Source organism: Patiria miniata, unplaced genomic scaffold (assembly GCF_015706575.1).
Source record: "Patiria miniata isolate m_02_andy unplaced genomic scaffold, ASM1570657v1 HiC_scaffold_29, whole genome shotgun sequence".
NCBI lineage: Eukaryota > Metazoa > Echinodermata > Asteroidea > Valvatida > Asterinidae > Patiria > Patiria miniata.
The window spans coordinates 15,878,831-15,944,087 of record NW_024037068.1 but is presented as its reverse complement, the minus strand read 5'-3'; the positions used below and the strand labels follow the sequence as shown (position 1 = coordinate 15,944,087).

Sequence of the window (65,257 nt, the reverse complement as noted above, 5' to 3'; positions counted from 1 at the left end):
ATTAACGTGTTAATCACACGAACACGGTAATTTGTCAGTTTATACCGGACTGTAGTTTTCTTTTCACGATCTTTGCAACTATTACCATTTTTGTAATTTAGAGCCCAAAACGGTGCATTTTAGACGAATGTTCTCATTCATGTCTATCATTGAATGAGCACCGTTTTGCAGGAGTGGAAAACCATCTTAATTTTATGTCACATTTTTTTAAAATTAGACTTTGTTCTGCAGGTTTTCAACTTCAAGTTTAATTTCATGTTTCCACATATTTAATACTTACCATTAATTTGAGGTACAATTTTCACGAATTCCTTTCTGTTGCAAACGTCGCTTGTAAAGATTTCTACGTTTCATATTTAAGTCAGTCGGCCGGATAAAGACGAATTCCACCAATTCTGTTTATTTCATCCTTCTACATCAATGTCATTTATTTCTTCAATTGTAAAGGTTAATGTAACATACTATATGCAAATAGACTCTGGTGACGTCGTTCATGTGGTAAATACAAGGTTCGAGGCTTCGCTGCTTTTTGCCTGCTTCGAAGATGATCAACGTCACCCATGAACAACCACGCACCTTTTGCATTTGATAAGATGTCGACATTTAGGCGAGCTTCGGGCCATATTTTTCACTTTTCTCAGTTATCAAGACTATATATTATGCTCTGCCGGTTTGATAACGAAGACAATTTATCACTCTCTCGTTCGGTTTTCCAGCTGCATTCATATTAAAGTTTAATAACGTCATTTGTTCCTTGGTAACTTTTGTCGTGTGTTTTCAATTCGTACATGATAATAACAATCATTGTTCAACAGAATTTATATATTTTTGCGTTCTATAAGACTCGTGCTAATTAAGGTCATGATGCAAGAGTGGGCCTAGAGCCAAATATTGGGGGGGGGGGCGATACACGAATCCAAATTGAGGAACTCTCGGGAATTGGGGACGCTATTGTCCTCTATTGTTCAATGTCCCCTATTGAATGCAGACCACCACCACCACCAGCAGCATCCGTGCCCGTGGATGGCCTTCTATGGGGTGACCTATGCAATTGGTAAATGTCAAAATATAAACATCAAAATATTTTTCACGCGTTGGAACTGTCCGTGTACGTTTACAAAATATATACATATGGGTTGGATAAAGATAATCCATCAAGCCTTTGTAATGGATAATGGAGTAATATTTTGTTCAGTCATTTTCAAAGGAATTGACAAGCAGTAACTCTGGGGCACTGTTACGTGTTTCTATAGAAATACAACGGCATTCATTTATCAAGCTTACATGGACAATGGATGGTACTTATTCCAGTCATTTTCGAGCACTTGGGGCAAATTAACAATTTTTAGGCTGCGGCCGTGCTTCTATTTATAATAGCATTACAACGCCATTCATACAGCAACCTTACTGAATAATGAAATGGTATTTTTTCCAGTTATTTTCCCCGGTTTTGGGGCGAACTAACAATTCTGAGGCTGTTGGCCGTGTTTCTATATAGCATTACAACGACATTCATACATCCACCTTAATGAATAATGGAATTGTTATTATTTCTTTCCAGACATTTTCAGTGCAATGTGGGCAAACTAACAATTTTGTGGATGTGGCCGTATTCCGTCGCGTATTGAATGATGATTTTAGGACCCAAATTTGGCACCGAAAACTAACGTGTTAATCACACGAACACGGTAATTTGTCAATTTATACCGGACTGTAGTTTTCTTTTCACGATCTTTGCAACTATTACCATTTTGTAATTTAGAGCCCAAAACGGTGCATTTTAGACGAATGTTCTCATTCATGTCTATCATTGAATGAGCACCGTTTTGCAGTTCTGCATGACTGACCGAAAACAGCATAGTGTCATCTCCTCAGTTCTTTTATTATGAGGCATGCAGACATAATAAGCCGTCACGGTACATCAAAAGTTAAAATTCTCCCTAGCTATAGCTAGTCAGTGCAGTGTGGGTTTTGCTTTGCCATCAGTTGTCATTCTAGCAAGAATGATGGTTGGTATTCAGAATCAGCCCATCGCCTGCCAAGGTCGGTCGCATCGTTGATACTTTGTAGAAAGCAGATTTGAAAAGAGCACAATCTCAGCATTACTGCTGTGAAAACCGCATGATCCATCCGTAGTTCACACACTACGGAAGTCGGAACATACACCAAGAAATATGTTGAAGTGATGTGATGAAGTGGCTCTATTTTGGTCCGTGTCTCCAAATAAAAGTTCCCGACAAACAACTCATTTAGCTTGATCGCATCACTTATGTTTTGTACACGAATCCAAATTGGGGACCTCTCGGGAATTGGGGACGCTATTGTCCTCTATTGTTCATTGTCCCCTATTGAATGCAGACCACCACCACCACCACCTGCATCCGTGCCCGTGGGTGGCCGTCTATGGGGTGACCTATGCAATTGCTAAAGTCAAAAAAATAAACATCAAAATATTTTTCACGCGTTGGAACTGTCCGTGTACGTTTACAAAATATATACATATGGGTTGGATAAAGATAATCCATCAAGCCTTTCTAATGAATAATGGAGTAATGTTTTGTTCAAGTCATTTTCAAAGGAATCGACAAATAGTAACTCTGGGCACTGTAACGTGTTTCTATAGAATTACAACGGCATTCATTTATCAAGCTTACATGGACAATGGATGGTACTTATTCCAGTAATTTTCGAGCACTTGGGGCAAATTAACAATTTTTAGGCTGCGGCCGTGCTTCTATTTATAATAGCATTACAACGCCATTCATACAGCAACCTTACTGAATAATAGAATGGTATTTTTCCAGTTATTTTCCCCGCTTTTGGGGCGAACTAACAATTCTGAGGTTGTTGGCCGTGTTTCTATAGCATTACAACGACATTCATACATCCACCTTAATGAATAATTGGAATTATTTCTTTCCAGACCTTTTCGGAGAAATAAGGGCAAATGAAAAATTTGAGGATGCGTGTTCTATAGCATACACAACGATATTTTTCAGGACCCAAATTTGGTACCCAAAATTCCTTTTTGCGTTAATCCCACGGACACGGCAATTTGTCAATTTATACCGGACTGCAGTTTCTTGTTCACGATCTTTGCAACTATTATCATTTTGAAGTTTAGAGCCTAAAACAGTGCATTTTAGACGAATGTTCTCATCCATGTCTATCATTGAATGAGCACCGTTTTGCAGAAGTGGAACAACTCTTAATTCTATGTCATTTTTTTTATTATTAAACTTTGTTCTGCTACATATGTTTTCAACTTCAAGTTTAATTTCATGTTTCCACATTATTAATACTTACCATTAATTTGAGATACAATTTTCACGAATTCCTTTCTGTTGCAAACGTCGCTTGTAAAGATTTCTACGTTTCATATTTAAGTCAGTCGGCCGGATAAAGACGAATTCCACCAATTCTGCTTATTTCATCCTTTTACATCAATGTCTTTTATTTCTTCAATTGTAAAGGTAAATGTAACATATTATATGAAAATAGACTCTGGTGACGTCTTTCACGTGGTAAATACCAGGTTCGAGGCTTCGCTGCCTGTCGCCTGCTTCGAAGCTGAGCAACGTCACCATTTTCGGGGCTGATCAACTCGTGCACGATCAACTCGTCACCAACTCATGAACAACCCCGCACCTTTTGCATTTGATAGAATGTCGACATTTAGGCGAGCTTCGGGCCATATTTTTCACTTTTTTCAGTTATCAAGACTATATATTATGCTCTGCCGGTTTGATAACGAAGACAATTAATCACTCTCTCGTTCGATTTTCCAGCTGCATTCATATTAAACTTTAATAACGTCATTTGTTCCTTGGTAACTTTTGTCGTGTGTTTTCAATTCGTACATAATAATAACAATCATTGATTCAACATAATTTATATTGTTGCGTTCTTTAAGACTCAGGCGAATTATGGTCATGATGCAAGGGTGGGCTTAGAGCCAAATATTGAGGGGGGGGGGCGCGATACACGAATCCAAATTGGGGACCTCTCGGGAATTGGGGACGCTATTGTCCTCTATTGTTCAATGTCCCCTATTGTATGCAGACCACCACCACCACAACCTGCATCCGTGCCCGTGGGTGGCCGTCTAGGGGTTGACCTATGCAATTGCTAATGTCAAAATATAAACATCAAAATATTGTTCACGCGTTGGAACTGTCCGTGTACGTTGGGACACAAAATATATACATATGGGCTGGATAAAGATAATCCATCAAGCCTATCTAATGAATAATGGAGTAATATTTTGTTCTGTCATTTTCAAAGGAATCGACAAATAGTAACTCTGGGGCACTGTTGCGTGTTTCTATAGAATTACAACGGCATTCATTTATCAAGCTTACATGGACAATGGATGGTACTTATTCCAGTTATTTTCGAGCACTTGGGGCAAATTAACAATTCTTAGGCTGTCTCCGTGCTTCTATTTATAATAGCATTACAACGTCATTAATACAGCAACCTTCCTGAATGATAGGATGTTATTTTTTTCAAGTCATTTTCCCAGATATTAGGGCAAACTTACAATTCTGAGGTTGTTGGCGGTGTTTCTATAGCATTACAACGACATTCATACATCCACCTTAATGAATAATGGAATTGTTATTATTTCTTTCCAGACATTTTCAGTGCAATGTGGGCAAACTAACAATTTTGTGGATGTGGCCGTATTCCGTCGCGTATTAAATGATGATTTTAGGACCCAAATTGGGCACCGAAAACTAACGTGTTAATCACACGAACACGGTAATTTGTCAATTTATACCGGACTGTAGTTTTCTTTTCACGATCTTTGCAACTATTACCATTTTGTAATTTAGAGCCCAAAACGGTGCATTTTAGACGAATGTTCCCATTAATGTCTATCATTGAATGAGCACCGTTTTGCAGTTCTGCATGACTGACCGAAAACAGCATAGTGTCATCTCCTCAGTTCTTTTATTATGAGGCATGCAGACATAATAAGCCGTCACGGTACATCAAAAGTTAAAATTCTCCCTAGCTTTAGCTAGTCAGTGCAGTGTGGGTTTTGCTTTGCCATCAGTTGTCATTCTAGCAAGAATGATGGTTGGTATTCAGAATCAGCCCATCGCCTGCCAAGGTCGGTCGCATCGTTGATACTTTGTAGAAAGCAGATTTGAAAAGAGCACAATCTCAGCATTACTGCTGTGAAAACCGCATGATCCATCCGTAGTTCACACACTACGGAAGTCGGAACATACACCAAGAAATATGTTGAAGTGATGTGATGAAGTGGCTCTATTTTGGTCCGTGTCTCCAAATAAAAGTTCCCGACAAACAACTCATTTAGCTTGATCGCATCACTTATGTTTTGTACACGAATCCAAATTGGGGACCTCTCGGGAATTGGGGACGCTATTGTCCTCTATTGTTCATTGTCCCCTATTGAATGCAGACCACCACCACCACCACCTGCATCCGTGTCCGTGGGTGGCCGTCTATGGGGTGACCTATGCAATTGCTAAAGTCAAAAAAATAAACATCAAAATATTTTTCACGCGTTGGAACTGTCCGTGTACGTTTACAAAATATATACATATGGGTTGGATAAAGATAATCCATCAAGCCTTTCTAATGAATAATGGAGTAATGTTTTGTTCAAGTCATTTTCAAAGGAATCGACAAATAGTAACTCTGGGCACTGTAACGTGTTTCTATAGAATTACAACGGCATTCATTTATCAAGCTTACATGGACAATGGATGGTACTTATTCCAGTAATTTTCGAGCACTTGGGGCAAATTAACAATTTTTAGGCTGCAGCCGTGCTTCTATTTATAATAGCATTACAACGCCATTCATACAGCAACCTTACTGAATAATAGAATGGTATTTTTCCAGTTATTTTCCCCGCTTTTGGGGCGAACTAACAATTCTGAGGTTGTTGGCCGTGTTTCTATAGCATTACAACGACATTCATACATCCACCTTAATGAATAATTGGAATTATTTCTTTCCAGACCTTTTCGGAGAAATAAGGGCAAATGAAAAAATTTGAGGATGCGTGTTCTATAGCATACACAACGATATTTTTCAGGACCCAAATTTGGTACCCAAAATTCCTTTTTGAGTTAATCCCACGGACACGGCAATTTGTCAATTTATACCGGACTGCAGTTTCTTGTTCACGATCTTTGCAACTATTATCATTTTGAAGTTTAGAGCCTAAAACGGTTCATTTTAGACGAATGTTCTCATCCATGTCTATCATTGAATGAGCACCGTTTTGCAGAAGTGGAACAACTCTTAATTCTATGTCATTTTTTTTATTATTAAACTTTGTTCTGCTACATATGTTTTCAACTTCAAGTTTAATTTCATGTTTCCACATTATTAATACTTACCATTAATTTGAGATACAATTTTCACGAATTCCTTTCTGTTGCAAACGTCGCTTGTAAAGATTTCTACGTTTCATATTTAAGTCAGTCGGCCGGATAAAGACGAATTCCACCAATTCTGCTTATTGGTGCACTAACAACAGCAACAATATTGTTTTTAGCATTCACGGTGCGAACGTGCTAACATCTGCCTCTCAAACTGAATTAGTGTGCTCTTGCTGTTCTAATTCTTAACAATAATAACCGGAGGTTGTGTTTTTAATCTTTATAAAAATCTGCTAACCACGGACTTTTGCTCTAATGATCACCATTTTGTGATTACAGAACTATATGTGTGTACACATTTTTCAACAATCTTGCCCGTAAAATACATCCACCGTTACCATGGGATTTTCTGTTGTAAATGTTTTACGCTAAACAGGCAAAAATGGCCTTCTTTGTTAGCTATGGGAGGCTCTGATTGGACGGTGATTGGCAGCGCCACGCGTTGAGGCGTGTGACGATTGGTCAGTTGGTACGGCTGTAATGTTCGCGCATGACAATTAAGGGGAAATCACTTCTAATTATACGTCATGTTAAGGTGTGGCAGATTGAAAACCGTGTGTTATCGCAGTACAGAAGTACATTCGCTCGGGCCCGTGCGTGAACCAAACACTTTGAGTTCTATGCTCTGAACTACCGGCAGTTGAACTGTGTTCCCCCTTTTTATCTTGGATACACATTTCGATCCATCTTGTGACTTGTTCGCTTGTATATACATACGGTGTACTTGTTGACCGTGCTTGGAACTGGTCACTAATTCAGCATTATGGACTGATAAACCTTTTGTGAAGATGTCATCAACTCCACGACGCCTCTCTTTTCTTGCACTATCTACCTGTCTGTTGGTCGTTGGTACCCACGCCAGCTGCAGTCCGTGCCCGTTCCAGTGGATGTCATTTGGGGACCATTGCTACCGGTTAGTTCTTGAACCACTTTATTGGGCGGACGCTGAGAACTATTGTCAGCAGTTGCCACCCCGTCGATTCGGGCATGCGCACCTTGTCACGATCAACAGTGAAGCGGAGCAGCTGTTCTTGGCTAAGTATGTTGAAGATACCCAGCAAGTAACATATTGGTGGATGGGACTGAACGATATTGAACGCGAGGGTGTGTTCGTCTGGAGTGAATCTTTGCAGAGCCCTGGGTATACTAAGTGGTATCCAAACGAACCACTTTCAGGCGGCAGCAGCTACGATTGTGTTTTCAGTCATCGGTCTCACGGGTGGGCATGGTTCGCCCGTGGTTGCACTCAGCATGCGTACTTTATGTGCGAACTCGAGAAACCGTAACTATACCAGTCCAATCGACTCATTTAAAATCAAGACTTTCTGGAGGTGATTTTCCACTTATTAAACGCATCATTTAATAATCTTCAATAAAATTGAAAACAAACTTTGTGTGATGGCTTTATGATAAAAATGTCACTTGAAACGTACAAAATGACGACCTATAATGGTGTGCACACAGATTACTCTACGTTAATTCACCAGTAGCGGGCGGTCCATAGCACCAAATAATTATAAATAATCCGAATCACCTTAACATTGCTGTTCTACATGACTGACCGAAAACAGTATAATGTCATCTCCTCAGTTCTTTATTATGAGACATGCAGACATAATAAGCCGTCGCGGTACATCAAAAGTTAAAATTCTCCCTAGTCAGAGCTAGTCAGTGCAGTGTGGGTTTTGCTTCGCCATCAGTTGTCATTCTAGTAAGAATGATGGTTAGTATTCATCACCAGCCTATCGCCTGCCAAGGTCGGTCGCATCGTTGATAACAATAGCTGAGTGCATCATAATGCACAGCAGGGAGCCAGGACCAAGAAGTGTTGTGCACGTTTTGACCATCGTGTGACTAGAAACGTTTACATGTTGATATTAGTGCGCAGGTGTAAAGTAGTAAGCCTGGTTTCCATATCGACGTTCAAATTACGCAGACTGCACAGACAGTACGCGGAATTAACTTGCAATCGCTATACTTGAAGCGGGACTTATTTCTCACGATTTTCCAACATCAAGACGATCTACAGTGACCGCATGTGAGCCCCCACATGTGTGCGTGTTAAAAACACTGAACTTAACTTAAGTGGCAAATCGAAACGCCTTACATGTCATTATCTTTGCCGTGGTGGCGCTATTTATGAATACCGGTACCGGTACAAACAACTGAGTGATGGAGACAGACCGGTCACTCAAGAAGAGGAAATGAACTGAGAATTCGAAGTGAAAAATACTTTGCACAAGGGATCGGGAAGACTAATTGGTTGATTTTTATGTTAGGCCAAAACAAAAAGTCTCCGGGTTCTGGTATGCGCGGGCGTCGCCGTAGCCATGTGCGTCGGCAAAATGAAAAGTTTTTTTTTTCAATGAAAGATGATGTCTCAAAACCGCCAAACTCACTGGTTTGACTGGAATCCTGCTGCTGCACAATTTTAACGTGTTTTTAGATTGGGTTATGGTCGAGAATAAGCTTTATGTGGCCTCTCTGGACTCCCATATATTTGCACTAAGTTTAGTCAGACACCATTTGCAGTCATCAGCCGACATTTAAAACAAAAAAATCAGGTAAAAAAAAAAAAAGCCGCTTCGCCGCACAACTTTTTGGGCAAGCTCCAAACCAGAAACCGGAGACTTTTTTTGGGCCTTAGCGATATCATATTGAGCGATATTATATGACGGAAATCTGTCTAACCACCTTATAGAAATATTGGAGTATTTTCAAAAATGGGAAAGTGGTATTGTGCTCAGGTTGGAGGTGGTACCCAGTACCCGTAAACACTCGAGATATCGTTTCAAAAGACCTGGATGAACCATTGGATATACAAACTGTCCGTCATATGATCATACGCTCCATCGTAATAATAATGGAATGAACCGATCCAGTAAGCTCCGCCAAGTGCGCAAGTGGGCAAATTAACACGCGCTCCTCTCCACTGCCACGCTGCATTTTCCTGCCGCGCGCATCATACGCGCGTGCACGCATGTCGGACTTTAGTGCACGCACGTCGGACATAGATGACGGCTGTGATTGGTCAGAACACCATGGGGCGGTGCTTACTGGATCGGTCCATTATTGACCAATGCACGGTCATATAAATGGAATGTTTCCTTTCACATTTTGTGTGACGTAAAAGCACATTTGGGGGGTTTTTTTCACAAGAAATAATACGTAAAATCAGTAACATTGGTCTGACAAAGGGGGCGTGTTACGCTCTTTCTGTTGTCTTTCTTTTCACGATGTAATTTGTCAAACACTGATAATATTGAAACAGGTATTGCCCACTAAAACTGAAGAAAATGTAAATTTTCAATTTTCGCTTTGTATTATCGCTTATAACATGATGAAACACAGTTTGTGATTCTATTAGTTATTATGTCGTTTGTTTCGTTATAAATGGCAATTTGCAGAATTATTCTGAAAACACTTTAAGTAGAAAAAGTAGGAATTTTACCCATTTTAAGGGAAATTTATCGTGATTGATATTTCAGTATATAAAAAATCGTTTGCAATGAAATAACAAGAAGGAAAAAGTATATTATAATTAACTACGTGAGATTGTTGCATTCAGTGAAGCCGGATTGAGAGGGTTTTTTTTACTAATTCAAGTAGTTTGTAACGACTGCGTAAAGAAACATAATTTATTTAATCGGTTTTTTTTGCAGTTGACAGATATTCTAAAATGCGTACTCAAAAGTAAATATAAATATTGGCCAAAAAAAATTTAAAAAGTGGATGTACAGACGATTCATATATAGCGACAACACAGATCAGGTCAGTTTGCAATGTCGTAAAAGTGCATGTTTCACCGATTGCATTGTGAATATCTGAAACACCAAGGGCATGGCAAGGTCATTTTATTGGGGGAAAATTTCCTGAAAAAAGGCACTTGCACTGCACATCCGTGCTGAATTATAGACACCTTTTTTTCTCCGGACACTTTGCCTCCGTAAAATTAAATAGAGGGGGGGGAGGGCGGGGGGGGGGGGGCTGATACCATCTATCCATGGCACGACCGATGACACAAAAATTGGAACAACATTTTTTGTTTGTTAAAGGGTACTTGTTCAGAAAAAAATAATGACACCATTTACAAATATGGGGCGGGGGTAAGCGTTGTTGCAAAAAAGGGCATTTAAATGGAAAAGGGCATCTTTACAACATATTGGGGGAAATAACCCTTACCCACCCCCACCCCCCTTCGGCTGGCTACGCCTATGAACATTCGTTACATTGCTAAATATTTTCAGATTTGACAAGTGAAACTGTGTTGTGTATTTTAAAAAAGGGCTTAGTTTGGCATTTTACCCATTTTAAGGGACATTTATAATCTATATTTTCAGTGTTGATCACACGATTGAAAGTTGAAGTGAATTATATATTCAAGTAGAGGGCGTAGTTTGAAGACATTTTACCCATTTTAAGGGACATTTATTATATTTGACATTTTCAGAGTTTATCATAATTTCAAGATTGAAGGTTGAAATGTGCTATGTTTTCAAGGAGACAGCGTAGTTTAGAGACATTTTACCCAATTGAAGGGACATTTATAATCTATATTTTCAGTGTTGATCACAAGATTGAAAGTTAAAGTGAATTATGTATTCAAGTAGAGGGCGTAGTTTGAAGACATTTTACCCATTTTAAGGGACATTTATTATATTTGATATTTTCAGAGTTTATCATAATTTCAAGATTGAAGGTTGAAATGTACTGTGTTTTCAAGGAGACAGCGTAGTTTAGAGACATTTACCCAATTGAAGGGACATTTATTATGTGTTACGTTTTCGGTGTTTATCATAATTTCAAGTGACAGATAACATGTGCTCGATAATCAATGGAATTTTAAACAAGTTGCACAAGCACTTAAGTAAAATTGAAAGAAAAAAATCATAGTTAGCACAGCTCGTTAAAATTTGCTTCAATTTGGTAAATTACATTCAAAAAGACAATTTAATGTCTGGTTTCAGGTAAAAAAGAAATAGTGTTAGGTCAATAAATAGGTAATGTTGATGATTGAAAATAATCAACGTTTAAAGAGTTTGGAGATATTCGAATGTTTAATGGAAAGGTGCTACCATGGGCGTCGCCGGGATTTTTTCGGGGGGGGGGCAAAGCAAATTTTCCCCTCAATTTATCCGTGCATTTTTCCCAGCGTATTCTCGATTTTTCATTTTTCGAGGGGGCCGCGAAATGTCCTCCCCCACCCATCCACCCCCACCCCTTTAACCAACAGCAATATTACCCCACACCTACCTTTTCTTCCTTTTTTTCTACTTTTTTGACCCCCCCCCCCCCCACGCCCATGGGTACTTCACCTATAAGAACGAACGATAAGTGACTATGCCATGATTTTTTAAGTTACTATCACAAATACATATTTCCTTTTTTGTATTATGACCTGTTTTCCCTGATTAACATATCTCCTAAACAGCCATATAGGAGGGCAGTGTTTGTGGTCTGCCAAGGTATGAGCTACCATATCCATGTATCTTGAATACACATTCGGCCGGATTCACTCCATTATTTATTGGCGTAACGATACAATCCTGCTTTGTCAGTCAGTCAATCCGTCAGTAAGAAAGGTACAAGGAGCTAGAAGACAGTAAGATGGCCCCCTGGTACCAGCAGGAAGATGTTACAGAAAATCTTGATGTTCTTCTTAAAAAAAAACAATATTGGTCCAAATTCCCAAGGTTAATCTCAACAGTCTAAGATTTATCGCCCAATATCGCTCCGAAGCACATTCCAATTTTCGAAAACTATTTCTAGAATTAAAGGAAACGTGTAATGACTTGTAATGACAAAACACACACCCATTTTTTGGCAATCTTTGACCCCCTTTTGTCCCCTATCCTCATTTATTGTGTTAATGCTATAACTTTTCAGCAACTGCTTTCAATGGTTTTGTATACAAATTTTAATCGTGGACTATCAGACAATTGTGGACGTATTGTTTTGTGCCTTAAACCCGGCCTTTTGTCCTACGCCCACGATTGCCGGTGTTTACATACCCAATAACTCTTGCAGTACACGGCACTCTTGATCTGAACACTGAACGGAAATATAAAATAATGTAGCAAGGACTGAAAAACAAATTTCATTCCACAGTTTATTATTTCAAAATTAGTGATCGGTGATATAAAAAGCTACACGTAAATAGTAACCCAACAGAGACGAATGAGACCCAGTCGCAAACAAATACATGTAGTGCATTCCAATGTGGTTTTGTAGCATAGGTAATGAATCACAAAATGACTGCATTTTCCAGCTGTTAGAGGCTTTCAAACTGTCAAAAAAATGTACCATATCGAAACGACATAAATAACAACAGAGTGTGACGGAATATAATAAAAGAAAAAAAATATTTCAAACTTTCATAATTATTAATACGGATTGTTACTCAAGTTGTACTACTCTGCTGTACGTCGGTATTTCTTCTTTCGACAAGAATGTAGTCCAGTCCATTACAAGTCCCGCACGTCCATCACAAGTCCTTCAATCCAAATTCAACTCACAAGCTATTCAAATGAGCTTTGACAAAGGCATTCCTTTATTTGTTACTGGTCATCATGCATCCAGTGTGTTTTGTGACTTGACTTGCATTTTCGTGAATGGCTCATGAATTACTTGTGATTGAACTTATGATGGACTTGTGATTGACTACTTTCGACAACTACAAACACTAAGAATGCAGTAGAAAGTGCGAAGGGTTTATCGAGACCTATAGCCTCGTCTCCACCTTCGGGAGATTTCTTCAAGGTCACCGGATTAGAAGACTCTGACTCATTATTGGTATAATATTTTATTCATGTAAACAATAATATCCAATAATATGAAGCTGAAGTTTAGAGAATTTCTACTCGTTTTCGACAACAAAGCATCAAAAAATAATTATTCTTGAACCACCAACGAAGTCGACGGTGTTGAGGGCGCTGTTGCAAAATGTCAAATAGGGCCCAGCACTGACTTGACAAACTGTCGTTGTTCAGCAGGTATGGCCGACATAATAGGAGGGCGCTGTTGATTTGGGTAAAGTCTTTTCATAGACAGTCTTTTTGTACTTACCAAAACCAAATAGCGCCATCTGCTGTCGGCCATATCTCAAATAGGCTAATTGCGATGTAAGAACTGACGATTCTATTTTGATCTTTTAGTTAGCCTTATAGTTTTATTTTCCAATCAGCTTCTTCAAAATTAGAGTAGACTTTCCACGCGTGTCAACATTCTTAGAGTTATATCTCCATAATATTATTAATGCGCCCTCATTCGGCCGATTAGATTGTTCGTATATCAGAGCAAATAATAAACATACACATTGGTTCACGGGGCACATACTTTAAAATGGCTTTCAATTCAGTTTCAATTCAATATCTTGCAGAATTAATTACATCAAACGTTACAAATGTGTGACTGCTGCCACAAAGTGACCACAAAGCTGGACTTTTGAAGATATGTATATTTCTCGATGCTGCAAAACAAGAGCTTTCTAATAATAAAAACAACATTAAGGGGTACTGAGTTCAGTAGTGTAATATAAACTGCCAACTAATTTGAAGTTTTAAAAGTATTTTTGGAGAAAATGGCATTTAAAAAATCCCGCTTTTGTACTACACTGAATTGATTTTCATCTGTAAACCACAAATCGACACCACTTTCAATTTTGGCTTTGCCCCGCTGTTTTTGAAATTACAATTTCGGACTTTAAGCTACTTTTGTGGTGACAGGTTACACACGGAATTATGTTACTGGCAGCAAATTGCTGCTTGTTGAACAATAAAACAGACTTAAAACACGAATACCAATAATGTTAAAAGTTAAAATTACACACAACTTGACTGCAACCATCAGAAGGTGTTTCGACTGCGTTGCGAGGAAACAGACGTTGACACTATCTGAAAGGAACGCTGCCCTTGTAACCTCTTTGACGAGCTGCAAAGGAAAAGAAAAAAAGATAATAACTCACTCAGTTTGATTCGAAAATGACAAAGTTACGACTTTAAGCTATAGTCCATCATTTGCAGCTATCCGAAAAGTAACTGGCGTAATTATTGTTGAAAAAACATACTTAGTTGAAAGATAGTAAGGGAACTAAACTCCCTGTGAAATTATTCTTTCTGGGAAGCTGTCATTTTGAAGTAATCAACGAAAGAAGGCATTTCCAACGGTGATTCTTAAGAAGCACCGTAGGAAAATTTAAATTAGTAGTTCGTTTTGTTATTCAGCGCAGCGCGCGCAAGTATTGGAACGACGCACACGCGCGCGCGGTTGTTATAATTCGTCGGATCAGTGCGCGACGTCGCGTATAGCTGCAATTCAAAACATGATTCAGTAACTTTTGATTTGAAATTGAGATCTTAGAATGCTGGTTTTTCTCGGAATGTACAGCTGAAGCTTAGCTGAAACTTCATCAGGTTAGTTGTTAAGTATCCTTCATTAGAGTTTGAACTCTTTTGTTGCTTCAAACGAACAAAATGCACAAATTACAAATGATGGACTATAGCTTTAAATTAAAAAACTATAAGGACCATTGGCATTGAAAGCCCGAACAAGGTGAACTGAAAAGACGCGAGAGCAAATCACGGGGCACGGTATAGACCTTTGTCATGCTACCACCATCTTCAGTCATGTTCCCTGTATCCAATAACATTGTCTAAATGATAATGGTTTTTGTGCAAAAAGGAACCATACAGCCTTGCTATGGTTACGTTGATTTGAATGGGGGAAAATCAAGATGGCCGCCACATGATAATGTCTTATTGACCTTTATGCACGAGGTCCGAGGTTTACATCCAATCCTTGCCAGCGCAAACCTCAAGGCACGCTGATGACATTTAGGCATGACATTTTGTCTCGTTAGGTTGCAGACCAGTGAATAATGTATTTATCTTAATAAAGGGTTATGTGGCCTCTGCACTTCAATTTGTATTGCAATTAAGGGTCGTAGCTCAGCAGCAGTCTTTGATTTTGCATTTCTGAGAAAATTGGGTGAAATTTGAAGGCAAAACCCTCCATTTTGCATTGGAGTGGAGGAAGCGTTATGTTTGAAATCGGCGATAGAATTTATGACTGCTTTATGGGTGATCATCCAATTTAGGGAATATTCACCCAATCGTCATCAGTTAACAACCCCAACAAAATTGAACGGAAAGTAAAAGAGGGAAATCAATCTTCTATGTTTTGAACACAAGAGTAATTGTGAGCATTTTCGCTATTTCAGAAGTTGTGTTGTGCATCAATGGTGTCTATTGGAAGTTATATACTGGTCTACATCAAATTGCAGCGACATGAGTTAGTGGCTGTTGATAACGAACGAGCTTTGCGTCGTACAATATACAAATATTAAATGCTTCGAGTGGTGTAGTAAAACTAGCCTCCCGAGGTGATCCATGGACATTCTATTTTCCCAAGGCGAAGCCGAGGGCAAATAGAATGCTCCATGGATCACCGAGGGAGGCTAGTTTTACTTCACCACGAGATAAAGCATTCAATATTTGTTTTATAACACTTCACCCACAGATTCTGCTTGGTTATAATATTTTTAATTATTTAAATCTGAACACAGTTGAAATAAACTTCAATTTCAATACAAAATCGGTGGAAAATGTATTTCTCTCTTCCAAACTACCCCTTCGCGAAATGTTTGAACCCAACTACTCTGTGGCGCGCTCTCTTTGGAACAAAACGCGCTGCGTGCAACGCGCAACGCGCACACCAGCATGCATTTGCACACAAATGCCGCGCCGTGGAAATAGTACTTTGGTTGCTAATGATATAGTACTTTGGTTGCTACGGGTATAGTACTTTTGGCCGTGCACAGAGAGATAGCAAAAATACAAAGTATCATGTGACTCGCTCTCGGCCAATCAAGACAAAGAATCTGCGGGTGAGGTGTTATAATACTTACACATGCAGTAGTATCTCTCCTCTTCGAACTTCCCGTACTTGTTGTCACATCGGCACAGGACGTTCGTCAGCCAATGGCGGCATCCTGAGATGGAAACAAAACAGTGCAGAATGCTCAGGTTTCTAACAACTAAAAAGAAACTGAATCCTATTTCTCTGTACTAATTTGTACACCAGAGTTGAGGTTTATGCAAGTCTAAATCGCAAGTCACAGTCAGTCAGTGAGTGAGTTGGGTACATAGAGGGCAAAGGGTTTCCGTGCACAAGTACCCCCTCAACGGTAAGTAAGGGAGAGTCGGGGAAGACCACTTGGTGAGCCAATCGCACGCATTGCTGAAGACCGTCACGCAAAGACGCCATGGCCTTGTGCACATTTAGAATAAAGTTATAAATAAAGACTAATAGTCGTGCGTACTTCGCGCTTTACGCATGCAAGGCAGTCCCGTTCGTAAACAAGTGGGTAAAAAAGGCGCCCTCTCTTGTTCGCGCACGTCAAAAATCCATATTTATATTACTTGACCGTTTTGTCGACCTCTGCTTGTGTAGCAACACATATACTTTAGACTAGCAGGTTGCGAGAAAGACGGGAATTTGTTTGTTTTTTGTTTTGTTTTTCTTGGAAATATTTCCCCCAAAAAAATGAGGACGGACGCGTGATGGCGCTGTTCATTGAGGCCATGTGGTCGGCTTTTAAATAAGAATCTTTCCGAGCTTTGTCCTTTATTTAAATGTAAAGCAATCGCTTAGGGTGAATGTCAAAGATTCGATATCCAAATGCTGAACAAAATGAAAGAACATCTTTCTTCTAGTTTTCCATTCACGTGCTCAAAATAAACTTCAACTGATTTACATAATATCAATCATTAACAGAGCACCATACGCGGCGCGGGTTCTTTGAAGAGAAGTAGAGTAATAAAATGACATTCGTTCCATTAAAACATATTTCAGGGGAAACCATTCAATTAATTTAAAAAGAATCAACTCGGCTTTAGAGCGGCACTTTCAGGTGTAAAGTCAATCGCCTCGGCCCATTACAAAGTCATCAATCATCGTGAACGAATTAAGCTACCGGCTCGACAACGGATCTGTCACCGGTAACAACGTACGAGTAATAGCTAGGTGGACTGAAGGTGGATCATGCCGCTCGAAACCGGCTCAATTTTTGCAGGGAAGCTATTTCCTGTTAGAATAAGGCCTAATGGGCAACTGTGAAAACTAGGGCTGATGAGAGCTCTCTCCATTAAGTGTATTTCGGGGAATGAATCAAATCAACACAGTGAAAAATTATTGCCGTCTGTTCAGAGATTGAGTGAGGACAAAGCAATTACACGGGAACAGCCTTCGGCTAAAACGAAAACTAGATTCTGGAATGATAAATTTTTTTGTTGGAGCCGAGAAATTAAATATTTTCGGTTTTGGGTTTGCCTTGAATTAGAGATTGAGATGTTTTATTTCAATGTATTTGACAATCTGACAAAATATAATAAAAAAATCATAAAGAAGAGATGGATAAACTATGAATTTCGTAGTTCTGTTAATGAAAGTGTTTGGGATTAGTTGGATTCAAAATTATATGAAATTAATTTTCAGTTTTAATGTGTTTTTTTGTTTTTCATTACCAAAAGATATAAATGCAGTGCCAAGATCTGCCGATTGTTGTTCAGTTTTTTTCTTCAGTGAGCCCGTAGCAATAAGACTGAGACAGTATAAGGCCTTAACAGGCAGAACTTATTAGCTCACAAATTAGCGACCCACCGAATTTTATTACATGCACATGCTGGTGCAAGTGAGGTCTGAAATTTGGACTCTACAAAATACGGAAACCTTGGTTGCACTGCGCAGGCCTAGGTGATGATAATTAGGACAGTGACAGGTCACGTGTGAGGGTTAGAATCCTTATAAGGTAAAAGAGACCAGATTTCATATGAGTCTGAATTTCATATGACACCGGGATAACAGCGGCGCACCAAGGATTTGGCTTTGGAGGGGGCTCACAATTTTTATTTAATTCGTTTAAGTTTAAATTTTTCAAAAAATGTTGCCCTTTTTGGGGGGGTTGGGGGTTGGGGGCGGACTTTCTTTTTGACGTTGGTGGCGCCACTTCCAACCCTATTATACTACTCGAATATATGCCACATACATATCACCAAGCGCAAATCGTGTTACAAAAAAGCAAAAAAAAACAAAAAAAATGACAACCTCTTTTGGGGAAGCTCAAGCCCCCCAAGCCCCCCCCCCCCCCCACACACACACACACCCTTGGTTGCGCCACGTATTCGAGTAAAGATTTACAGAGTGAGTCAGAATGATCTGTGCTGGAATTTACTACCTTAAGGAGACATGCACACAATAGGAAACAAAAGATTGTATACGTCTCCGCAAGAACATTTCTATAGATGAATACGTCTCCACAAGAATTTCACGAAATAGATATATGGATTTTACTCATAAACTAGGAATTTCCAAGGTAGGTTGATCCGTCGCAAATGGAAGAGTTTTAGAAAAGGGATATTTAGTCCAAATTTCAGCCCAGGAAATTAATTCTGGTTAAAATAAGAGCATTTTGAAACTTTAATTTCAAACACGAAAACTTTACTACACGAGAACAAAGAAATGTCTCCACAGGAATACAAATTCCAGAATCGGTGGACCCAAATTAATGCAGTACGCAATTTCAATAAATATGTTTAACCATGGAACCGTGGTCAGAGTGTTTTTCAGCGTGAGTTCCAGTGCTTTTATTCAAAATGGTACAACGGATATACGTGAAACGTTCACCAAATATGTCCAAAGTACCAGCCTATAACATATCTTATTTGTACTTGTTTTATGCACTGCACTAATTTGGCTCCAGACATTCTGATTCTACTACCAACGACTGAAACTTTAGTGACCAGACGTTTCAGAGTGAAATTCGTTCAATCGAAAAGATCGAGTTTTCACTCCAGATTCCACGGGATTGAACTTTCTTCCAGAGTCTTTTATTCTAAACCTAGAATGTTTTTCACTCTAAATTGTCTGCTCCTTAGTTTCACTCTTTGTAAATAAGAGAGTTTGTTTGTTTGTTTGTTTGTTTGTTTTAATATTATAGCTTTGTAAACTTACTTGGGAACGACCTTTTGTCCATCTCCATGAGTTCTTCGTATCTATCGTTGTCCCGTTTCTCCATCTCTTGCTCCAAAGCTTCAAAATCCAGATCGTCGTCGAGCTCGTAGAAGGCGGTTGCTAACGAGAATACCATGGCAACGGCGAGGAGTATGAGGAGTGCCCTGGACGCCATGTTGAATATTGCTTGATTTCTGAAAATGTAACCAGAAACAAATTGTCCTCGTTCATTTATGGGGAATATATCGATATTTTAAATATGGTAGTTATTAAGACAAACATATAGTATGCAGAAATATATAGTATGCGCATTAATGTGATAAACATAAATAAAGGTTGACTTTTTGGAAACCAAATTCTGCAAAATTCATAGCAAGCAAAAATTGTATAAAAGCATCTACTGCTTGTGAAACTCTGCCGCTCACAGCAATCCGACATCGACATATTCCACCACCCTGTATAGCTACAATCCCGGCCAAAATGGTTGGGAAACGTCACAATATGCATCCCCCAGTCTCCCGCTCCCCTGGTCCACGCCCTCCCTCTCCACATCTAATACAGGGTACATACATTCAGACAATCCCGGCCAAAATGGTTGGGACACGTCCAGACAATGAGTATACCCTCCCCCGGTCCCCCGGTCCCCTGGTCCCCTGGTCACCCCGCTCCCCCGGTCAATGTTGTTATCTCGCGCTTGAGCACAGACCGCACAATGAGCGATAACAATTGCCGGGGGCCGGGGGTGATGGCCCAGCGAGTTTTGGCCAGGATTGTAGCTTTAAAGCTATAGTCCATCATTTGCAGCTATCCGAAAAGTAACTGGCGTAATTATTTTTGAAAAACATACTTGGTTGAAAGATAATAAGGGGACTAAACGCCCTGTGAAATTATTCTTTCTGGCAAGCTGTCCTTTTGAAGTAATCAACGAAAGAAGGCCTTTCCAACGGTGCTTCTTAAGACGCACCGTAGGAAAATTTAAGTTAGTAGTTCGTTTTGTTATTCGGCGAAGCGCGCGCAAGCATTGGCACGACGCACACGCGCGCGCAGTTGCTATAATTCGTCGGATCAGTGCGCGACATCGCGTAACTGCAGTCGGCTCAGTGTGAACGCGTCTCGGACGCTGAATTCAGGCCCAATTCAAAACATGATTCAGCAACTTTTGATTTGAAATTGAGATCCTAGAATGCTGTTTTTCTCGGAATATACAGCTGAAGCTAAGCTGAAACTTCATCAGGTTAGTTGTTCAATACCCTTCTTTAGATTTTGAGCACTTTTGTTGCTTCAAACGAACAAAATGCACAAATTACAAATGATGGACTATAGCTTTAAGTCATCGATCATCAATCCCCACAGTGTTCTCTTTCAGTAATCGTTGAGCTTAATCTTGCCCTGCAGCCCGTCATTTTGCCTCTTGGTCTTGATTACTAATACTTTCCCTTGTGATATTTTTAGCTTCATTCGATCTGTTTGTTAATATATTTGTTGATTACTTTTGTATTGTTTGATTTTAATTTATCCATCCTTTTATTGGCGCTTTCGATGTAGCTGTTGTACTAAAGAAATATCGTATCTCGGCAAGAGGTCAGTCATGTACTCACCAACTGCTTTCACCCCATCCCACTTTAGCATATATCACTATTTTTATTCGATTAACGAAGATGACCCAAGAACCCTTGAAATGTAATTCAATTAAAAAAAAAAAAAAAAAAGAATCAAATTTAGGACTGTTTCATTCTGAGTTTACATTTAAATTCATAACTTGCATTACACGGCACAATAAACGAAATTCCTCCTGGGACTATTCGCATGAAAAGAGCGATTTCTATTTTGAAATTATTTGTCTTTGTGACAGCGAGACATAAACTAGGAACGTCAGTGGTAGCTGTGGGATGAAAACCATTGGGAATTTATTCAAACCGGGAAAATATCGAAATCAATTTAGTTAATGCTTCAGGTATAACTCATCGTCTGTATCCTCGATTTCGTCTTAGTTTCATCTGTAGGCCTATCCATTGGGTCCGTAAACCTGGATCGCTGTTACGTTTATAACAAAAGCCACTTCATCTTTTGACAATTTTGCACTGCGTCTTTTGATTGGTGTGACAATCGTGTCCCATGGGTACGCGCCGCGGGCGGGAACGATCGCTTCGCCGCCCACCGCCTGACAAGACAACAAATTGGGGATGTTTCGATGATCCATCAAATTTGCTGGCGTGATGATTAGACGTAGACTGGCTTCACCAGTCCCTGGGCGATTTATGACTGGAAACTCATGGGAAATATGGCTCGATACCTGTCCAGCTTGACAAGTGATTCATTGTTATCATTTATATTATGTTAACCATGGAAATTGATGTGAAGTTTTAATATCAATCTATGAGATTTTGTTGCAAATTCTGTTTTACGAAGTTGTCTTTCATTACTGTTATTATCTCAGGTACTTTCTAGCCTTTACTTTTACAAGGCGTATACTTAAATTGTACAAGATTTTCCAAATACTCTTTGGCATATCTTACCACATAAGATGAGATGTGACAAAGAATTTTTAAAAAAACTGTACTACAGGTTTTTTTTTTCAATATTGAAATGGCATAGTGGAGCATTATCATAATTGAGAGGCACTGCCGAATAAAACGAAATTCCCTGTAGGTCTCTGCCCGGTATTATTACATAGAACAATTCATTTCATACCGTGCAGCCTTCAGCAATTACTTCAAGTATGCCATGGTACTTCGTCAAGGAGTTCCTTTCCATGATCCAAATCACTTGTTCATGGCAGTGATGCAAGGATTCTCTGGTAATCTGCTTAAGAGCTTACTACCTGTCATATCACGTTCTTTTCCCTCGTGTCCAATGGTTTAATATCTAGATTGCATTGCCGCATCATAAAATCTGTTGACCTGGAATCTCTGAGCAATGTGTGTGATGCTTAAAGGTACAGTCCATCATTTGTAATTTTTGCATTTTGTTCGTGAAGCAACAAACGTGCTCAAAATCTATAGAAGGGTGCTGAACAACTAACCTGATGAACTTTCAGCTCAGCTTCAGCTGTATATTCCGAGAAAAACAGCATTCTAGGATCTCAATTTCAAATCAAAAGTTGCTGAATCATGTTTTGAATTGGGCCTGAATTCAGCGTCCGAGACGCGTTCTCACTGAGCCGACTGCAGTTACGCGATGTCGCGCACTGATCCGACGAATTATAGCAACCGCGCGCGCGTGTGCGTCGTGTCAACGCTTGCATATAAAAAACGAACTAACAGAAATTTTCAACGTTCGTTTATTTCTTCAAAATGACAGCATGCCAGAGAGAATAATTTCACAGGGAGTTTAGTCCCCTTACTATCTTTCAACCAAAGTATGTTTATCAACAATAATTACGTCAGTTACTTTATGGATAGCTGCAAATGATGGACTGTAGCTTTAAAGGCAATAAGAATTAAAGTGGTATAATAACCCGAAAACGGACCTTCCTTGCCGCTTTAATGCGAAAGCGAACTTGCTCAAGGTACAGAAACGACAGGTACCATAATACCTGAGGAAATTGTTTTGTCTGAAATTATATCATGTGGAAGAAATCAATCCTGGGAAGGTGGTTTCAAAAACGTGTGGCCGCGTCACATATTGGACACTTTCGAACATTTGACATTTGTCATAGTTACTGTGAAGATTGCCAATCAAGTGGGACTTGGAAGTCCGGTACACCAACCGGTTAAATACAATTATGCTCAGGGTACCGATTTGAGGACTGTACCCACGACAGGGTGTAATCCAAATTATTAAACGGCAAAATTTGAGTCAGGAGTGCTAGCAACAGAATTCGCTTACACAAGACCAAAGGTGCGTTCATGCTTTCTCTGTCTTCTTAACCCGGGTTATTTTGACCATCTCTCAGCCGTGATTCCGCCCCCCCCCCCCTAAGATCTCGGCCATCGAGTGACGTAAATTGTGTTGTGTTCTGTGTACACGACGTATGTGGGAAAGTTCAGTTTTCACGGCGCTTAGCGCCGGAACAATTTTGGTCTGATTTTTATGTTTTTGGTATCAAAAGTTGCGCAAGGCTCGAGGCTAAAAAGCCGTAACAGCTCGGGTCGCAAAAAAAAAATCAAGGCTATCGCGGACAAGTTGAGGGGAGGGGGCAGATTCCGCCCCCGGCCCTTTTATGGTTAAAATGAACAATTTCCAACACACGACATATCCATTCGAAAACAGCGAAAATGTTATGAAGCTTTTAAGAATATTAACAGTATAACAGCTTTTTCTCAACCCTTTTTTTTGTTTTTATTGTATTCCTAAGTTATGTTCAATTATATAACAGCCGATAAAATTAATTTTGGGCAGCCAGGAGAATGCAGGATGCGTGTTATTAATTCTGCATTCTACATATGATTTTCAACAATGTTGTTGCTCAAAACGAAAACAATCCACAAAAGCAAACGATCCTAGGTATATCATTCAAATAAGTTGCAGCAGAATAAATTGGCTCTCGGAACCGGAAAGGTACAACTATTAAATGACATTTCAGCAAATAACCTAACAGCTTCTTCATTTTCATGTTTGACCCTAAAAAGGCCGGGGGAATCCGCCTTCCCCCCTCAAATTTTTCCCGCGATAGCCTTGAAAAAAATCGTTTTGCGACCCGAGCTGTAATGACTTTTTAGCCTCGAGCCTTGCGCATATTTTGATACCAAAAACATACAAATAGGACCATAAAAAATTTCCGGCGCTACGCGCCATGAAACTCAGCTTTCCATATACGTAGTGTACACAGAGCACAATTACCATTCGTGAATATGAATAAATAATTAGCCATAATTCCAAAGCCCTTTGACCTATAGTCATGAAATTTCTTGGGTATGTTTATGATGAGTTGCTCTATGCATGTACCGAGATTCAAAAAAATTCGTCACTCGATGGCCGAGATCTTAGGCCCCCCCCCCCCCGGCTGAGAGATGGTCAAAATAACCCCGCCCTTTTAGGATTAATGAGATTCAAGACAAGCAGAGTTGTTGTTGTAAGTTATCGCAAGTCAACACAAGGCAATCACTGACTGTCTTTGACGAGTCAATCAGAACTTTCAGAAGTCAATCATGAGCTAACTTACGAAGATTAACTATGACAAAGCAACGCTTTGTTACGGCCAGTTATCAATAGCTTTCCACACGGCTTGGGACTTTTATGAAAACTTGCCTACAAAGTGTTGTAAGTCACTTGTAACATCGCAAGTCAAGTGACTCAAGTCAAAATGTATTCAAATGAACCGTGACAATCATATTTAAATGTCACTGTCATTCCAACTGATCTAGTCCTTTGGTCAAAGCTTATTCCAGATTATCCAGACTCGATCCGAAAAACCGTAAACAAAGAAAACACTGGGGAAACACTTACCAATTAAAAACTACCCTTTGGATCTAAATGACCAAACGGTTACTTAGGTAGCTTACTGTTATTCGTGAACAGTGACTTAAAATGGCTTGTATAAAAACAGTAACATCACAAAGAAAGAGATAACACAAAATTAGACTTTGGAGGCGTTGTTTGCAATTATGCATTCATGAATATAGGAATTCCAAATTGACACTGAACCCTTTTTGTTGCCTTTTGTTAAGAGGATTAAAAATAATCAAAGGTCTTCAATTCGTAACACTCATTGAAGTAAATTCATGGGAGAATTGTTCATAACATTCTTACCTGTTATCAAAGTGCTTGATCTCTTGCCGTCGTTACGAAGGTGAGTCTGGTCAACTGGTGGCGCGCAACCCTTTTATACGCTACCCGTGTCAGCTCGGTCCAACGGTGATCCCTTTCTCTTCCTACTCGTACTCCCACAGGGTATAAACACGTAATCCTAACCGACGCACTTGGCTTCCCTGGAATTATCTAGAAATATATATTGGCGAAGCTAAGGAAGAAATCAACCCACAAACAGCGACAGAGGGCCCACGCTACGGCCGGAATATTGCGATGCAATGGTCCAATCAATGCGGTTTTTGACCCGCAATGGGCCTACACAGTAAACCAACGCGCATTGTACTAGCGCGCGCAAACGACTTTCGAGTAATTAAATGGCGCTGGCGGTACTGCCGCTGAACTAATAAGTGTACGAGGTTAATAACCACTCAGGCAGGTCTAATGTGGGGAAATTAGAGTTTGTACCGATTTGTCGAAGACAACGAGGCTCGAGTAGCCGTCTTTGTTGTTAAATTACGTCATTATTATTTGACATAAATCACGCTTAATTATCGGTGTGCAAAGCTGGCAGCAACGGGTTGAAAAGCCATTTGCTTAAGTTCAAAGACCTGCGCGAGCTTTGGTGTGAGAGGGAGGATTTACTGGGGAAATCATAACACCTTTCTTGTATCCCTAAAGTGCAATCCAAATAACACATGGGGTATTAAAGGTAATGACCTCACAAAAGCAAAGAAAGGTCACTTAATATTGTCACTGTTTTGTTCTTGTTGATACACCTGTATTCAGTGTAGCTCAGAGATTACCATCGGGCGTCTAAATAAATGAGTGGGGGAAAATGAGTTTGTCTTTATTGCGGGGACGCTAGTCAGACCAGATATCTCACCACAATCTACAATGAAGAGACATAACAAGCCTGGTCCAGATTGTAGCAGATCCCACCCTAGCAGAGCCCACACAATAGAGGAGTTTCAGCACTGAAACCGAGGGCATCAGTGATGTATTTTATTGAGAGGATTTAAAACAAGAAAAGGTCCTCAATTCAAAAGATGGCTTAGCACTGAGAGCCTCGGTTACAATGCTAAGATGTTTTTGAAATGTTTTTATGTGGTTGAAAATCCACAGAGTAAGCTTTCATTTGGTATGTGATAAAGCTCCATAGCCCCTCTCATTCTGGAGATATGACGTATTGCATATTATTTCTCTTGAGTTTGAATTACGCAACTTAGAAAACAGGCTTTGAAATAGCTGGCTATTATATATCTATCAACCAACATGTTTCTGAAATTCGTCTATTATATTCAATTGATTCGGAACTTCCATTCACAAGTATCTTCCTATACGATGGCACTGCCCGGTCTTACAAGTGACAGTCAGTGAGTCAGCCAGTCCGTATGTCAGTCAGGGGTCTACCCGATGTTCCCCTATACCTATGCCCCCCCCCCCAAATCCTCAGGGTTAGATGGTTAGGGTAGGGTTAGGGTTGGGGAACATAGGTATTGGGAATTGGGGAACATAGGTATGCACCCATTATTCAGTGAGGTATATAGAGGACTATAAGCTGTCCCTTGGTACTTGGTTAGTTTCCTCCTGAAACATCCTCTAGGGATCTTTACTAGGAGGTCACGGGAAGGTGTCGGCATCTATGTGTCGGTCACGATGTGGTTATAATAGTTGTCCTTAAATGTCCTGGGGGGAAATGAGTTCTTGAATGCAGTTGAGGATGTTTGTACTATGTTGAATTGGCTGTTGGCCCCGCTGTGGGACAAGCTATTAGGTACAGAGCTGACATCCGGCGGAAACATCTAAGATTCACTCAAACTGAACCACACTTTTTCATGTCAAATAAGTGCACAAAACCAAGTTGGAGGCACTTCCGAACCGCTACGTCGATCAAGTGCACGAATTGTTGTTACAATTTTTTAAACGGGACCGGTAAGCGGTTGTCATCCTTTTTCGACGAAAGCAATATGTGTGGTGGTATGAAACACTAAGGACGTAATCAGGATGGACAAGGAACATTAACAGCTTATAATGTTTCCTGGTCATGCACGAAATCCCGTGAATTTTAAAAACAACGATTTTGTGTTGACAGTGGGTGGCGCTGTCAGAAGACGTACTTAGTGCTGACGTAAAAGTGTTCAAAATGTCAAGTTATTTACGGCACTCTGCAGATGTCTTGCACGTCAACTGTACTTGTACAGAGGTTGGCTGGTACTCCTACGAGATACAACCGTGTTTACTTGAAAACTACTCGAGGGGAACCATCTACGTGCCAAGCGTGCGACAACGCGCAGGCAATCGGCTTGGGCTGGCCACGCATGCGCACGCACCACTGGACCGTGGTCGCCATTTTTTTAATCATGACACTGACCCGTAATTAAAGAACAAAAATTAGTGATTGATTTGTAATCGGCTTCCCCTGGCGCGGACCACGCTTCGTAAAATTTTATGCCCCGTGACGATTCCGACGTTGCCAGTTATTACTGTCTTTGTTCGGAGTTTATGAATGGTGAAATTTCAGGAGAGGATTTCAGGCACCAAATCACAAAAAGACGGCTCCGTTCAGGTGTGAGGAAGCTCCGTTGTGCTTTGATGACAGAGACTCGGAATTATATTCTTTCAGAGAGTCGCTCAGTCTTGTAGTTTTAAGTGAGCTTTGGAAATAACTTTTTGGGAAGGTTGCAGAGGTTGTGTCCTGGCGCCGTTCTGCCACGGCGTGTTTTTTCTTCAGTCACTGAGTTCTTTATTTTGAATGTAGACCTAAGTAATGTTTCATTAATAAATAAACCATTATTTTGCATTTATTCAACGGAAATCTGACAAATGCAATGGAGAAAAATTGTGCCCTGGCATCCTCCCCTCTCCTCCCTTTCTCACCAAAACCGTTTGTTTGTATTATGCTACTGTCATTTATAAGATGATATAAATCAATATCAGGTGCTGCCCTTCACTGACGTATAAACACTGTATACTCAGTGTGTTACCCAAGTGAAAGTTGGAAAAATTCACTCTGGTGGTACTCGAAGCCACGACCTAATGCTTTCCAGTGCAGACGTTTTACCACTCGACCACCGAGCTTGCGGGATCAGTTGGCTGGTTCGAATCTGATGTACATGTATAAACCGCGGGTACCGCCATTAAACTTTTCATATGGTGAAATCAGCGTCGGGGTGATGTAAATCAATATTAGATTTTACCCTTTTTTTCATTTTTCACTCGGAGAGGTAACAAACTGAGTATACAGTGTTTATACGTCGGTGAAGGGAAAACCTCATATTGATATGTTACTCCCGTTATTTATTTTCAAAAAGTGGCAATGTTGCACAATTATCATGAAAATTTGATATGCCTTCGTCTCAGTCGTTAATCTACCTTATTATTTGCCCCATTCTCTGAACATCATTGTAGTAATACTAGTCTTCTTTGTTTTTCTTACGATGCAAGCTTGTCCAATTTCAAGTTGGGCTCTCGTAGAATACTGGCTCCTTGTTTTCTCAAGGAGTTTCAGCCCATGTATCCTGCTTACATTTAGGCTAGTATTATGGTCCCAGACCATTTGGATCTAAGAGGTCTATTTGTGGTCATCTGAGTAATGTTTGTGGGTTAATGTGAGATTGAAACTAGTCTAATCTACAATGACAGTCAGTCAACGAGTCAGTGAGTCGGTCACTATGATAAGTGCAAACAGGACAGCAGGCTTTCCCTCAAATAGTTGGGCCAGGGTGTGGCTTAATTCATCACCCGTATTCATGATTCGCATTCGCTAGTATTATCTGGTTTCATTTTTGTTCAAGTTATTTTTTGTGGATCCCAGATAGCCACCGTACCTATATATCTTTGTACCTAAATCTCGTTGTACTACCTATATCTCGTTGGTCGTATCTCGCTGACTGATTGACTCATAAACTAACTGTCACTTGAGAAGTACAGGTTTTTAATGTCCTACTTTTCCCCTTCTGATTGTGTTGATAATCAATGAGCAATCTCCTACCCAGGACCTCCACTTCCCCTCACTATAAATAAATGACCAGCTGAATTTATTTTCATTCGGTTCTGGAAGACTTGACACCCGACTGTCTCGTGGGAAGAAGCGATACACCAGACCCGCACGGACATATTAATTAGTTCGTGTGTTGGTGCGTATGCATAGGCACTGATGGTTCGACTTACTCGTGACTAAGCCAACACAATGTAGACCTACGTGAGTAGAGTGGTATAGCTACTTGAACTTGTATGAAGTGTGATGGTTGATAAAACGAGGGTTGTTGGTTCTTCCGGTTTCTGAGCTCCATCGGAGCATTAACGAAGTTTTTTTTCTTTCCTTGGTAAGATCCAAAAATTCCATCTTATAAAAGATCCCAGACTTAACTTTTTCGTCAGAAAAAAATCACCCAAAGTCCCAGGCGCAAGGAATGGTTAAAGAAAAGAAACAAAAAATTAAAAATAGTAATTTTCTAAAGAAAGCATTTTGAAATTGATGTATTTGTTCAAATTTCTAGACACGGAGTAAGGGAGGGAGTTTGAAAAATGTCAACATAAAATGGTATGTATACATTTCTCGTGACATGTGATACCAGTGGCATAGCCAAAGGGTGCCTGGGGGGCCAAATTCCAAGTGCCTCTCCAAGTCCCCCCCCCCCTTGCAAAATACAAAAACGAAATTTGTCGCTTGCCAAGGAAGTGTCTTTTGAAATTTTTGAGGATATGAACAGAAGAGGAATGTAGGTGACTACTCGATTTTAATCCCCTTCATTCCCTCAACCCTACAGCTTTATGAAATGTTAGTAAACCTATACGAAAAACAGAGCGCCCTCTAGTGTCAAATGATCGTTGAATAAGTACATCTTGCACAATTTCAAGTCTTCACGAAAGACAGTGGGCCTCTTATAGGGGGTTTGCTATGGCGTGCAAATTTAACATTTAATCTATTTTTAATGGAGAAATATTACAAACAAGTATATATCTACTTCAAATATAGAGATGTCTCTATTTCATTGGGGCGATTTTTCCATTCAAAAAGTAATTATCCCTAAAAGCAGTCTTGAAACCTATCGCCATTCTAAAAAATTATCAATCCACTCCATTGCAAAAAAAACAAGTTTGGGTTCTGGGTTCTAAGTTAATCTCCAAATTTCGAAGAAATACAAGAACAAGGACCAATTCAAAGTTTACATTGCTGCAAATCTTCAAGCGCAAGGACAAAAAACTCCATAGTAACATTCAAGGAAAAACTGAGTACAGAGGGCGGTTTTGGGCTGTCCCTCTATTATGATGCATGGGCGAGAGTGGGAATTGAAGGCGAACTCATCAACCGTGTAGCACGCACGCGATGAGACCCATTTAAGCCACGCCGCGCCACGCTTCGTTAACCACGGGCGTGGGTCGGCATTATTTGTGGTACCGAGCGCGAAACAACATTCAATTAAAATGGATCCTAATTACGAAAGAATTTCCTAAGAGCAGACCCGTTCCCCCCACGTTCTGACTTGGATACGGTTTACCGATTTCAACTCCGAAAAAATTACGATAAAAATGCAATAATGAGGTAATGTAATATGCTGTTATTCCGGAAGGAACAACGGCTTCCCGCTTTTTTTTTATTTGTTACCAAAACTGTACAAATTCTGCGTTTTCACCACAGATAATCAATCAAGATGATGTCTTTATCCGGTGTGGGATTACAAACGCCAAGGGAAATCAAGAACGAATTCCCCGTGGCCATTACAAGATGAAGACATCGTTGGCCGTATATAAAATGCCAGTCATTTTTAATGCGCCGCGATCATTTCTGATATCTTACCAGCGGTAGGTGCTTGGGGTACGCGCAACCTGAAGCAGAGCAACAGTTCAAGTAAGTTGATCTTTTAAAATCTTTCTTAATGGTAATTGCTTTTTTTACTTGCCGTTTTCACTGTGTGATTTCGGCCCAGTCTCTTGTCTCATGGCTGGGATTGACGCTGTTTCTAGTATGCTTGAACTCAGATCATTATTAAGGGGGAAAGTACGGAACATGTAAGGAATTCCAAAACGAGGCAGAGCAAGAATTATGCCGGTCACAGAATTCCAGTGTCAAATGTTTTATTTCTATACCTATCCCATTGACTGACTCACTGAGCTCTTGTCACTTGACACTTAGACTGGAGGTAGGCAAGGGAACATAGCCGGGCAGTGCTATTGTATAGGATTACCCCGTCAACCAATGGATGGCCTAAATTCTCCCCAATATGTAGACCAGATGCATGATATTGTGTTGGGTCATTCTCCCTGTTTTATAATTACCACATTGGTAAAATTTTGTGATTATTTCTTAACATTTTCTGCCCTGTTAATGATCCAAAACAGATTCATTCAAAATAGACGCCCGTCCGAACAATCCAGAATTCTTAGCCGTGTGTTCAAATGATACGAAGGGTGAATAAAATCTTCCTGTAATTTATTGATGTCATTACCGATTAAAACTTGTGTTTCCTGTTTCAAAAAAATAAGTTAGAAGGCTTTTGGAAATTGTGGCTTCTTAATTATTTTCGCCAGTAGCATTCAGCAATTGCAGATATATTTCGTTTGATTTTTTAACACAGATGGATCACAAAATAACTTTGTTAGCTTGTTTCGTCGTCATGGCAATTCTCTTAGCGCCCTCTACAGCCAAGGAGAATTCAGCAGACGCATTGAAAGAATACCTTAACATTTCAATGGGTAGGAGTGTAGACAAACGTGGAACCGGGAACCAGCGGTTTAAAGGTAAGACCTTTTTGAGATTCTGTTTAAATAGGTGTTAGAGGAATGTACACATCTGTTAACCTTGTTTTACAGGCTTGCAGTGATTTCTAGATGCCTCCCATTTACCGTCAAAGTGCAAACAAAAGAAAAAAAAACATTTGAGAGCAACCGTTGGGTGAACTGTGTCTTGAACCTGTACGAAACCCCAATAACCCCAGCGCTAATATTGATGTCATACGTCATCGTAAAACCCATCTCCTGGCACCCTGCGGTACTTCGCGGAACGCGTGGGTGCTGCTAACCAGCGATGGAACCAACCCTCCGTAGGCTGGTTCCGGTCTGTCGGCTGACCCGGTGTGGTATCTTACGAATATAAAGCCCAAAACCAGTGGCCGAATTGAAGTCTCCGTGATAGTTTAATACGCGCCGTCAGATCAGAGAAACATCAAGAATTTATATTTTCATTTTTCCATCCGCGACGTTTCCTGAGCTGAAATTGCACCTATTTAGTAGGAAGTACTTACATTAGGAGGTTATCCTAAACTTCAGTTCGGCCACTGGTTTCGGGCCATATATATATATATAAGATCCTTACTCAAAATACAATGAGACGTGACATACCTACAATGTTGATTGATATTTCAGGAAATTTGAGCTATTCATCCATTTACAAGATTGCCAATCTGCTGTAACTTTGCGCGAGTCACTCGTTCACCGCAAACACTACTTACGCCGCCAGGCTATGTTTGTTGGCTTCATATGCCTCGCTTTGGTTTTCAAGATGGCGAACCCTGATCAAGGTCTATTGCTGTGCCTCTTTTGCCATTCGATTTTGTTCTAAAACTAGCCCATAAATCACTGCTGAAAACAAAGCTCAAGAGTAATCATCATGAAACTAACATCAACGCACCTTAATACACACTGAAAAAGTGCGATTTGGTTCAGGCATTTTGGGGCTCAGTTACTCAAGGCTGCTTTTTAAATTGTGAACTTTGACCCGTTATATTTGCAGCCTGTAGGCATCCTCTGTACGGCAGAGCATTCAACTGCCGATGTGACGTCACGAAAAGTGCTCGCGATCCACGGTACATGCGGTGTGTCATGCCCGATTCCGAAGTCTAAAAAGGTAACTCGCAATCAGCTTACTTTTGATAAAAAAAAATTGGTCCAAAGTCGTAGCCTTTCAAACCTTTGAGATTGTTTTCAACACCTTGTTTTCAACATCTTTAAATATTGGATAATATCTACATCATAACGTTGATACTTTGTAACTCTGATGCAGAATATGTATCAAGAAACGTTCTTTGTTTTACATTCTTCCCCAAACAGGATAATGCGAGTGGCACCTGAAAGTTTCTACGCTACCGTTTTCTCAGCTTCAATAAAATGATGTCGCGCTGATTTTTAAATCAGATTTTCTAAATAAAAGCCCTTTGAAATCAACTTTATAAAGGCTTTTGCTTGGATATTTCCACACGCAGCTCCTTATACTTCCGTCCATTACAATAACTCATGGACGGATCTCTGGTTATAATGTAGTCTGCCTAACGTGGTGCACTTCGACGTTGTTTTTTTATGCAGTGTTGTCAACCTCTTTGTTGACAAACTTTGTATTCATTCAGTAATAAATACTGGTATTTTTACCATAAAAAATGCTTGCTTTTTAACCTTTGTGAACAATTTTAGCGTCATGAAATTTAGTCTGGAATTCAAACATTTTGGCGTCTGAAAATGGAGCTCATAATTGGCCAAGAGTTTCATAACGTGGCGCACTTGAACAAATCTCAAAATACGTTCCAACTTAACATTTAAGAATTTCCTTTAAGTTGACATATTCTGATGAACCATTATTATTTTCACTCTTATACTCTACTACAAGTTTGTCGGACATTTTTTTCTTATTTTTGGGCGCATTTTTCAAGGGTTCATTGGGCACTTCAAACTAAAACCGGAAAATCACGCCAAAATTAATTTCTGTGTTAACTTTAAACGGGTGGGTAAACTCAAGATTTATGAACGGGAATGCTTGGAGCTTGATGAGATTTTTACTTACTGTGAAATTTGAGGTAAAACATTTGCTCTAGCTTGGCACTAAAGGACGAGAAATCAAAGTGCGCCACGTTAAGGGGCCGCGCCACGTTAAGGGGCATCAACAGTTTTATAAAGAGAAATCCGTCCTTGTTTTTTCCTTGTTTTGAGAAATTGCAATTGTTTCAGCAAATGAGGGCGCTGGGGACGCATTTGCCTGGGTACAATGAATACATAATAATGTGTATTAAACCCTTTTTCGTTTTACTGAAATCTAAATGTTAAACAATGTAAAATCATATTGTAAAACGTTATTCCAACATGGAAACCTACATCAATAACCTGGGTTTCATGTCTGATTGTACCCGCCGGTCAAAATGACGTCTTTGTTGTGCCCCCTAAGTTCGCTAAAATTATGACTTTGTTATTTTGTGACTTGAGAACTTGCCAAGTACACCGCCCTTTGTTTTAAATAACTGCCTTAATAATTCGGTCTTATTGTTTAGATTTTAATGATTATAGAGATGAATATTTTGATAATCGAGATGATTTTTGATGGGGGTTTTACTAAGGTGAATAAAATGGAATTAGCATTATGGTCTATTCATCATATTTCAAAGTTGTAATTCTTAGGTAATGCCTAAGCTAAATGAAGCATGATGCAGCAAATATGGTTAACATTACTGAAAATGTGCAGGGGGTGTTTTTGTTAGGCTCATTTATTTAAAAATGGGAAGTGCTTCAGGGGCGGATCAAGGTTTTTTGCAGGGGGAGTTTTCATCAGTAAATCAATGCTGAAATGTAGACAGGTGTTTTGTCCAGACACTTGGCTCCGCAAAATCAATAGGTGGGTGTGGGGGGGGGGGGGGGGGGGGGCTCGTACCATACTTTCAATGGGGGCGCTTTTCAAATCCGACGATTATTAACACTATATTATAGGATAGTGTACAAATAAATCCAGCAGGCTCTGTCTGTATTTTGTGCACAGGCTTATATTAATACCAGTATAATCGTTTTTGTGTGTCAGAGCAGGGATGGGGGTAGCATTATTTTTGTATGAATTTCTATGGGAACAAAACAAATTTTTAAAAGAGCTGGGGCTGGTATTTTTTTTAACCCTCCCCCCCCCCTCCGGATCCGCGCCTGTGCTTTTCAGAGCGAATTAAATTTGCTTTACAGTAAACCATTTAAAATCTCTGTGGTGACTTGTTTAAAGACTGGAGTCAGTTGTGTGTTGTTGTGACTAGGAACCCAGACCGTGTCAATTGTGCCGAAACTGTCCACTTCAAGTTGCCTTAATATGTCAATAAGTGGGCCCCTTTTTGTAACCACAACGCATCACGGTTTCCTGAAATTGGAAATTAATAAATTGTGCAATATATTGTAAGTTTATTCAGCGGTTTCGAGCGCGCTTGGGGTCTGTGTAGGTTAAGGGCCCCGAGGATTGTGCAGTTTAGACGGATGGTTAATTAGATACAAGTGGAAGTGTAGGGATGTTATTGCACTCCAAATAATCTCGTGTCGCATTTGACCAGAAATCCTGGTTTCAATACTTTTCAGGGTAAAAAAGGACATTTTCTGGGTCAAAATGACTTTTTTTCTATCATTTTCCGGGTCATTATTGACTCCGAAACCTGAGCAAAATTGTGATTTTCACCCGGAAAAGAGTCAGCTTACCGCTTTCGAGCGAATTAGCCTGTGTTTTGCAACTGCAGCGTCGGTTTACCTATGCATACCATTTCTTGTCACGGGAGGACATTGCTAACATAGGCAGATTTACAGATGTTCATCAACGCATGTTTTAGTGTCGCCAAAAAGCTCCGACCTTTATTGGAAAGCTGAAGTGTTAATGGGACCACATTGAATAATAGCAATGCGTGATGTAGGTAATTATTGCATTGGTTATTATTGGTACGATTCTATTTCAATCTAATGTGTCGTAAGGAAAAATATTTTAAAAATTCAAAATGGGAAACAAATTCACCGTTTCTATTTTAAAGTGGCGCAAAATTTAACTTTGAGCTTTGTTGCGGTGAACAATGAGTTCAACAAGTCTACAAAGTCGGTCCTCGTTTTTCAGCTTTAAACGAAGTTTTTGTTTGGAGTCTATAGTTTAAAGCCCAATATCATAATCCTCAAATCACTATTTCTACTTTGAGTCTGAGCACACCTGAGTTTCACAGAGTATGTATACGTATTCAACAGTGGACCTTGAACAATAGAGTAAAACAGGATTCACGATTGCGTGAATGTACACAGTTTAAAATCATGTAAAAGAAAACAATAGGGATTCTTGAACAGTTACCTTGAACAATCGAGGACAATCTGCTCCACAATTGTGTGTAGGTTGAAAGATAAAACTATGTTAAAAACCCATTGTGTTCCTTTCCAGGTGACCTCGAACAAAAGGAGATAATGAGAACCACGTTTAGTTGAAGGTCCTCTGTTTGAAATCATGTACAAAACTAATGAGGGTCTTCCAAAAAGTCTGAACAGTTGGACAATACGAGGTCCATAACTGAAGGTGCTACACCCTTGTTTATGTTTACAGAAATCAATTGTTCACGTATAGACACCAACAAACAAGCTACATATACAAAGACAAACGAACAGACATGTGACGAGTGTGGACATAATTATAACAGAACGTTAGCTCCGGTGTATCAAAACAAAATGTCCCGCAGTTGCAACCAACCAAGTGGCCACTTGTCAAATGAAATCAGCTCAGCCCACTCAACCAGTCAAAACACCGCCGACTGCGCAGGAAAAACAAAAACGTTAATACCATCTCAAGACGAAGGCGCGATCGTAACAGCGGAACAGGCGTGGGTATATCCAATTAACGCGTTCATATTGCGATATTGAAGCCAATAAAATTTATTGAGATTGACAGGCGAGGAAGGGTTGCTTACCAGCGTTGGGCTTGTTCATACTGGGTGAAAATATATCTTTATTCTCCCAAGAAAGGCAGTTTTGTATACTAAAGAAGACCCAAAACTGGCGGCGACGTCATGAGGGAGTATATTATTACAAGGACGGCAGAAGTGACAACATGCCTCGGACTTACTTGGAGAAAAGTTTTTCACCCAAAAAAGACAGTCCGTCATTAATACAACATAATTCGTTCATCATTATACTGAAAAGCATTAAGTTGCAGTGAATATTTTTATACTCTGCTCGAAGTTAATAAAAGCTAGATACTGAAGTACGTCTATATGTTTGCAAATAAAATCCTCACTTCAAATAAGCAAGCTATTATATAGACCCAAAATATGCCGCTAAATTGTTGATTTTGGCGGTTTTCAAAGCCTTTTCTTACACGTGCCTTTATAAAATAAATTTTTTAAAAAGGACAACTACTTTTTGCAAATTTCTGGTACACTGGAATTGCGTTGGTTTGTTGATATGCCCAGATGGTTTCTGAATGTCACCACAAACAAAAATGTAAGTGGGTAGTAGAATAAAATATAACTCATTTTAATTGAACTTGTGGGTCGGTAACTAAATAGCGTTCTACCACGCGTTAGACTGTCTTGATTAATTGATGCAATAACATGTCATTCAGCTATGTGGGAGTAACCATAGCACAGTGTAAGTGGGGTCGGAATTTATATGTGATTTTGTCGTCTGAATCTGACCTAAGAGTTTGTGCCCTTGAATTTAAACTATGATATTTTGTTGTACATGTATAGTAAATTATAATCTGACCACCATGCGACGGTGGTGACCCCCTCCCTCTTTTGTGTTTGTCATTGTGATCCCAGAATCTCAGGAATTCGTTTGAGATTTCGAGGGGGGGGGGGAGTGTTGGGTAACAATAATCTTGAGTATGTATACGGTACAAGAACACTGGGGGGACCCTCCGTCTCAAATTGTGCACGGTATACCCATCTTAATCTGATAACGAGGAACAAAAGTGATACTGTTGTCTTAATTACAAAAAAAAATTGCTTGTACACTAAAACAAAGGTTTTGTATTAAAAATAAAGAAATAATATACCATCACTGGTTGTTGTTAGACGATACAACATGTTGATATGTGCGGGTGGCAACCTTTTTTTAGCACGAGCAGCACATAATACTCGAAGTTGCTATAAATGTTTTGGCAGTCTTTTACACGTAATTGCACCGAGTCTCATTGCTGCCAGTCGAAACTAATGACAAAGGAACGACCCAATGTTTTTCATTCAGAAAACAAATTAATGTTTTCCTCTCAAATAACGCAAGACCCGAAAAGGGGGCTGGAAATGTTGTTTTCGCGGATTAATATCCCACGCATGAGTAGGCTCCATCGACCATGCGTAGCTTAGCGTCACTGGCTATAAACATCTCAATCTCCGCGGAGATGTTCAGACACACTTTTAAGAAACTTCGTGAAAACATCTGAATTCATCGACGACACAGCATCAGGATAAAGGTAAGGTCTATATTATCCGGGGTTGTTCTAGATTTAGATTTAGATATAGATTATAAGCTGTCAAGTTATAATAATTATTTTGTCTGTGGTTTTTTTTCTAGAATTAATAATGCACACTGAAATGGCTCTATACATCATCAGTTATAATCATGCTTGACAAACCCTGACTATTAAATTCGAGAGATCGTGAAAATGACAACTTCATTGCAAAGAAAATGAGTCTTTGCACTCGCATTCAATTTTTGATGTGTTGATTTTTTTTTCACTTTAATTGCAACTGTTTTTCATGAGATCCCACGATTACCAAAAAACAGGATCATATTTGCTTCATTAATATCGTTAACATGCGAAGACATTGAAGGTAATACCCTCATGCAAATCTGAGATTCTTCGTCTTAAGTTCCTTCTTCACATTTCAAAGGTCTTGATCTTTAAAGCCAAGACAAGATGATCGAAGCAATGGTTTAATGGAAGCTAAACATTGACTTTTCACACGTATAAGCGTTTCCAGAAGTAAAAGCAGAATCCGTTATCGGAAAACATACTCTAGAGACTGTTTCACCGATGCATTTTTCATGAATTGCGCGAAGGCGATCGGTGGAGAGTCTATTTTGACCGGCATGACTATGAAAACAACGTTATTTTAATAGCACAAGGCTTTATAAAATCATTAATTTTTTTTTACAGGGAATCACAGCATGAATTGTGCAGCTCTTGGAATTACGGTCCTGATCATCGCCATGGCGATCTCAGCCAATGGCGAACTACTAGGTGATCTTGACTACAGGCCCACCCTCTACGATGACCCCGTGAAACGAGCGGCCGGGGTTTTCGATGCTGGTTATTTGGTCAAGCGTGGGACTGGCATGAGATTTAGAAGTAAGTTGGTCTATGCGCTTGTCGGTTTATCTAAAAAGGTTCAAAGTCAGATTTGACCTGCTGTCCGCGTTCTATTTGACCTAATATTTTGCTGGGTCGAAATGAGAATTTTTGGGTCAAAATTACCCTCTTGCCAAAATGACCTGGAAAATAATCCAGAGTGCAGTGTCATTTTGACTCGGAGTAGTACAATTTTGACCCTGAAAAGTATAGAACAAAATCAGGTCAAATAGGACACAGATTCCGGGTCAATCTGACCCGGAACTTTTTAGAATGTAAAAACACCTGTTCCTAAGCATCAATTTAAAATTGTAAAGTTTCAATGAAAGTATTTTTTTTTGAAATCACATCTTAAGCTAATATTCAATTTGAGGTACACAACAAGTTTGTATACATGTACTTGTTTTCACTGACATTTACAAAGTTACTTTACTTTTCTGCTACCAAACTATAGTTAGGTAGTCTCTGACGAAAACATCCAAGTCATTGGTCTTATAAAATCTGTTTTCTTTCTTGATTCGTATCATCTTTTTCTTTCTTATTTTTTTTTCTAGAATGCGTCAATCCATTCACAAAGGAAAAATGTCACTGCGATCTCTACCGAAAGGGCCCAAAGTACATCCACTGCCGCAAATAAGGTAGAGTTCCTGTTTAAGATTTGTGTCATGAATTATGTTGAACAACAAATAAGATTGAAAAAAATTATCACTTCGGTGCTCATTCTACTTTTTCCACCTGTTTCATTTTTAAATTAGGTGAACGATTGTAGACCAATTATACTTTCAACGTAAAGCGAAAATATAGTCTAAAAGTTAGTTTTCTTCTATTTTACAATAATAATGCTGTAGTTAGTGACCGATTTTAGTTGAAACAGTTTAACATAAACATAACAAATTTACCAAACAAAATACAGAACACATTCAACCTGCTAATATGGATTCAATAGATTTATAGAAAAAATTGTCTGACGTTCATTTTTCTTTATTTTTAGATTTCTTTTGCTGCATTTTAAACCTTTTAACATTTTATATATTACTTTTGGTACCTCAAGACTCTACTGGGAATTCTCTTGTTTTCCATTTCTTGTTCACAGGCTCCAGATGAGAAATCAGTGATCACAAGATATACTGCAGCAACATTCCCATGTGCGTCTGTCGACAGTTCGTAATAAAAGATGCGTTGTGATTTTATCACTGTGGCATCTGTGTTTCCAATATAGCTGTGTCTTAAGTGGCTCAAGTTGGTTGTATGGTGTATTCGTCGGCAAGCAAACTTCTTTTCGTTTTCGTAAAAGCTCCGAAAACGAGAGTCCTTGTTATAACTAAAATGTTTCCTGCGGTTTTTTCAAAAACATTCCTGTCAGAATTTTTGTCAGACTATCGGGACCTGGAACAGTTTTCAGCCCAAACAATTTCCAACCCAACAAGCTCATTTGGTGGTATTATTCCTGGCTGTTTCTTTCGTCAGAGTTAGAAGTACCTTTGTCTTTTTTTCTTCGTTTTTTTTAGTATTATGTGATTTTTTGAGACTTAACCCTAAAGGGGCCGCGGGCGGAATCCGCCTCCCCCCCCCCCGGCTCAACTTTTTCCGCGATAGCCTTGATAAAAAAAAAATGTTTCGCGACCTGAGCTGTTCTGGCTTTTTAGCCTCGAGTCTTGCGCATCTTTTGATACCGAAAACATAAACTTCGGACCACGGCTTGCCGCGCAGCGAAAATATTTCCCCATATACATGTATGTAGTATACACAAAGCAGAATTACCATTCGTGCATATGAATAATTAATCAAATTAACCATAATTCCAAAACCCTTTGGCTTATAGCCGCGAAATTTGTTGGGTATGTTCATAGTAAGTCGTTCTTTGCATAGTTTTATAATTTATCGGCCCTTTTAGGGTTAAAGGTTTGCATGGTGGACATGATCAATGAATGGGAGGTTTGCGGTAACACCATGTGAATGATATCTCTTATAGTGAGTTGTGTGGTTCTGAGAAGAACCAGTTGATTTAACTCGACGTTTCGAACAGTATGCTCTATTCGTCATTGATAATGACGAACCTGATGACGAGCAGAGCATGCTGTTCGAAACGTCGAGTCAAACCAACTGGTTCTTCTCAGAAACACACAACTCAAAAGAGATACCATTCACATGGTATTACAGCAAACCTCACATGTATTGTTCAATGTACTTTTTTTGGACAACAGACAGAACAGGCACTCCATATAATTGTAAATCGTGTGAGCGGAATGTCATTGAACGCAAGTTCTTTGACCTGTGAAATGGTAAAGACTTCCGGCAGGTGTTAGTAATAAATACTACTAAAAATATTGAATATGACTTCCATTTTTCATTATTATGTTGTATGGTCTGTAGCAAATGCCTGTTTAAAGGGAATATACATCATTTGCTTTTGCTGTAATTTTCAGAAATGGATGGAATTGGGGGGTTGGAAATATATAGCAAATATAGTTACAGAGACTTTTTTGAGGTTTTGGGTTCGAAAATGCTATAAAAATCAAGAAAAACGATCATTTTCCTGTAGTCTGGTTCCCTGACCCCATATAAGAAGAAACAGAGCAGTTTACATACATTGGGGAATTGTAAGGTCAGGGAGCCAGTCTAGCTGGCTCGTACCCGTTCATAGGTTTGTAATCGATTGCAAACAAGTGCGATGGTCAATTGGGGCCAGTATTTGAAGAAAAAAAAAGACAGTTGTTTCCAACGCTGATTGGCCGATCAGCGTTGAAAATTGATTCAAAAATACCACTTTTCTTGAAAATGACAGTATACCAGGTGCCATAATTTTACAGGATGCTTTACACTGTCATTCACTAACAGTCCAGCAAGGTATTTCAAAATGATTTGGTGGTTTTATTTTTTGATGTTTGCAAATGTTGTATTTTCCCTTTAAGAGCTACAACGGGACATCCTTAAAAGGTCGTTGCTGTTAACATGCGTTTTGATGATATTAAACCGTTAAATACTAATATTCTTGATGTGTTTTATTAAATATTATGAAGAATGCACCATGGATGTGGTTAGTGACGATCACCGCCAACGCCAGTAAATGAAGATTTCCCCCGAGTCCCAAGCCCTGCCCCTCATCAACCCCAGTGCCACGCTCCAATAGCTTCGAATTCATAACAATAAAAACAGATTTCAAGCTATAGTTCTTCAGTGGTGTAAATCTGTACAGGCGAGTGGGGGGGGGGGGGTGGTCAGTGGCGGTTCTACGGGGGGAGGGGGGCGGGGGGTTATAGCCCCCTCAAAAAAAGAAAATTGTCTAGCCCCCCAACAAATATTCCATAAAAAAAAAATTGCACTAGCAAAATGTAAGAATGAGAGGTACATGCGAACGGTCTTCCCTAAATAAAATAGTCGTGAGAAGGGTGCATTTGTACACTTTTAGTTAATAATAGTATGCCTGATTGTAGGATTTTATCAGCGCTCCCCATTGAAAATATGGCAGGAGCCCCCCCCCCCCCCCCTCCCCCCCCCCCCCCCCCCCCCCCCCCACCTATTGATTTTCGGAGGCCAAGTGTCTGGAGAAAATAACCGGTCTACATTTCAGCACGCTTCCCTGAAAAAATTCTGGATCCACCCTGCTAGCCCCCCCCCCCAAAAAAAAAATATATATATATATATATTGGCTCTAGAACCGCGCCTGGGGGATGGGGGACGACCAAAATCCAAACATTGCCCGGCCGAGGAATTTGAAAAGCGGGGGGGGGGGTCTCTTCATGATATAGATTAATATCAATATCAATATGTATACTCGCGCTTACATCAAAACGGCGCTTTTGGGGTTTTGGGATGTTCGAAAAATACCTCGAAATCTGCATTTTTGTTCTCATCATGAAACAGTGGGGATCGAGGGATGATTCAATAGTCCATCCCCCCCCCCCCCCGATAAAAAGTGGGCCGGGAATAATACCCCCATCCCCCTGGGATTTACGCCCCTGTAGTCCTTAAACTTGACTATCTACAAAACTCAACTTTGACAATAAGCGAAATCGACAACTCATGTAAGCAAAACAACAGTGGGACAGAATTCTGGAAAAACAAACACGTGATGATGCTGTAAGCTTACCGTTGATTGGATAAGGATCACGTGACGTGTTCAGGGGCGGATCCAGGAATTTTCGCATGGGGGGGGGGTTTCATCGGCAAAAAAATCTGAAAATGTACACAGGGTTTTTTCTCCGGACACTTGGCCTCCGTAAAATCAAAAACTGGGGGAAAGGGGTGGGGGGGCTAGTACCATATTTCAATAGGGGGCGCTGTTCAAATTCGTATTTTAAACAGGCAGACATTATACCAGTATAATTTTTTGTGGGTGTCACAGCAGGGGGGAGGGGTTTTCGACTTATTTTTTTGGAATTTGTATGAAAAAAAAAAATTTGACAGAGCTGGGGGGGTTGACCCCCAAATCCCCCCCGTCTGGATCCGCGCCTGGTGTTTATCATACAAACTAAGGAGAGCTAATACGTGCGCGAGTGAAATACACATCTGGTTCATGGTGAAACAAACAATAACAGACTGTTTAGTGACTACGCTTTGGTCTGCATTCAAAATGGCAGTTATTAGAACAAAACAAGATAAGCCTCAATTATGAAAGGTTTGCGGAAACACCATGTGCGAATAATTTCTCAACTAAGAGAATGGTTCTGAAAAGAACCAGAGGTTGAGAAATTATTCGCACATGGTGTTCCCGCAAACCTTTCATTATTTAGTATCTCCACCATGCAAAGCCTCAAATCTTACTTAAGATAAGCCTCATTTTACGCAAATTGATTGATGACGCTGCGGGAATAGACGTCGGTAACTTTTAATTGAATGCACCAATGGTCTCATTACCGTATATTGCGGGAAACTCGACGGAGGCGGCGCTACTAAGTGGAACAATCGCCGAGTCTCGCGTAAACATCCAATTATTAATTTTTTACCACGCACTTTTTTTCGTTGCTTCTGTTTCCGTCGCGGTACAGTAACATTAATAACTCGCCAAGCGTGCATGTTCAGAAATGTATATAAATCATAGTGTTTGACAGTAGATGTTCACAACATCTTGAAGATCTCGGATTGAACACTTCTACGTCTCCAGGAAAGCTGAACATATACAAGGTAAGAAATCAGAAAACATTTTCTGTTGATAATTTTATCTTGCTTCTTCCCCCATCGTCATCGCCAACGTTTCAATATTTGTGATATACACAAGTGTAGTGCAGATTCTAAAGCTGAAACATCTACGCTCTTAAGAAACGGACGACAAAGGTTACTTCAACAGAGTAGAAAACAGTATTGTTCTTTGATGAAATTTTTTGAAAGTATAAGGATTCATGCTTACCTGGAGATCCAGAAAATTGGTGGGAAGTGAATCGAACCAGATGCAACTCGCCACCGTTTTCACGAAGGGACACACAACCAATCTATTTTGCTTTAGAACATTGTACTGAACCATTTCGACATGCTTCTGTGAGCAAACATCATTTATTTTCAAATTACAATAATGATGCAAGGGGCAGGCATCTCGATAATTGCATTTTGCCTTTTAAACGAAGAGACGCGAAAATGCCTGCCCCTTAAACGCCGACAAAATGTATTGCACGGAAAGGCGAAAAAACTAGGTAAACTGAGAATTTCGTTTTCACGAAGGGACACGCATCTTTGTGTGACTTTCTCAGCTGCGCGCTCGTAAACATGTGCGCGGCCTTCCCTGTGGAAAAACACATTGAACAGAAAGGGTTGCAATGTAGGAAAACTTGAATTTGTGTTTTCACGAAGGGACGCGCATCTTTACTTATTAATTTTGGCTAATTAACCACCGTGCTAATTCTAATTACTGGGTTCACATAAAAAAATCCCCTGTCATAGAATCACGTGAAGATTTTCTAACTGCACAAAGTTGTTGCAAAGTAGTATTTTTTGCAGTTTTAAAAAAGGAAGAACTTCTCTTGCGATTATATCCAAAACGATTTTTCTTCAAAATCCACGTGTGTGGCTCTTCGTGAAAACGGCGACAAACTGCATGCTACTTAAAACACTAACGGGAGTCAGGCTGGCACATCGGTGTACTGTCCTCACCTTCAACCGCTGTGACCCGGCTTCTTATAATGCTTTCAGATCTTAAATCCAACGTCCCTCTAAAAGTTTCTAATTATAAAGCATTTTCGCCTGACAGGTGTACAGCATGAGTGCTAAGTGTCCTTTTTCTCTGGCCCTTTTGGCTTACTTCTGATATTAGTTAAAGTTCCTAAATATACAAATTTTTCAAACAGGTGAACACTATGGGTGCTAAGTGTCTGTTGGCCCTTGTCCTTGTGGCGGCCCTAGTTGCTTTGGCCAGTCCGTATTACATCAACGAAGACTTGGATGACGAGGAGGAGGGAGGCGCGGTGGAGGAGCTTGAGGCTCAGGCCCTGCCGCTATTGCTGCAGAAGCGAGGAAGAGGAATGCGCTACAACCGTGAGTAGGCCGTGCACGTTACATCTGTTTCAATTTGGCGCTCCAGAGTCGGGGCTAACCAGAATTAGGCGAATTTTCAATTTTCCGTTCATTGGATTCTGGAGTTGGTTTTTTTAATTGATGTAATCTTCCTTTTCGTGTTTACTTAAATTCAATTTTTTTCGAATAAGTGAGTTAAGCGCAACTCTGAAATTCCAGACTGAAAAAGGATGTTAATGTAGTTTCTGTGTTTAGTGTTTACGGCAATGGAGCAGGGTTCGATTATTGTTATTTTTATTATTATTTATTTATTTCTGGTAACGAAACCAATGATTCCTCGAAAGCGCCCTAGGCACTATTGCTCGCAAGCCTGAAGAAACCTGTAGAGAGGAGACAGTGAGAAGAACTCACAGTTTAAGATGTGGGAGGAAAACCCCAGAAGAATATTTTGGGGAAAACACATGGCATTTGATGCTTTTAAGTGGTTTGCTATGGGGATACCGATGATAAAATCACCACTTCGGGAAAAAAATAGAAAAAAAATACACACAATTCTCCAAGGTGTTCAAAGTAAAGTACAGCTTATGGGTTAACCAGTGACCTTTTAATGTTTTTTAAAGGTAGTCCTGAACCGTAGAGGGTTTTACTTGATCATGATTGAATCATGGGGGGAAATGTAGATTTACACCAATGGATAATAGTTACTTTGCACATTATCCAAAAAGAATCGTCGATGAAGACAATTTTCTTTCGTGATTGGGACCATATTTTATTATTAGATGGAATTTTGCGTCGGGGTGATATAAATCAAATTAGGTTTTGCCCTTCACCGACGTTTAAACACTGTGTACTCAGTGTGTTACTCACTGAGTATACAGTGTTTAAACGTCGGTGAAGGGCAAAACCTAATTTGATTTGTATCACCCCGACACAAAATTCCATCTTATAATAATTTATGCGGTACCCTGCTATGTACATCAGATTCGAACCAGCCAACCGATCCCGTTAGATCGGTGGTCGAGTGGTAAGACATCTGCACTAGAAAGCAGGAGGTCGTGGGTTCGAGTCCCACCCGAGTGATTTTTTCCAACTTTCACTCGGGAGGTAACACACTGAGTATACAATGTTTAAACGTCGGTGAAGGACAAACCCTAATTTGATTTGGACCATATTTTGTTTTATAAATTGCCTGGTACTCACTTGAGTTTTTCACTCGTTCATTTCTGCAGGTTGTATTGATGTTGAGAGTGGCAAACTTTGCAATTGTGACCGGACTAGGACCCACAACATCCATAGTGGATGCGTACCGCTACGTAATTAAACAGGTAATACAAGGGTGAGTCACAAAAAGCGAAAACCAAACCCAAAGAAATATATTGTTCATATTTTAAAAACAATATGTAGCACCAAAAATAATTATGGCTTGGAAGCATTTATTAAACTACCTTTCAGTGCGAAACTTATTTCAATTACTCTACACGGTTGGAAGGAAGGAAAAATAGTCTGGTTCCTTTTTACACAAACCCATTGTCATTCAATACTGTGATTGGATACAGGGAACATGACTGAAAGTTTTGAAGTATGATCAAAGGTCTATACTCCTGGTTGGAACGAAACAATTTACATTTTTGAACTGATGAGGGCTTCACCGCGACGCCATGTTTGGGATTCAAACTGACGTGACGTGAATCTAGTAATGACGCAAGTTCACATGTTGCTTTTAGTTAGCTTGAAATAAAGTGGCTAAATTGCTTCAGCATGGGGCAAGTTCGAGCAAGGACCAGTGGTTAGCTAGCGGTTGGTTCGTGACGTGCCTAGCGCATGCGCGCTGAAGTTGCAGTGTGAACGACTCTAGTCAAACTATTGTCCTGTCTACGACTGTCAGAAAATGGCGGTCGCACAATCAGTCAACACTTGTTGATTCTCTTTATTTACACATAGTTTAGGACATAATTGTACAATGGTGACACAAGTGTCATTACCGTAAACTAACATGGAAAAATTGTGCATTGAAAATGACATTTAGTGTTAACAGTTTCGTTTTGCCGCCATTTTTGTTGAAAGTTGGTCCCCTCTGCACTATGTTATGGAAATTGCTATTGATAACCAGCTGTAAATCGTGGCGCGACCAGCCGCGGTAAGCTGGTCCTGAATAGTTAACTAGAGCAGTCCAACCATCGTCTACAAGACAGAGCTTGGACTGGCTTAGTCGAACTATGGTTACAATAGTTCTTGCGCGAACTTGCCCAAAGTTGATACTTTTTCTGTTTTTACCAAAACAGTGTCGTAGTTACAGCACCCCATCCTCTAAAAAAAGCCTTTTTCGGATTTGAAAATGCGTTCGAGTATTTTTATATATATATGTTGTCAAAATTCCTCAACCTCGACTTTCACCTTTTTTTCCTACCTGCAGGAATTGGTTCCCAAGAAGTCTACTGTTTTTGAAGACATTCATAAGCCATTCGTCCGTACGTCCTGATGATCAACTGTCACGTGGTCCTGCAACTGTAGAGTTCTTCCAATAGCGCTTTTTGTCAAGTTGTGGAAGGAAAAAGATGAAAATGTGTGGGCTGTGCATGTGGCCATATTTACTCACGGGAAATCTCAATTCTGCCGGTTAAATGGTGACAGCTGGTTCGCTCGAGAGAAATACCCAATGCTGCGGCAAAACTGAGATATTCCCGGGTGCATATAATCTCGCGAGAATCGGTGCATTCAACCCAAAATTTAAGAGTTTTGATAAAATTAAAGTTTTTGTATTAAAACCAGAGTAAAATGAAGAAAACATCGATATCTTCCCTTTTTATTGTTTCTGACTAAATTCAAGTTTTATCTTCGCTCCTGCACGCTTTGGTTCTAAAATGGAAGGGTTTTGGGTTTCTAATTTTAAGGACTCTAATTCTTATGGAAGGGGTTATAAGTCAGTTTTCTGAGATCTGATATTTGTGGCAAATCTTCATAAATATGTGTGTCAAGTATTTCGAGAAAAAGTAAAAGTTTGTCGTTCCGTGCTTAGTACGCTCTCTTTCGGTGAAAATGGAAAATAAAGTTAACTGTTGACATTTGCAAACTTGAACAATTCAGGTGCTTTTATTTCTATATTCTTCCTGACCCTCTCCTTTTGAGAAAAGGTCTCTATCACAAAGCTCTCGTTTTACACCAGGTGTTTTGTTTACTACATCTTGTATTCTTGTTATTTTAAAACCTCATTCTAAGCCAGCATGGAATCAAGACTACACACATTTCTATGTTTTATATTGTCCCAGCCAGCGTAATTTTTATTCCTAAGAGGGTAATGGGGAAATGTCATGAATAATTCATGTTTATCCATGAGAACGGACAATGACATCAACAGCATTGTTGTTAGTTACTCAACTAGTTACAATACATTAAAGCATTTTAAAGAACGGTTGTCGTCGAGCTACCACACAGTAGCCTAGTGGATTGCGAGATGAGCTTATGGATACAAAGATCCCTGGTTCGAATCCACGTCGTCGCTGCTCATTTTCATCAGCTATTTTTCTTCTCCAAATTTATCACTGAGATAATTTTAAATTAGGGGAAAATAGAACGAGAACCTAAGTCTTGCAATGATTCAAAGGAAAAACTGAATTATTCATGACATTGCCCGTAACCCTCCTAGGAAAAAAAATTACGCTCCCAGCCACGTGGTAGGCATTCCCGATGTCTTCTATAACCAGATCCTAGTTTAGACCATGGTACAACCACCAGAGGGGGTGTCACTTGACTGGCCCTAGTGGCTCGCTCAAAATTGGCAGGAAACCTATACTGGGCTTGTGCACATTTACATAGGCTTGTGTACAATTTCGCTGTTCACATATGGATTGCCATGGATCACTCCTGCTGTCAAAATGGAACAGTTTTGACCTTCACATGGCAACTCTTTGGTTTTAATTTCTATTTTGGGTCTGAAGGATACTATGAATGAATGGACTTTTTTAGTTGGGGTTTGAGGGTCGGGTGGCTCAGATTACATGGCGGTTGGAAACCTGAATCCCCGCAACGTTCAGGTATGTGTACATTAAAGGGGCGGCTCCGCGAAAGGCCCTATATATAGAGTATTTTGCTCCATGATATTCGGCTCAGAATTAGTTTCCGGAATTCTTCACAATTCTCGCGACTTTAACTATCAGCAAGGCGAAAAGATGATAAATGAAATGCTTGAAGATAAGGGAGTACCGAAGTGTGACGTCATTTGGAACCAGAAAGTGTAGTGCAAACGAACGGAGTACGCGCTAATGTCTTTTACACACATTCTGTGCTCGTGACGTATTCACTTCGGTACTCCATAGGTCTGATTCACGGTGCGCCACCTAGAGCGTGCCAGGTACGGAGAGGCCATTTTGGGCAGTGCATCATGGGAAAACAGTCGACAAAGCTGCATCAAATGGTGTTCCTTTTCATGCACATGGGCAAAAACAATTGGGTTGCAAGAAAATGAAGTGGGAGTTTTGTGATAAGATAATTCACGAGGCTGTACATAGTACATTTTTGTTTATGCGCTATTCCACGTGACAAAATAAGGGCCGGTGATTTTTTTGGGGGGGGGCTCCCAATTTTTTTTAGAAGTTTGATTTATTTCAAAAAATGTTGCCCAAAATGTTTGGTCGTAGAATATACATTTTTTTTTTGGGGGGGGGGGACTATTTCGACGTTGGTGGCGCCATTTACACCCCTATTATACTACTCAAAAATAGGCCACATACACATCACCAAGGTCAAATCATCCTCCTGAGGACGGACAGAGCACACTGTCCAAAACGTCGAGTTCTACACTCAACCAGCCGGTTCTTTTCAGAACCACACTTCTTCCAAGAAGATATCACTTTCCACATGGTGTTACCCGCAATCTTTCTGCTTTATCTTTGCTTTAACTAACCTAAAATGTTCAGAGCTTTAGCTGACACCAACGGAATATCAGAGTAACCGAACCAGGCTCAATCTTGCCCCGTTGTGTCACCACGGATAATTGTTGGTCCCGATCTATAGTTGATCAAAATAGTCAGGTGTCTTTAGGTCTGGGAACTTGACCAAATTGGGAGTGCCTTAAGACCGTCATTTGTAAGGTAACGACCTATTAGATGAGCCTTGCAATTGTCAATTTACAAACATGCACCAACAATTTAGCAAACGGGTTGGTACTTTGCAAATGTTTGACCAACTTCCTGCACCCTTTAGCAAAGTCTTCCAGAAAGTTGGTCATTTTTTACCCGAAGGAACCAAAAAATACCCTGAAAAATTGCCTACCCAAGAAAGGGTAAAAACTGCAACTACCCAAAATTTGGTTGTTCTTTACTCAATTGTTTGGGTTACGATTTCTGTTAAATTCAACCAAAAGTTGTAGTCATACAAGACCAAGTTAAGTTTGGTCTTGTATGACCACAAGTTTTGGTTGGATTTAACAGAAATTATAACCCAAACAATTGGTCATAGAACAACCCAATTTTGGGTAGTTGCAGTTTTCACCCTTTCTTGGGTAAAATTAACCAAAGTAATTTTTCAGTGTAGGTTATTTTAATGATAAGCATGGGGAAATGTATACCAATCACAATGCATCGGGATTGCTTTAATTTGCTCGTAATATAATTTAGGTCAACGGGGACAACTACGTACGCTCAATTGACCTCACGCTATCCGTGCTGGGGTTAATTAGAATCGGATAGAGGTTTAATTGGCTTCAGTGTTTATGCCCAGAAATAAATCGCCGACGAATTAGCCTCAGATAAACTGGAGGTCTTCTTTCTTTTCAATTTGAATGCCGCCAGTTGAAGTATGAATTTGATAACGCCTGACTTATCAAGGTCAGTGTGGTTATGATCAAATAAAACCCCAGTCACTTAAATGAGGCAGCGTTGACAGCGTGTGTGAAGTGGGTCGCAATGGGTCTTGTGCTTATACCAGTGAGGGCGCTATAAGGGCAGCATTATGGAGGTGTAAACAGACGTGTATCCAATTGGTCGTTGACGTAAGTTCACACGTTGCTACAATTCAAAAATTACTTTTTAAATCCTAGATTTATAGATTTAAATATAAAGTATTTAACTGATTTATCGAACGGAATTTTATGGGGTTATACCCAGAAAAAAAAAACAGCGCCCACATTCTTGGGGGAAAAAAATATGGGAAATTGGCGCAATGGGTGTGATGAGCCATTACCTACTCTCATCCACTGTCTGAGAATGTAAAAGTCAAAAGGTGAAGTCTGCACTCTAAAAACTATGTTTAGCAATTAAACACAAACCTGCCATCACTTTGTAAACATGTTTAGAAGCTAAACTTTATGTTTCAATTCCTAAACATCAATGTTCAATGGCTGAACACTATCCATCCTTGCTCTAAACATGTTTAGTATTGTATGTAAACATGTTAACAAACTGATAGCAATAAAGTGTTTGGAAAAGTGTTTAATAGCTCAACACAGTTTTGCAGTGTGTCACAAGCCAATGTGGCCTATCATGCCGGTGTTTATCTCTGGTTATCTCTGGTAGGATGAAGCGACTGAGAATATTTCTATATCCAGGACAAGATGCTAGTCCATCATAGTTTACTCCCCAGGCCCAGCTGATGCCGGTACTTATTATACTCCTGGGTGGAGAGAGGTAAGTGGGGGTGAAGTGGCTTGCCCAAGGACACAACATATGGCCAGTGGCTAGATTCGAGCCCCTGACCCTCTGATCATGAGTCATAAACCCAAACCACTAGGCCACACTCCCCTAGTATGATAAGCCATCTTGCTGAAACTCATCCACTGTCTGTGAATGTATGGGGAAGGGGAAGATACTATAGTGTGAAACTCACAGAAACCTGTCAGCTATTTACCCACACAAATCTCGCAGATGTACACACACACAAAATGATCGGTGAGCCTACAAAAACAAACGACGTCACTTGACATGCCTCGATCATAGGCCATTTTTTCTTCAAAGCTTGGCTTCGACGTAGAATCGGATTCCGGTCGTTATTGTTTCATTTTAAACTCCGAGCTACAAAAGGTCGGGCTCAAATGGACCCATTTTCTGCAATATCATTATACCAAAACCATACCAAAGATAGTTGTCCTCCCCCAAAAAAGAGACTTAATTAAAGTAATCCCTGAAAAGGAGATTAAATCAAATACGATTTCCAGAAGCTACACAACAAGCAAGTCGTATCGGCTAAAATGTCATTGTCATTGAGAAGGTCGCAAAAATGCAGGCGTCAAATAAAAACCCCAAAATAGTTGTTAGGCCTGAACTTGTAACATTTTCGAGCGGGACATCATGTTTATGAAAATCAAAAACTTGTCAGAGTGATAATTGGAAAATCTGTCTCGCGGGGTGAGGGCCAAGTTATTGCGTGTTCAGCAGAGCACGGAGTTTTGTGTCAGTGAGGCCAGATGCCTTCTTACTTTCCCCGGTGATGAGGATTGTTGTTAACTCGACGCAGAGATTTAATGGTACTACCGTCTGGCAGTCGGGATCATTCCGCTAGAGGGCACTCCGTTGTGTTGTAGCCACCGAACACCCCAATACCCACACTTTAAAGCAGAGGTTGACCCAACATCTTCGAAAAAGGAAACATATCACAAAGAGAGTATTTTTGAACCAACGTGCTTCGGTTGATATGTATGTAAAAGGTTTTCGTGCTAAAAACTGTAGGCTAACATTTTGGCGTAAACCAATTCAGGTAATATTCAGTTTGATAGAGGACACTCAGACTAAAAGTTATGTCAGTCGTCAAAACTGACAAAGGATGACTAGTAATAACTAGAAGAATAGTAAGTGTTTTCAGAACATGTCTTTGTTCATTGGAAAACTGATTACAGTATGTTGTCACGGTCAGTTTCAGTGTGTTCTGGTAAGCTTGTCTCAAAAATATAGGGTGTCTCAAAAAGATATGTCTTATAATATAGTTTGCCCATTTTACATGTAAATTATCAGATATGTGCTGAATATTAAAAACTTGTCACAGTACCCTGATTTAACGATTTTCATAGAGACCATGTTTGTTCAATCAGCAATGGCAGTGATGTAATGAAAGTAATAACATTGGATAGAAGACAGCCTAGTCTTTTTCCTTGCAGTTGCCTCTTTCTGAAATGTTCCGGACAGTTCTGATAATTTACATTGAAAAATTAGTATACTTTATTTTGAGAAACCTTGTATCATCAATCAAAAATATCTCCATCAATAAATCAAAAGTGTATCTTCAAAAAAGCAGTATTAGAATAAACAAATTAAAAAAAAAAGGAAATACAATTAATTTAAAAGTTTATGCCGCTCAAAATATATGAGAATAAAAACAAGCGAGTGTTATTTTTGCGGGGATAATTGTGTCACTGTCTTTTGTTAACACCATTGTATCTGAAGCAAACGAATTGATAAAAAAAAAAGTAGTTCGAAATGACTCATCATGTTACACCCAACCAAGCATTGAGAATAACAAAAAATTACAAGGCAATTGTAGTTATTTCATAATTCAAATTCACAGCAGGGATATACGTTGATGAATTGAACTTGACGCCTCGGTGAATATTTGTCGTCTGAACGGTCAATGAAATGTTCCAGTTGGCGGGGGTGTTGGCTTGTAAAAAGTTGGAAAAAAATAATAATAAAAATAATAAAATGATTGGAAAAAAATAGAAAATATTGTTCAAGGTATCAAGCTGGGAGCTACCATCAAATTAAACCATCGACGCGTTGTTTCGGTCCTGTGGTTGTTCCGGGCTGGTTGGTTTCTGATTGAAGCGAGCAGGGCCGCAAATTGCATATAAATCACAAGCTTTTGTCAGGCGATCAGCACAACTTCTGCAAGATTTGGACATCGAAGCATCTTTCGTCTTCGGGAACGCCGCAAACAAGTTAACGGTAAGTGTTAACAAGACGTTATTCTTCTGACTTTGCTGTACACTACTGTTAGATATGACCACTCAGTTGATTTCTACTACTGGACGGAGCTTGTTAAAACGATGAAAGTAGCCCATAAAAATTGTCGTTTTGTTTGTTCTCGTATTTCACGAGAAACAGCGCCAACAAAATATTTTAAAAATTCATATCATTTCAAGCAAACAGACGGAGATGACGCAAAGCAACCGATCAACTGAGTATTTCTGGTTTCATATTTGATTTCATTCTCTCTTTTTTTCTCTTTTGTTTCTTCAGTTGGAGGATTTAAGTTTAAAGTTGGTGTTTACGTGCTTTTTTCAAAATTCCGATTTCTTTTCCGAACAAAATTTAAAGGAATATAATGTCTGTAACCAAAAAAATGTGCTTGTTTGTTTTTGCAGGCCTTTAGGCAGTTTTAAAAAGTGGTTTTAAATGGCGCGCTCCAGATCAAAAATTGCGCACACTATTCAGAACGAATTAGGAGCGTCCTGCTCTTGATTCAAAGGTTGAAATTAATTAATTGATTACTTGTCATGGGCCATTTTTTTCGTGCGATGTCTCATTGGAGATATTGTTATCCTCGAAAAATTATCAATTCAATTTGAAAATCTATTTGTCAAGGTGCCACACCCAAAAAGCACGTATACACCAACTTTATGTATCCGTTACATTTTATTGAATCTATACGAAGCGAACTTCTGATAATTGTGAAATTTGAGGTCCATGTTTGGCTCCAGACGCAGCGGTTTTTCTAGCACTTCTTGGTTAGCTTAGATGCCCTGCTTATTCATCTTAAAATGTCATTTGCATCAATCACAACAAATTATCCCTATAATGCGCGTCTATCAAAAAGTCCATGCGCTGCCGCAGTGCATGTGTATGTAATTAGTCAGATGTGCTCTTGCCTCTTAATGTTCATTTTCCCATTTTTAGTTCGCTCGTGGTCTTAATATTGTTTTTAACGGTCAACTTTAATTTGTGTGTCTCACTAAAGTTCTCCTTACTTCATTAAGCAGATTGCCGTGATGACTTTTTACATTTAACACTAAACCAGTTCAATTCAATTCGATTCCTTCAATATTAAGTTAACCGTTAAACAAAAACGATATCTACTTTATTCCCAATGAATTTATTTGTAAATGCAAGAAGAACCTTCGTTTGTGAGATCGCCAAAAGACTTTCTGGCCCCGTTGGTACGGTTTTCTGGGGATGGAGGTACAACTCACGCCCGATTTCCTTTTCAGGCGAATGTTGTTCCAAAAAGTAGCATCATCAAAGTATGATCCGTCGGTCGCACCACGAAGAAATATACCGTGGATAGTTTCCGCACCACGAAGTGACGTATCGTTTATAACAGTTGCCGCACCACGAAGTGTCGTTTCGTGAGCACGAAGTCCATAGACGATCCGTCACTTCGTGGTGTGGCAAAACAATCATAATTCGTAACTTCGTGTCGCACCCATTAAAGGCTTTCAAGCAGACCAAGGTGAAAAAGAAGAACAGCACGATTAAAATGTTCAACAACAACAAACGGAAAAAAGTAGGACTTTTGCGGGCTTCCAGGAGGTCATGTAAATTCAATCTTAGGTTTTTAGCCCTTCACCGACGTATAAACACTGTATACTCTGTGTGTTACCCCGAGTGAAAGTGAGAAAAACCACTACGGTGACCGGGACTCAAACCCACGACCTCCTGCTTACTAGTGCAGACATCTTAACCACTCGAACATCGAGCTTGCAGGATTGGTTGGCTGGTTCGAATCTGATGTAGCAGCGGGTACCGCAGTGAAACTATTCATAGGGTGGAATTCGCGTCGGGGTGATGTAAACCTTTTCAATTGAACGAATTTTAGTCTAGAGCGTCCGGTCCCTAGTTTCAGTCTGTGAAGTGAAGTGTTCACTCTTGGAATTTAGAGAGTAGGAGCAGGGTAAAAAAAATATAGAAAAATGTACTCTCTAAATTCCAAAGAAAGAAAATTCACTCCATTCGTGTGAAGATTCACTCCCACAGTCGGAAACCAGGAACTAGACGTTTAAGAGTGAACTTCCCTCAATCGTAGAGATCGAGTTTTCACTCGAGCTTCGTCTGAAGTGATTCTTTTATCAGACTATTTCAATCAAACATAGGAGTGATTTTCACTCTAAAGAGTCTAGTCCCTAATTTCACTCTTTGGAATTTAGAGAGTACAAAAAGTAGGAAGAATTGAAAGCCTGCCATTGGCCAAATGGTGCCACTTTGTCAGAGTTTGCTACTGTTCACTAAGTTGTAATGACTCGACTCGAGTCCGACTCGAGTCACAATTTTTGGTGACTCGACTCGACTCGAGTCCCTATTGGGTACATGACTCAACTCGACTCGAGTCACTGCGAGCAAGTGACTCGACTCGACTCGAGTCTGTCATCAGAAGACTCGACTCGACTCGAGCGAATGCTAATAAGACTCGAGTCCCAAAAATAAAACCAAAACTTTGCGAAAAATGTTTGCAATGACTAAAGCCCGGTTCATACTTCATGCGAATGCGAATGCAAAGCGACTTCGACGTTATGAAACATTCGCTGCGAAATTTGCCCGAGTTGAAATATGTTCAACTTTTACGAATTTGCAGGGCGAATACTTGCCATGACGTCACAAATTCGCGTTCGCTTTCGCTTTCGCGCCGAGAATGAACCGGGCTTTACGGTGCAAACATTATGTAAACGTGGCGAATTTATGTTAACTTTGCGAATACCGTACAGTACAGCGGCCGCTTGTCATGTACAAACACACAACGTGTCACAGACTCCCCCCTTGCGGTTCTGGATCGCACAAAATGCTATCCCGGAACCGGACTTTAAACAAACACATTTTCCAATTTGTGGTTTCATCATTGGCTTTGGGCGATTTCTTATTAAACTCTTGTATTCGAACGCCAGCTAAATTTATGCCCTCCTTTTAAAAATTAAACAGATTCATGCTTACTTTTAAATAACCAGAAACAGTTTTGTATAATGTGATTTGGTTTCGATGTTGGCAGCAATCAGCGAAAAAAATTCTAGATCCGAAGCCAAACCGGATAGCCTATAAGACCGAAGTTTCACTTCTTGTTAACTGTAAGTGATTACAAATGACTTTCTCTCTTGTCTTTATTTGTTATTACAGTGTTCAAAATAATATTCGTGACTCGAATTGACTGCGGCTAAATATTTGACTCGACTCGACTCAACTCGACTACACACTGTGACTCGACTCGACTCGACCTTCTTGACCTAATGACTCGACTCGACTCGAGTCACTTCTTTAAAATGACTCGACTCGACTCGAGTCACAAAAATCAGTGACTCGTTACAACTCGTTCTGCAGAAATTCATCATGAGCGCTAAGTGGCTGTTGGCTCTGGCCCTTGTTGTGGCCCTAGTTGCTTTGGCCAGTCCGTATTACATCAACGAAGACTTGGATGACGAGGAGGAGGGAGGCGCGGTGGAGGAGCTGGAGGCTCAGGCCCTGCCGCTGTACCTGCAGAAGAGAGGAAGGGGAATGCGATTCATCGGTGAGTCAAGATGCAGACTTCAAATTAATCATCACAATTTAATAACCGCTTCAAGTGATAAGCTAAATGAATTGTGATCACTTTTCCTGTCTTGATAGCTTTGGCCAGGGCCCAATTTCATAGCGCTGCTTAACAGCCGACTTTGTGCTTACCGAGCCTCAATCTATTCCATAGAGACCGTTAAGCAGTAAGCACAGCTCAGAAAAAAACATTGCTTAAATCAGTGACGTAACAATAGAAATTACCATGTGCGCGCAACTGTAAGCACATTCAGGGCATGAAATAGTGTTTATGCAGCATGATTTTCTGCTACAGTAAGCACAACTTTTCTGCTTACTGTTTAAGCAGTGCTATGAAATTGGGCCCTGACTTGTAATTGGACTTGCGAGTTACTCGCTGACAAAATGAACACTCAAAGGGTTGCGTAACGCAGATGCCAACGTCACAGAAACGTAATGCCTTAGCGCTCTCTTTTTCTCTTTAGTGATCAAGATTTTAAAACCAGTGGGAACCTTACCCGGAAAAGTACCTACCAATTAAACGAGGAAATCCTTGCTCAAAGTAAAGACAGGACTGGCACCAAATGTCCTGTGAAATTATTCGCCTGAAATTGTATCTTATGGAAGAAGAAAAAAACAGTTTATTGCGTGCGTTACCAATGGAATCTAGTTTCGAGACTAGTACATTATTATGTTGCCTCAGTGTTCTAAATAAAAAACGAGGATTATCCACTGAGCTGTAACTTCAAACGTTAGTTGTTATGCCCTCTTCTCAAGATTAAGACGAGTTTTGATGCTTCAATCGCAACAGAAATGCTCAAAAAGCACATTATCCTGTGTTCCTTCAGTATGCGTGATTGTTTGCACGAAGGAATAAATTTTTCTACAATAGCGCTGATAATATCGTCGAAACAACGAACCGATACTGTGTTTTTAGTGGGCTGAAGATATTTGGGATGTTTTTTTTTTTATTTTTTGGTTTTTCATCTGACAGGATGCTTTGACGATTCGGGGGCACCCTGTAAGTGTGACCGATCCAGACGCTTTAGCCGTCAGTGCAAGAAATAGACAGGTCAGTGTGATAGAAATGCTGTCAGCACTTTTTTCAGTAATAATAATTTTAATAAGGGAATAAATGTGTGCTCCGGAGGTTTTTATCACTCGTTTAATACCGCTTAGAGTCTGGGTGCTGATAATTACCCGAGCCGGAGGCGAGGGTAATTATCAGCACCCAGACTCTAAGCGGTATTAAACAGAGTGATAAATACCGACGGAGCACATATTTATTCCCATTCATAAATACCTTATCCGTAAAAAAATATCAAATAATTCGTTCAAAAAATCCCGATTTTGTTCAACAAGTTCACTTCATGTTTTTTTAAACATCCCTCTAGCAAAATAATGGAGTGTTCAGCTGGCGAGTAAGATGTAAACAACCCTTTTATGGAGATTGACGCGCGCGTAGCATGTTCTGCGCGATGTCACGCAGAACGCACCTGGGGCGTTGCGTTTTGAATTTAGAACTATACAATTCCGACTCGCTTGTAGTGTTGCGCATGCCTACGTGAGGATTGTGAACGTTCCAACCAATGAAACGGTAAGAGGCACTGGATTTTTAGGAGTCCACATTTTATTGCGACACTGGAGAAGTGTTTAAGACCAGCTAGCCATGTCTTTATCATCCGTTTAAGACCGGCCACGTGACGGGCTCTCGACCAATAGGAATGCGTAAACTGTCTGAGGTATTTATGAATGGATATTAATTGAGCGCAACAGATCCACCGCAGGTGCTCAAGGCGCTAATACATCCTATTATTAAAAGATCCTATGCAGTCTGTGTGTCTGTTCGATGTCTGATTTATCTGTGTCACCTTTTTTGTAAAAGGCCTAAAGAGAGTGCGCAAGCGCAAAAAGTGGATGGAGAGGCTTGGTGGTTGTACGCAGCTCCTGAATATGCCTCGAGTTCACTGTCACAAGTCACGGTTGGCACGTGCAAACAAAATCAAATCAAATCAAAATCAAATCAAATCACATTTATTTCCTCTTCATGACAAAAATAAAAAATGAAATATAAGTACTTAAACATATAAAGGCCACAAGAGGTGGCAAAACCTTAAAAGCATAGCTTGTATCAGGCATGCCATTACACAAAACAGACGAATAATAACAGGAAAAAAAATTAAAAACAAAGACCAATTACACACATGTATAATTTTAAGCAGTTAGTAAAGTTGTGAAAAAGTTATAAAAATAATATTAATAATTAATAATGGGCTACGAGTAGGATCGTCGTGGATACAGAGTCCAATTATGGCAGAGGCATATAACATATAAAATATATTACATTACATAAGGTACAATTTAACTTTGCGTTTGAAAATATTATAAGACCTTAAACATCTGAGAAACAATGGTACATTGTTCCATATTTTAGGTCCGGTGTATTTAATGTTATATTGAAAGGCAGATGTTCTATGTTGCGGTATGTGGAAATGTACGTTAGTAGACACACGAGTATTATATTTTATGCTATTGCAGTTTAGTACAAGATTTTTTTTTGATTCCTTGGCAAATTTGTTTCTTTCAGACTTTGAATAGTTAAATATTACAACAGTATTCTGTATCAAAACACTCCAAATCGTATCACTATTACGCAAAACATAACGTTGATGATGAAAAATGTACCAAAATTGCTGCACCAAGGTTGACCACGCCTAATTAGGGTCAACATGCAAATTGAGTTCAAGGTAATGCATTTGTATTTGCGTGTTACCTATACCCTTTGGGATTTACATTTGAAAAACGTCTGGTACAATGACTTGCTCAGAATGCTTGGCACATTTTAACTGTGAATTCTCCAGACCAAAGACACTGTTGCTAATCACATGATTCGGGGCAAGCTCTTGCATAGTTACGTAAGAGACGCTCAGCACCAATACATCGTTCACAATGGGTGAGAATGGCACAAAGACACCAGACCATGCCGGAGCTGGGGGTTGCTAGCATAAGGCTTGCCCCGAATCACGTGATATAGTAACAGTCTCTTTCGTCGGGAGAATGCTAGGTTAAAACGTGCAAAGCATTGTATTAAGTCAACGTTCCAGATTTTATTCAAATTTAACACGCAAGTGGCTTATTCCATTCGCTTGCTCCCATGCGAGCAAGCACTGTGCGATCGACATTCCCTGCCATTCGTTTCGGGCAGTGTAACATTGTCACGCAGCAATTTCCACTCGCGTACTCTTTAAAGAGGTTGTGGAATGCTCGAAGACATTTCCGTCGTTTCGGGTAATTTTTTATGTAGCCTAAGGTGTGATGAAATAAAAACGACTATTGTGTCTGTCATGAAATGAGTACAAAGGGTACTTTTTGAGAGCTGTTTTTCAGGTCCTGTTTCGACCCGAGCGTGCAATTTGTGTAAAAGTCGTCGCTGGGGGCAGCAAACAAAACATAGTAAATCGTGATGTAATAAACAGGACTCCCGATGCAACGTAGTATAAACGAGTCCTGTGGGGGGGGGGGGGGTTGTACTTCCTTTTTATGTTTGGGGTTGAACAATAAATGTAAAACAAATTCTTGCAGAAATATCACATTCCTCATTGAATAACTGTTAATTGATCTTTGTTTATTTGTGCATTTGTCTTCAGGATTTCTGATGAAGAAGTCTAGAACCATGTTTGTTTTCGTGCCTGTCCATACTGCACGACTCTCACTGACGGGTGCATCTTCAAGTAGAAACACCGCCTCGTGTAACGGACTCCATGTTGCTTATTTTGTCTAGCCGTAGCGCGTATAATCCATGCAGTATCTTTATTTATTAAGCTGTACATAGTGTTGCAAAAACAGGGCCTCAAAATAGCGCCTAAAAGTCTCAACAGTGAAGATAAAAAGGCAAGCTTTAGACATCTGTATGTCTGATCGTCCTCCAAAAAAATTTTGTCTAGGAATTTTCATTTACGTCAATGTCTTTTCCCTAATCCGAATTGATAAAGTGGTGCTCTCCATGTGTTTTTTTTGTGCAACGCATGCAACTGAAGTTATATTATTCGAATAAACTGCTCTGATCTTACAACACTTGAGGGCGCTCGCCTTTGACCAATTTCCAGGCAGGTCAGCTGCCACTTAGCTTGTAAAGGACAATACCGTTGTTGAATTAGACAGGCGCCCTTTTATTACCGTATCTGTAAGGTATCTGAAAATAATGGCTCCAGACCAAATTTTGAGAAAAAAAAGTAATCGGGATTTCTATTGAGAAATTGAGAAATATGAAACAAAAGTTGTTTTGATTTAATGATTCTTTGGGAAAAATTCGACGATGACAGGACCCTATTTAAAAACAATTGCTTTTGACCAGAAAAGTATTATCTGTTTGCTCGATGGGCCATAAATAAATTCTGTAACTGACTTTATAAAATAAATATTAGTCATGAGTGCAAAATGGTCTGCAAAATTTCTTGATCGAGTATGATTTTTATAACGCGCTTCGACAACAATTTCTTTGCAATTTTGTAAACTTCACTGTCTCTCAATTTATACCACGGGAAATACCTTCTGTCTTCACCAAGAAATGGGCGTCATTATAGCGCCCTCACTTGTTCACAAATGTTATTATTATGACGACATTATAATTTATCTCTTGACGCTTCGTTCGTACCCCCCGCCCTGCAAACAGGACGCTGGGATACTCTGATGAGCTTCACAGAATCTTGTGAAGGAAGTGGCCTATGACCCATGTATAAAGCATCTGGCTGCAGCTGTTCAAGACCGCAGTTAGACAATGTGCGCAAATGCTATCCGAAAGCTTCCCATGGAATACACACGTTCCATACCGGATGTGATTTCTGTTTCTTTGCGGACCATGTGGGCAAAATTTGGAGCGTCGCGTAATGCAATCCGACCGTTCGTGATTCGAAACGGAGCCTGAGCAAGTGATGGGAATTGTAAGTTTTCAACACAGATAAGTTTTACAGAATTTCCTACATTATTACGCTTTTCAACGAAAAAAAACCTCTCTAAACTGGAATAAAAGAGTAATGAATCAGTCTTAACGGCCGTTTCAAATCTTGCATCATGACCGTGATGACGCGCAGGTCACAGGTCTCGCAAAATCCAACCAATCAGAGCATGAATTCATCAGAGTAGCCCAGCGTCCTATTTGCAGGGCGGGGGGTACGAGCGAATCTTGACACAACCTCTCCTTGGCTTGTTTTCAGTGCATAGTCCAGCTTCAGCTTAGTCTTGGTCCAAGAATGGATTTGAATTTTTGTTCCCCTTTTTGCAGCCTAGATACCCAGCGCGATATGTGACAAAGGGGTACCCCCCCCCCCCCCATTTCCCTATACCCTATTTACCCTAGACCATTGTTACTTCCCCGACCCCCCCCCCCCCATATCTCACAGAATTCCTTAGATTCTGAAAACACAACGACCAACACAAAAGAAGGGGGTTCCCTCGGTCACATATCGTGCTACATTATGTTGCAGCCAGTTCCGTGACAAACGCGGTAAAGTTGCCGCAGCTGTGGAGGTCTCTACCAACAAAATGATTCAAATCCAGTCTTAGCAATATTGGCAACGCCACCCAGGAAATTCCACGCAGCGTACCTCACGCGCGCTGTATTCAAAATAATGCATGCGCGTGTGGTATATGCTCGGAATTTCCCGGTTAGCGCGGCCAATATTGCCAGGACTGGATTATATTCATTTTGTCGATAGCGATCTCTCTTGTCACGGACCGGCTGTATAGGGGGACTAACAAACAAATCCAGACTTTGATCAATACTAGCCTCAGCCCTGTTCAGTCTTTGATATTGTCCATCCATGTCTTTTCATCGTCTGCTTTCATCGTCATCGTCCACCCGGGGTGGGTGGGGACATACACCCCCGCTCACTTCTTGACAGGGGCAGGGCCATTGAATAATGAGAAAACCGTACGATTGAATCTGGCCAGTGTAGCCCTCTTGCTTGATAATTATGTTGAAATCAGTTCGCATCATTTCACCGATTTTCTCATTAACTCGACTGGAGGCTCTGTGTGTTGCGACTTGTGCTGTGGAGTAGATCCTGCTCCACAGTAATTTCACCAGAACATTTTTTTTAACCATGAAGAGAGCGCCGCCGCATGCCCAGTTTTTATATCCTATCTTAAGCCTTGATGGGGAGGAGCATTCATGCAATTTATTAAAAACCTGCCGGAGCAGCAAGGCGAGACCCACGCGACGAAATGAGTCGCAGCAGTTGGCTGGATCTTTTGATCGTTGACCTACCTGTATCCCTAGATTGAGATGACATGAGCTGGATAAGAGATGCTCTTGGTCTAATGAAGTTCCACTTGAGACAGTAGGGGCGTATTTATTGTAATTAAAGAAAAGATGCGATTGCTATAACGTATTTCCAGTGGTTTGAACTCTGACCTCTTGACCTAAAATCAGGGGAGTAAATCTACGGGGAATCTTAAAGATATATCCCTATAGTTACCTTTGTCCCCGGGATATCTGCACTGTACAGTAAAGGAAGTAAAAGTGGCTGTGGAAAAAAGGGAGAATAAAACAAGAAATAGCACACCAGTTTTTAAGTCTTCAAGCTTGCATTTCCGGAAAGTTTTCATCCTCACCCCTCGTGGCGTATCTAGGTTTTGGTTCCGGGGGAGGAGGCAAAATGAGTCATTTTCTGGAAATAAAACTGGAAAGTGTCCAGGAATTGTTTCAATCAGCGGTGGGGGGGGGGGGCGCTAAATCAAAAGGCGAGGAGGAACAAAGTTCAAAATTCAAAGCGGCCAATGTTGTCGACTAACGCACAATAGATGGCGCTATTAGCGGCGGCAGTTTTGCCCACATGACATTATAGACTTTGCCGATAGAACGACGATTTTGCCGGCCAAAATAATTAATAGGGGTTGTAACGTACACCCCAACCTTCTAGCAACGCCCATGGGAAGGGAACTACTATTTCGTGTCAATCTGTTTAAGAGAACGTAATGAAAGCAATAATGGGGGGGGGGACAAGTTTCCCATAGCCCCTTCCGGATATACCATCAACATGCAGACATTCAGAACCATTGAAAAGGACCGAAATAACATACACTTAGGGCTTTTTTCCAAAACATTTCTTGGTCTTCGGCGTTGCCTCCGACTTCTGAATCACTGAGAGGCAAACTAAACAAAAATATTCCAACTGTTGGCTTCATATCAACCGATTCAATGTTCCTGAAGCATAACAGGCACCAAAATGTAGCTG

General features: G+C 40.0%; 1 protein-coding gene and 2 long non-coding RNA genes across 3 annotated transcripts; 2 read left to right on the top strand and 1 right to left on the bottom strand.

Moving 5' to 3' along the window:
- Positions 1 to 12,520: 12,520 nt before the first annotated feature.
- Positions 12,521 to 25,563, bottom strand: LOC119736263. Its single transcript, XM_038210305.1, has 4 exons — positions 25,125 to 25,563; positions 19,434 to 19,627; positions 16,330 to 16,413; positions 12,521 to 14,354 (listed from the first exon to the last, which is right to left on the bottom strand). Exons 2-4 carry the CDS (start codon positions 19,606 to 19,608, stop codon positions 14,314 to 14,316), a joined length of 300 nt encoding a protein of 99 aa, XP_038066233.1. The 5' UTR covers positions 19,609 to 19,627; positions 25,125 to 25,563; the 3' UTR covers positions 12,521 to 14,313.
- A 5,342-nt stretch (positions 25,564 to 30,905) lies between these two features.
- Positions 30,906 to 34,705, top strand: LOC119736112. Its single transcript, XR_005272275.1, has 4 exons — positions 30,906 to 30,975; positions 31,703 to 31,865; positions 32,857 to 32,970; positions 33,174 to 34,705. It is a non-coding gene; the product is annotated as an uncharacterized LOC119736112 (long non-coding RNA).
- Positions 34,706 to 38,210: 3,505 nt separating this feature from the next.
- LOC119735404 lies at positions 38,211 to 40,723 on the top strand. The gene is made up of 4 exons (XR_005272159.1): positions 38,211 to 38,289; positions 38,977 to 39,168; positions 39,723 to 39,806; positions 40,262 to 40,723. It is a non-coding gene; the product is annotated as an uncharacterized LOC119735404 (long non-coding RNA).
- Positions 40,724 to 65,257: the final 24,534 nt, after the last annotated feature.

What these genes read in the sequence shown, in the direction of transcription:
- LOC119736263 (XM_038210305.1), bottom strand. Translation starts at nt 19,608, where the DNA reads ATGGCGTCCAGGGCACTCCTCATACTCCTCGCCGTTGCCATGGTATTC. An exon ending in GGACAAAAGGTCGTTCCCAA is followed by an intron (nt 16,414 to 19,433) that starts GTAAGTTTACAA and finishes TTTCCATCTCAG; the next exon opens with GATGCCGCCATTGGCTGACG. An exon ending in GGAGAGATACTACTGCATGT is followed by an intron (nt 14,355 to 16,329) that starts GTAAGTATTATA and finishes TTTCCTTTGCAG; the next exon opens with CTCGTCAAAGAGGTTACAAG.